The sequence below is a fragment of the Aedes albopictus genome, chromosome 3 (assembly GCF_035046485.1).
Source record: "Aedes albopictus strain Foshan chromosome 3, AalbF5, whole genome shotgun sequence".
In the NCBI taxonomy this organism is placed as follows: domain Eukaryota; kingdom Metazoa; phylum Arthropoda; class Insecta; order Diptera; family Culicidae; genus Aedes; species Aedes albopictus.
In genome coordinates, this window is record NC_085138.1 from 203,314,792 (window position 1) to 203,372,076 (window position 57,285).

The 57,285-nt window shown below is 40.7% G+C and overlaps 2 protein-coding genes across 2 annotated transcripts; one reads left to right on the forward strand and one right to left on the reverse strand.

The window, feature by feature from the left end:
• The first annotated feature begins 760 nt into the window (after positions 1-760).
• On the forward strand, positions 761-20,393 carry LOC109404966 (NADH dehydrogenase [ubiquinone] 1 alpha subcomplex subunit 7). Its single transcript, XM_029863338.2, has 4 exons — positions 761-932; positions 999-1,087; positions 1,149-1,241; positions 20,178-20,393. The coding sequence occupies exons 1-4, from the start codon at positions 867-869 to the stop codon at positions 20,230-20,232; spliced, it is 303 nt and encodes a 100-aa protein (XP_029719198.1). The 5' UTR covers positions 761-866; the 3' UTR covers positions 20,233-20,393.
• Positions 20,394-21,287: 894 nt separating this feature from the next.
• LOC109404964 (GAS2-like protein pickled eggs) lies at positions 21,288-47,833 on the reverse strand. Its single transcript, XM_062858625.1, has 6 exons — positions 47,705-47,833; positions 34,257-34,444; positions 30,146-30,317; positions 29,629-30,061; positions 23,540-24,630; positions 21,288-21,441 (listed from the first exon to the last, which is right to left on the reverse strand). The coding sequence occupies exons 1-5, from the start codon at positions 47,765-47,767 to the stop codon at positions 23,618-23,620; spliced, it is 1,869 nt and encodes a 622-aa protein (XP_062714609.1). The 5' UTR covers positions 47,768-47,833; the 3' UTR covers positions 21,288-21,441; positions 23,540-23,617.
• Positions 47,834-57,285: the final 9,452 nt, after the last annotated feature.

The window sequence follows — 57,285 nt, forward strand, 5'->3', positions numbered from 1 at the left end:
TGTTCGTGTAATGCAGTGTGTACGTACACGCAACACTACTAAGAGCAGAAACCACTATGGTCCACTGCATGAATTTATTCTGGCCTGCTTACTCTCACACGAAATTTGACGTTTGAGAGGTGCCGACACCGCTCAAACGTCAAATTTCGTGTGAGAGTAAGCAGCGCGCCTAGGCCTAGGCCAACGTATCTAAATACCCAAGGTAAGAGATTCCCGCAAATGTCAAAAATGAGACTCACCAACACATCTGCGTTAGTTATGAAAAGTTGGTGTTTTTACACTAAAATGTCATTATTTCAGCAAAGTTTGTAAATTTTTAATAGTTTGGATGTTTCTAAATGCTGAAAAAATATGTTTAGAACCAATTAAAAAAAATTGTTACCGATTTTCAAATGGCGATATTTCCTGTTTTATTGCATGGAAGTCACTTTTAATCCAGTAAGATGCAATTAAATAATTGCTTCTATGATGAGAGTGCTTAATTTCTTAAGAAAGTTTGCTAAATAGTGATGCGCCCATACAAATCAGCGCAAACTTCATAACTATTTTTTGCTTTTTTCCTTTTCTCACTAATCCGTGAATATTAGCGGGAATCTCTTACCTTGGTATTTAGATACTTTGGGCCTAGGCCAGAATAAATTCGTGCAGTGGACCATTGGGAAAACCTTTTCCGTCATTTTTGAATGCACCTTTGAATATTTATTTTTCGAAGTTGAACAGCTGATTTTCGAAAAATTTCGAAACGTCAAGTCAAGTCGTGTGTTGATTTTTACTCTTCACTACTTCACCGAAACCGAAGTCTGGCTGGGAAGTGTTGTGAACAATCTGAAATATTCTACCAAAATTAGTGTAAAAAGTACATCAAAATGTCGAAAGTAGTGCGTCGGGATATCTCTCCCTTGCTTCAGGAGCTACGGAACTTCCTGCTGGGTGTAAGACACGGGATATATCCTCACAAGCAAACACAACGCTCTTCAAAATATTACATAATTTTTCAGAGAAAACATACGAACGCTCTGCGCTGGGAGGACGGAATTGCCGCCAGGACTCAACCGCCGCCGAATTTGCCGGAAGGACCACACCACAAGTAATTCAGTAGATTTGGGCATTTCGTGCTGCGATGATCCAGCATTTATTATATATTTTAGACTATCTGCCAACCATTACGTTTTGCGTGATGCTCGCCGTGAAGTGACGCATCCGATTAACTTGTCCTCTCGAGTTTTGCTCGGCGAAAAAGGGTAAGTCGCTAACTGCATTCGTTTTTTGCCTTTCTCGTACACCAAGGTGTACCGAAAGGCTATATGTTCACTCCAAAAATGAAATTTTGGTAGAGCCCACGGAGGGACAAGTTTCATCAATCGACTCAGCTCGACGAGTTGAGATGATGTCTGTGTGTGTGTATGTGTGTGTGTGTATGTATGTGTGTGTGTATGTGTACAAAAAAGGTCACCTCACTTTTAGATAGTAAATATCAACCGATTTTAACGATCGACGGTTCATTCGACGCGGAATCTGGTCCCATTGTTTCCTATTGAAAATGGTTCGGATCGGTCCAGCCGTTCCGAAGTTATGGTCATTTAGGTGTTCCGGATCGGTTCCCCTCGAAAGGGCCAGATATGAAAATGCACCAAACCCATGCATGCGACCCATCAAACCACGGCATTTACGATTATCTGATGAACGGTAAGCAGGAAAACAGTCTCAGACCATATCTGAACTGGTAGTGTTCTGGAACCGGTTCTGGGTGTCCTGCCGGAAGTGGCCAAATATCAAATTGAACATAACTCATGCATGCGACACATCAAACAGCGGCTTTTTCGATAATCTGATGAACGGTTAGCAGGAAAACAGTATCAAACCACATTTGAACATGTAGTGTTCCGGAACCGATCCTGGGTGTCCCGCCGGAAGTGGCCAAATATCAAATTGAACATAACTCATGCATGCGACACATCAAACAGCGACATTTTCGATTATCTTATGAACGGTAAGCAGGAAAACAGTATCAGACCATATCTGAACTGGGAGTGTTCCGGAACCGGTTCCGGATGTCCCGTCGGAAGTGGCCAAATTTAAAAGAGTATCAAAACCATGCATGCGACACATCAAACAGCGGCATTTTTGATAACCTGATGAACGGTCAACAGGAAAACAGTATCAGACCATATATGAACCGAGTTGTCCGGAACTGGCTCCGGGGGTCCCGACGGATGTTGCCAAACATAAAAGAGTACCAAACCCATGCATGCGATACAACAAATAACGGCTTTTCTGATAACCTGATGACTGGTTAACAAAGAAATAGGTTAGGACCACATTAGAGACAGCCGGTAGTGCCGTAACCAGTTCCGGGTGTCCCTCCGAAAACGGCTAAATATACAATTGAACTGAGCCTATGTATGCGACACAGCAAAGCTATGATTTTTTGATATCCTTATGAACGTTAGCAAGCAAACAGGTTCAGACCGGTGAAAACAATGTTTTACGCATATGGTCAAATCTCAACCGTTACGTAGTAATTGAACTTTACATGTTTTAACTTGCTTGTCTCAAATTGGCTATGACTTGAAAATGGTCAAACTTATCGCATTTGAAAGATTATTAAATTTGCTATTAAAAAAGATCCTGGAATGTATTGGTTTAGTTAGATAACTAAAGCAAAAAAGCTCGAAAGTAGTGTTTTACCTTTCTCGTACACTTAGTGTACTAAAAAACTATATGTTCACTCAAAAAACGATTTATCGAAAAAAGGCTCGGAGGATCAAGTCGCATATATCAATCAACTCAGTTCAACGAATTGAGATTATGGGCATGTACAGGGGATTTTTTTTTTACTTATTCGTTTATTTGGAAGGCTCGATGTACAGGGGATGGCCAAAATGTTTGGGATAGGCAACTTTTTTTTCTTTCACAAAAAAGTTCAACAAGCTATAACTTTTCATAGAGCGCATCAAAAAAATCTTAAATTTTGACTGTTTATCAACCTATTATGTGTGCATCATTGGTACAAATTTGGGCTCGATTGATTAATATTTCGTAAAGTTAGAACTGTTCGCGTAAAACACTATTTTTCAGACAACTCATTTTTGAGGTGTCATATCTCGGAAACCGCATTTATTGATTTTTTGATGCACTCTATTAAAAGTTACAGCATGTTGATTTTTTTTGTGGGAGAAAAAAAGTTGCCTATCCCAAACATTTTGGCCATCCCCTGTATGTATGTGCGCAAAATAAGTTCACTCACTTTTAAGGCACTTCCCATTCGCCGATTTTTCGTATTATAGCTTGAATCAAACCGGAATTGTTTGCTATCAAAAATGGTCCATGTTGGGAACACTGGCAACTCTGACCCAGAACCTACCACAGGGCTCACCGTTGACAGGCGACTGTCATCCGGATCGACGTCACATGTGTCATGACTACGCTTTTGTAATGAGAATGAGATTGTCATAATATCATTGTATTGTTCCAATTCTCGACAATGAAGAACATGTTTTAAAGTGTCCCGCGAAATATACTATTTTATTAAATCGTAACGTATTTATATGCTTAATTTATTTAAGTCTATTCACCGCCTCGTCACGTTACGACAGTCCAGATCGGCCAATTCGTTCAGGAGTTATGGCCATTTCAGTGATCCAGACCAGCACCGGTAGAACTGGCCGTATATACAACTGAACTAGCCCTATCATGCGATACATCAAACTGCGCGATTTTTGTACCCTTTAGCATGGTTGAAGAGTTTAGTATGGAAATCAACACTGGAGACCAGAAGCTCCACGATGTCGGCCCAAAATTCAAGATGGCAGCCAAATGTTCAAGGTGGCGGCTCACAATTCAATATGGCGGCTGTTTAATAGAGATTTAGGCTCTTAAAGCATGCTATATGGGAGTATTTGATATGGGGAAGATGTCTGGACTCTTAAAATGTTGAATAGAATATCCAATATGGCGATCTGAAATCCAAGATGGTGGCTTCAAATTCAAGGCGTCTGTTTAAAGAAGTTTAGGGCTCTAAAACCATGCAATATGGGTATATTTGGTATGGGTAAGATGTCCGGTGTCAGAAAATGGCAACCAGAATGTACAAAATGGCGATCTAAAATCCAAGATGGCGGCTTCAGCTTCAAGATGGTTGCTGTTTGATGGAGATTTAGACTCTAACGGCTGATTAATGAAGTTTTAGGATCTAAAACCATGCAATATTGGTATATTTGGTATGGGTCCAGAGCCCAAAATGGCGATCAGGATATCTAAGATGGCGATCTAAAATTTAAGATGGCGGCTCCGAATTTCAAATCGCGGCTGTTTAATGGAGTTTTAGGGGCTGAAACAATGCATTATTGGTATATTTGGTATGCGAATGATGTCTGGATTCCAAAAATGGCGACTAGAATATCCAAGATGTTGGTCCAAAATCCAAGATGGTGGCTCCAAATTCAAGATGGCGGCTGTTTAATGAAGTATATTTTTCGTAGGGAAGATGCCTGGACGCCAAAAATGGCGACCAGAACATTCAAATTCAAAATAGCGTCTTTTTCTTAAGAGTTTGATTCTCAAACATTAAAAGCTAGATAAACGATATGATTTCTGATATCATGAAATAGATTTCTGTTAATTGTATGAAAGCTCGATATACATCAACATTTCGCTTGAGTTTTATTGAAATGGGGTTTCGAAGGCACGAGAAAGGCGCCATCACCGCTAGGTGGATAAATTAGGGTTTTTTTTTGTTATAGAATGAGAAAATCTGCAGCAGATACCCAAGAGGTGGTTCCTCGGGTGATGTGGGGATCGATCCACTAAAAACTCATTCTCTCTCTTCCTTACCTTCGCGGTACGCCCGTTAGGGACGACTTCGAGAAGGGGGGGACCGTACATGAGTACACTCTAATAGTAAGCGTTCCACCAGCTACCGCCTTAAGTTGTTCACTCTCCCCTGGAGGCTCGGGTCCTGGCTAGTACTTAGACTACCCACTGAACTCAGGCTCCTGGATGGGGAAGGGGGGCCAACTCAACAAGCTGTTGTTCGGCTCGCCATTTACTCTGTAGTTCAAGTACGATTCGAGAAACCGTGGAAGTAACGGAGTCCCACTTGTCCGCCCCCACCATTATTGCTTTTCCTGGTCTCGGATTGGTCAACAAGGTTACAGCACAGACAAACAGACGTATAACTTGGAACTAAATGCGATTTAAATCATCGTCATAAAAGTATAATCGCCCAATGCTAATAACGCTGTGTTTCGCAAACTCACTGAGTAGTAGGCCGTGTCGATTTTTGCAAAATTGCGAATACACAATCCCGAATAGTCACAAATGGTTGCAAATGGACCCAAATGAAGCCCTGCAAAATTTAAAAATTCTAAAAAATCAGTAAGCTAGTCCGCAATCGACTTGAAGTTTTATATGGGAATTTTAATTATTCAGTATGGGGAAATCCAACTTTTCAAACTTTTGAAGAAAAAGGCACATTAAAGCAACTCTAAAAATCCGCCCCCCCCTGAAGATTTAGTGCATATATTAGGGAACAGGGAACATTTTGTTAGAAGACAACTTTTTAGTTGCACTTAAGGCTCAAATGAGAATCAAATATTACCCAAAACTGAAAAGCACTTTTCTCCAGAATAACGAAAAGGCGAACAAAACCACCGTGTCCGATTGTCATAATTGAGTAAATAAACAATCGGACATTCTTATTTTCTTCGATTTGTGGATCATTTTGGGAAAAAGTGCTTTTATAGTTCTGGAATATTTGCCATTCTCAATTGAGCCTTAAGATAAGGGCGTTATTAAATTTCGAAACAATGGACATTTTATTCGCATGATTTCTAGCTTCTTTAATTGGCATCACTGCACGTTTTGCGTGTTGAAGAGGGTGCACTCTGAAAAATTTTCACGTCCGATTTACGTGAAAAGATAGGTAGTTTTCGTCCACCATATTTTTCACGTAACCTTCACCGGAATGTCAGGTAGCTGGATAAATTTGAGCTTCGTTGATCGACGTGATAAATCAGGTAAACTTGACAAGTATTTTACGTGAAATGTGGATGAGTGCTACTGGAATTTCCGGTCACTTTACGGGAGAACATGATTAGTTCTACGTGAATTTCATGTAATTTATACACGATTTTTAAATAAAAATAAAGCTGTTGCACCAACTTGCAACGTATTTGAAGGGACAAGAGATTTTAAATTCTTACAGAATGCAATGAAAAACGCATAATTGTGCAATCGTAAAATAAATACATCAATGCATTTTACAGAAATTTAAAAACTCTTGCCTTCTCAAATACGCTACAAACTGGTACTAATATTTAAGAATGTATGAAAAATCTTTGAAAGTATTTTTTTTTTTTGAGTATGTAATTCATAAATTTACACTTTCATTCATAATTAATGAATGTATATACAATTCGGATCTTCTAAGATTGGATAATATAATACAAATAATCTTTGAATGTTGACGCAAAAATTTTGTAGGACCTCCGTCACCGTCAGTGATTAATAACACCTTCTTCCGGCTTCTGAAATTAATGAAAATATTAAAAAGTCATAACTCCTTTTAATAAATAACTATCAATTGTCTTACACAATTAAATAACTTCAATACTGGCTGCAACTTGCACGGAAACTCAAATCAGCAAGCAGTTTGTGCACCAAACTACTTCTCAACGCCATATTGAATATTTTTTTCACACCTGAAATTCACGTAACTTTCGTTTTGCGGAAACTTCGATGTCGGAAGTTCACTAACACAAACGCATTCAAATGATTTACGTGAAAATTAGGTGGACTTTACCAAACAGGGCGGTGCATACGCCGTGATTATCGGGTGATAGTTGCTAACGTCAGGTAACTTTTGAGATTTTGTGAATAAGGATGAGCTACGTGATATTTCACGTAAATCGGACGTGAAAATTCTTTAGAGTGTGGTAACAGCCATCTGCGGCGTCACTACCCGTCGCTGGATGGAGACGCAAGTACCTGATAAAAATTAGATAGTTAGGATTGTAAATATTCTTGCGATATTGCTTTATAAAAACTTGGTATCTTCGGCAAAGTTGTTGGCATGGTCAAGAGCTGTCCAGTGATGAACTAAATCATTGGCAAATCCATCGCTGGGCGGCGCTAGTGTGCTTACAAACTACATGCAATAGTATTAACGTATATGCGTGTATCTCAATAACGTGATAATTTAACTGTGTGGTGTCTTCGACAAAGTTGTTGGCTGGGCCACGGGCTATCCAGTGACGAATCAAGTAAGTAGGAATTCAACCGTTAGGCGGCGCTAGTGTGCATACAAACTGGATGCAAAAGTACAAACGTATATGTGTGTATCTCAATAACGTGATAATTTAAGTAGGTGGTGTCTTCGACAAATTTGTTGGGTGGACCACGGGCTATCCAGTGACGAACGCAATACAGTCTAGACTCCTACTACACGGTTAGTTCGGGGGTGCAGTAGGAATCCGTGTTGTAGGAATCCCAGAGCTTATGGGATTTCGCCTAATTGGGGGTGTGAGCGAATATATCAGGAGTATTACAAGATAGCATCATACTTTCTTTGACAAAGTTGTAGTACTAGAATAGATCTACCACACAATGCGAACTAAAATCCAATTAGTTGGCAATTTGGCCGATAGAGGCGCTATGTAGAAGTGGTTGCTTATGTTCACTCGCCAGTAGAAGTACTCATAAGTTATCGCTTGCGATATCTCAAGATCTACTTGATTTGGAACAATGCTGTCTTCGGCAAACTTGTTCAGTAGGTCAAGAACAATCTGGTGACTTCCTGAAGAACTTTGCCGAAGACGACACTTTTCTATCTGATCTGGATCGCGAGCTATAGAAGTTTGAAACTTTACTTGACAACTAGCGTCACCTAGCGGCGAAATTACAAACTAATTGTTGCATCACAAGATTTTTCTTGACTTCCTGAAGAACTTTGCCGAAGACGACATTTTTCTATCTCCGCTGGATCGCGAGCTAGAGGCAAAATTACCACCTAACAGCGAAATCACAAACTAAATGTTAAGTCATTAGATAGCTCTTGACTTCTTGAAGAACTTTGCCGAAGTCGATACTTTTCGATCTGCTTTGGATCCAGAGATAGCGGAGTTTGAAACTTTACTTGACAACTAGTGCCACCTAGTGGCGAAATCACCAACTAATTGTTACATCACAAGATTGTTCTTGACTTCCTGAAGAACTTTGCCGAAGACGACTCTCTTCTATCTGCTCTGGATCGCGAGCTAAAGAAGTTTAAGATTTTACTTATCAACTAGCGCCACCTAGCAACGAAGTCACCAACTAAATATTGAATCACCAGATAGGTTTTTACTTCCCGAAAAACTCTGACGAAGACGGCACTTTTCTATCTGATCTGGATCGCGAGCTAGAGAAGTTTGAAACTGTACTTGACAACTAGCGTCACCTAGCGGCGAAATTACAAACTTAATGTTAAGTCATTAGATAGCTCTTGACTTCCTGAAGAACTTAGCCGAAGACGATACTTTTCTATTTGCTCTGGATCGCGAGCTAAAAAAGTTTGAAATTTTACTTAACAACTAGTGGCACCTAGCGGCGAAATCACCAGATAGGTTTTTACTTCCTGAAAAACTCTGACGAAGACGGCACTTTTCTATCTGATCTGGATCGCGAGCTAGAGAAGTTTGAAACTATACTTGACAACTAGCACCACCTAACGGCGAAATCACAAACTAATTGGTTAGCCACCAGATTGTTCTTGACCTACTGAACAAGTTTGCCGAAGACAGCATTGTTCCAAATCAAGTAGATCTTGAGATATCGCAAGCGATAACTTATGAGTACTTCTACTGGCGAGTGAACATAAGCAACCACTTCTACATAGCGCCTCTATCGGCCAAATTGCCAACTAATTGGATTTTAGTTCGCATTGTGTGGTAGATCTATTCTAGTACTACAACTTTGCCAAAGAAAGTATGGTGCTATCTTGTAATACTCCTGATATATTCGCTCACACCCCCAATTAGGCGAAATCCCATAAGCTCTGGGATTCCTACAACACGGATTCCTACTGCACCCCCGAACTAACCGTGTAGTAGGAGTCTAGACTGTATTGCGTTCGTCACTGGATAGCCCGTGGTCCACCCAACAAATTTGTCGAAGACACCACCTACTTAAATTATCACGTTATTGAGATACACACATATACGTTTGTACTTTTGCATCCAGTTTGTATGCACACTAGCGCCGCCTAACGGTTGAATTCCTACTTACTTGATTCGTCACTGGATAGCCCGTGGCCCAGCCAACAACTTTGTCGAAGACACCACACAGTTAAATTATCACGTTATTGAGATACACGCATATACGTTAATACTATTGCATGTAGTTTGTAAGCACACTAGCGCCGCCCAGCGATGGATTTGCCAATGATTTAGTTCATCACTGGACAGCTCTTGACCATGCCAACAACTTTGCCGAAGATACCAAGTTTTTATAAAGCAATATCGCAAGAATATTTACAATCCTAACTATCTAATTTTTAACAGGTACTTGCGTCTCCATCCAGCGACGGGTAGTGACGCCGCAGATGGCTGTTACCACCCTCTTCAACACGCAAAACGTGCAGTGATGCCAATTAAAGAAGCTAGAAATCATGCGAATAAAATGTCCATTGTTTCGAAATTTAATAACGCCCTTATCTTAAGTGCAACTAAAAAGTTGTCTTCTAACAAAATGTTCCCTGTTCCCTAATATATGCACTAAATCTTCAGGGGGGGGGGCGGATTTTTAGAGTTGCTTTAATGTGCCTTTTTCTTCAAAAGTTTGAAAAGTTGGATTTCCCCATACTGAATAATTAAAATTCCCATATAAAACTTCAAGTCGATTGCGGACTAGCTTACCGATTTTTTAGAATTTTTAAATTTTGCAGGGCTTCATTTGGGTCCATTTGCAACCATTTGTGACTATTCGGAATTGTGTATTCGCAATTTTGCAAAAATCGACACGGCCTACTGAGTAGATGGCGGTAGTGAGCCAATGTCAAACAGGAGCAAAAACGATGTGAGCTTCATGGGACAGAGATTGGCGAGCTACAGAATATTTAAATAGTCCGTTAAAAGGGGAACGATGGGAAGTGGGTAGAGTGAGACTTCTGTTTGTCTGTGGTTACAGCATGTCATGTTGCTTATTAGGATGATGAGGTTCCTCTAGGAACAGATAACTCTAGGGCACATTCCGGTGCACACGGGTTGGTGACTGGTCCTTATTATGGTTACTAGGATTTTGACTATGAAAAACTATAAATTTTGACTAGTTTTGGCAATATTATCTAAATGTCCAGGATATGATAGGTTTCCGCCGGAGCCCACGACACGACTAGACAGGGATGACCAGTTCCGTATTTTCATCAACGACGAATTTTCAGATGTTCAGATTTTGAGAACATGAGTATCATCCAGATACATCAGCGGCTTCGCCGGCTTTGGTTGTACATAAAAATTCTGAAAGATTAAGGGCCGATTTCTTCACCTCGGCTTTACTGGTTTTTATATCCTTCAAAAGAAGAATATTAAAGATGTTAACAAGTCCAAAGCTTGTGCAGTCTCTGCTGTGTGGTCCAATGACCATCCGTTTTTATACTACCTTAGGTAGACATAATGAATGATACCTAGATATTTATTCGAGATTCGGCTGCAAGGAAGATACTTTTCCGGGAGAAAATGAATTGAACACGTGTGGTCCAGTTAATGGTTGAACTACTAATGAAAAATCTTTATTTCAGGTCTATGAGCTACAAGTATGGTTGCTATGGAAAATACATAGCAACGGCATGATGTTGCCAAATTCAAATTAGCACCGATTGCTTCGATGCTTTAACACTCCTCCTCAACATCATGTGGTAGAATCCCTATGGCTTCTCGCAACTGCTTCAGCTTCACCGCTCCCAAAGGCTTGGTAAGGAGATCCGCTTCCATCTGCTCCGTGGGACAATACCGAATGGAAACGATACCAGCTGCTACCAAATCCTTAACGAAACAGTACTTGGTGTCGATGTGTTTCGACTTTCGAGACGTCCTGTCCGCCGCGGTTAGTGCGATGCAGCTCTGGTTGTCTTCGTGGACCACTATGGGCAACGTTAGACGGATGCCCAAATCGCCCAATAGTCGTCGAAGCCACTGCAGTTCCTGTAGGCATTCCGCCATCGCGATGTACTCGGCTTCAGTGCTCGACAGGGACACGCATGTTTGCTTCCTGCTTCCCCAGCCGACGAGCCCTCCGCCGAACTTGAAAATATAGCCAGTGTTGGACTTCCTATCGTCGACTTCACCAGCCCAGTCCGCATCGACGAAGCACTCCACTTGAAGGTTGCTATCAGCACCCAGACGCAGCTCGTAGTTTGCTGTTCCTTTCAGATAACGTAGAACCCGCTTTGCTTCGTTCCAATCCGCTGTTGTTGGTTTCGTGACGCGCCGCCCGAGAATAGAGGTCGAGATCGCAATATCCGGGCGCGTGTTGACAGCGATGTACAACAAAGCACCGATCAGACTTTGGTACTGTTGTCCATCTGCCAACGAGTCACTATCCTCCTCCTTTTGTTGTACAAATCCACTGGCCATCGGAACACGAGATGCTTTGCAGTTCTCCATGTTGAACCGCGACAAAATCTTCTGCACGTACGACCTCTGACTCAACGTGAATCGGTCCTCATCTCGTCGAACGTTGATCCCCAGGAAGAATGTCAAATTCCCCAGCTCTGCTATCTTGAAGGACTTGCTCAGAGACTCCGCCAGCTTCCGATATTCCTGCTTCGTTCTGCACACCACAACGATATCGTCCACGTAGATCAAAATGTACGTGCACACGCCGTCCACGATTCGCAAGTAGAGACACGGGTCAGCCGATGACTGATGAAACCCCATGCCTTTCAATGCTGCATCAATCCGCTGGTTCCATACCCGCGCAGCCTGCTTGAGCCCGTAGAGACTCCGCTTCAAGCGGCACACGGTAGACGGATCACCATTCGAGTACCCCGGAGGCTGCTTCATGAAAATCTCCTCCTGCAGCACGCCATACAGGTACGCGGTCTTGATGTCGATGTGCTTGACGATCATCCGCTGCTTGCTTGCAATTGTTAGCACAGTACGGAACGTGATTTGCTTCACCACCGGTGCGAACACCTGATCGTAATCCGTTCCGTACTTTTGGGAAAAACCCTGTGCGACCAACCTGGCCTTGTATCGCACGGTCTTCCCAGTTTCGTCCAGTTTACACTTGTACACCCACTTACATCCAATCACGTTGCGTTGTTGGGGTGCTTTAGTGAGGGTCCACGTGTCGTTATCACGAAGAGATGCCATCTCCTCGTCCATGGCAGCTTTCCACTTCTCGCTTTCCGGGCTCGCAATCGCTTCTCGATACGTACCTGGTTCTGCGCACTCGCTCACGGCCAGCCCAATCGTGCCGTCGTATCTCGCTGGTGGAACGCCAAAGTTCGTCCTCTGTGAACGTCGCAGATTATCCCGAGCAACTGGAACGACAGCTTGCTCCTCCTGCCTTGGTACTGCCTCGATGAAACCGTCGTCGTCGTCGTCGTCTTCGAAACCGAAAAATTCTTCCTCGTCTCGGGAATCGTCGTGGGGAACTTGCTCGCCAGTTTGTCCACAATCGTACAATCGAACTGCAACATGTTCATCGTCGTTGTAGCACTCACCTGGTAGGTCACGAATGGTGCCATCTTTCACACTTTTACCTTTTTCGTCGAGCTCCAGGAATCGCACGTCACGGCTAATGACTACCTGGCCTGTAGAAGTGTTCAGCAAACGGTAGGCTTTGCTGTCGGACGCGTATCCAACGAAGGTCATTTTGGTTGCCTTCTCTTCAAACTTCTTCCTCTTCTGTGGCGGGATCCACACGTAGGCGCTGCAACCGAATACCTTCAGGTGCTGCAAATCCGGTTTCACACCGAACCAGATCTCGTACGGAGTCGATCCGATCGCTGATGATGGCAACCGATTCTGGATGTACGCCGCTGTGTTCACAGCCTCTGCCCAAAAACGACGAGGTAAGCCAGCATCCAACAGCATACACAGTCCCATTTCGTTTAACGTTCTGTTTCTCCTTTCAGCCACGCCGTTTTGCTGTGGAGCGTACCCAGCGGTGAATTCAGCCTTGATTCCTTCCTCGGCGTAGAACTTGCGCAAAGATTTGCTGGTGTACTCGCCACCCCGGTCGGAACGGATGACCTTCGGCTTCCTCCCGAATTGTGTTTCGGTGAACCTCACATACTCACGGATTTTGTCGGCGACCTCGGACTTCTCCTTCAGAAAATAGACGACCGTGTAGCGGCTGTGATCATCAATCATCGTCATATAATATCGGCACCCGCCCGGTGATGTTGTCATAGGACCGCATACATCGCTGTGCACGATATCCAGCACCGCTTTCGACTTCTTCTCGGCTGCCTGTGGAAACGCCGGCCGAGCCATCTTCCCTTCAACGCAGCACTCACAGGTCTTCAGGATGCCACAGGGCTTGATCTTCATTCCGGTAGCTAAAGTCCGCCGCTCAATATCGCCAATCACATCCGGATCTCGGTGGCCGAGCCTTCGATGCCACGTGTGCAGACAATCGCCGTTGTGCTGCTTATTACTCACTTGCAACGATTTTTCAGCCACGTTCAGTCGGTACAATCCACTGGTGCGATCCGCCGTCGCAATCACCGACCCGTTGTACACCAATCGACACTGGTCCGCATCGAATTCCGCACGCACACCTTTCTCCGCGAGCTTCGGTACGGAAATCAAATTGCCTTCAAGTCCCGGGGCAAAAATCACACCGGTTAGCGTAATCGACATTTTTTCATTACGACCGTTCACGCACTCGATTTTACAGTCACCGACACCTGCCGTATGCAGCACTTTACCGTCGGCGGTCGACATCATCGTACGCACAGTTTCATCGAGACGCGTAAAAGAACTGCGATTTTTCGCCAAATGGGACGTCGCGCCCGAATCGATCACCCACGCACTCGAATCTTGCATATCGGACCGCACCATAAACGTGAACGACTTTGCGTCGTTTTCGCGCACTGTTTTGGCCTTGGCCTTTTCTCGCTTCTGATCCATCTTGCCGCTGCTCTCCGCCAAAAACGCCTTGCAATTTCGCTTCCGATGTCCGGGCTTGCCGCAGTGATAGCATACCACGCTTTTCTGCGACGCGCTTGCTCCGCCCGTACGCAGCACTTGTTCGTCGGAGCCGGACCGTTTCCGGAGCTTATCCGCTTCGTCCAGCAGCTTCACCTTAACGAGCTCCAGGGTTAGCTCATTTTCGTTGCGTGCTTCCAGCGCCGTCGTCAGCGGATTGAACGATTCCGGAAGTCCCCGCAGTATCAGCGCTACCTTCAGGCACTCTTGCATCTCGAATCCGGAATTTTCGAGACGTGCATACTGCTTTTCAATTTCGGCGAGATAGGCCTCCATGTAATCACCTACCTTGTAATTCTGGTTCGTGATCTGACGGAGGAGGGTCACCCGTTGCCCCAACGTGGTCCTCTCGTGATGTTCCTTCAGAGCCGCCCACGTGTCTTTCGCTGTCGTCTTGTCACGAATCAGCCCGTACTGGCTCTCATCCACCATCAAGTGAATCGTGGCCAGCGTCCTCTCGTCGCTTTCCGTCCAAGCGTCCGTCAACGGTACCGGCGGGGTACCCGGCTCCACGTGCCTCCAGAGCTGCTCCCTTCGCAGCAACGCCTTCACGGAGAACGACCATGATTGGTAGTTCGAATTGTTCAATTTTACGATTTTCGCCCACTCCATTCCGTCGGGAAAAAACAGCAAACGTCCACGCTTCAATTTTCTTGATCTGGAACCTCCGGCTGGGCCAATAACCTATTCGAGATTCGGCTGCAAGGAAGATACTTTTCCGGGAGAAAATGAATTGAACACGTGTGGTCCAGTTAATGGTTGAACTACTAATGAAAAATCTTTATTTCAGGTCTATGAGCTACAAGTATGGTTGCTATGGAAAATACATAGCAACGGCATGATGTTGCCAAATTCAAATTAGCACCGATTGCTTCGATGCTTTAACAATATTTAGGTACTGTAATGAATAGTATTTCATGTAGGTAGATATACTATGCGCACAACCATTAGGTAGACACTACACTGGTAAGCCAGGCTTACCCATATAGTCAAACCTGGCTTAAGCTGACCACCCAGGCTCATCAACCTGTGCGTACTCTCGAGTCGCTTCACGTTTCGGTTCGACCATGCAGCGCCCGCCATACCTTAGTATGGAGACCGCTACTGTCGCGAGCAGTTTACGCTTACTCGAGACTATTGCCGAGCTATGTGACATTATCTTTGACAATACCATTTTCGCCATGCTTTTGCAGGCATAATCCACGTGGCTTCCGAATTTCAGTTTATCGTCGATCATGACCCCCAATTGCTTCAGTGAGCGCTTAGAGCTAATCGTGCATCCGCCTGTGGTGACCACTGCTTGTTGCTCAGACTTGCGGTTGTTCAGAAAAATCAGAAGACCTTCCCCCTGTCCCTCCTCACTTGAAGATTCAGTCAACCCCATAAACCCTTCAGCGCGCGTGCTGTTGTAAAAAGTACAACGCTACCAAAAAACCTCGCTTTTCATAAACAGCGCGAGCGCGGTGCAGTTTCGATTGCTTGATGGCGCGCGTCCTGGAAGGTTAATAGATATATATTCACGAGTTCTTAGATCTAGCAGAGTTTCAATTTCCTACTCTCAATAATAATTTAAATACCATCAACAACTTGGTACCAGATTCCGCTCAACTAAGGCCAGTTTCGCAGAAAAACATAATCTGTTGAATGACTGTTAAGCCAATTTGTAATGTTTTTCCATTTTCTGTTAGTTCAATCTAAGTGCAATCAGATATAAATCAAGACTTATGTAAAACTTTTCATAAAAGTATGATTTTATTACATTTGGTGTGAGACCAAAGTGGTCCTAATTCCGCTCACGAACAAATTATTTATGCCATCTTTTAAATAGACTTTTGCGGAAAAGTGCATTATTTTTGCAACTCTATGTTTTTATAATTATTTTTTCCTGTTCCGTAGGAGTGTATAATAGGGATTAAACACACTGTGTACTAAAATCGGCAGATTTTACGATTTTGACGTATTTTTTTTGCGTGAGCGGTTATTGGAACACATGAAATTAGCTACAGCTTTTTTGGGCCCAATAGCCGCTCAAAAAAATTCATTGTTTTGTTTTTAAAATTTATGTTATCCGGTAAATATTGCATAAAATGGCTTTGCTCTCGTCTAATTTATATTGTCCAAGAATATCAGCACCGAAAAGAGTGTATTTATGCATGTAAACTTGATTTTTGCAACAGTGAGCGGCTATTGGGTCATGAGCGGCTACTGGTACACTGACGGTATCGAGAATAGAAATCGAAAAAGGTTCCCGGAAACCCTCCTGCCGGCTACACGAGGGTTAAGAAAGTAAACATCAATGCAAGCAATAAATATGTGTTAGGTTCTTTTGCTTATTCTTTGAAAGATACGCATATTTCGACTAACGTAACGCCCTAATTTCGCGCGAGTCCAAATTTCGCTCACTGATAACATTTGGAGAACATAATCATAAAAGTAATTGTGCGATTGTCCAAATTTCACTTTAGCTACTATCTATAGTGAAATTTGAACATTTCAACAATTAATTCTCTAAATATTATCAGTGAGCGAAATTTAGACCCTCGCGAAATCCCACGGTACCACTAGTAAAGAGTGTCCCGAATCAAATTGCACCACGAAAAACAGTGCATAACTTTTGATTGCATGCTTCAATATGGCTGATTTTTTAACCAGGAACAGTATATTATGTGTAGATGATGCCATACAAACTTCATCGGAATCGGTGAAGTATTGGCGAAGATACATCTCCGTTGCGAGAATATTAGTATTTTGGAATCTTGTACTCTCATTCTGAAAATGGTTTAGGCTATAACTTTACTGTTCTGCCGAGTGCAGCATAGTTGGCATATGTTCCAAAACAACAAACTGAGAAAAATGCGTTCAAAGTTCCAGCCTTGTTTTCTTCTCTACGGACAAGTGTAATAAAAACACAAAGTGCATTTATCAGCATAGCATTTGAATTGGTATTTATCATTGAAGTATGAGCAAAAAATTGCATAAACATTCAATTTACTTTTTAACTTTTTAAAGAAAAACTAATGGGACTGTGATGCCGATAAATCTAGCAATTTTCGAGATTTTCGCGGCATGAGCTGTCCCATGTCAAGCAAAATTATTGCTGTGTGCATTCAAGATGCAAACGGTACCCAAATGCGCTTCAAACGCGGTAACACATGTTACCAAAGGCAACGTAGCAACCATATCCAATATCACCGCCAACCTAGGATTCGAAAGCTCCCACTGACATCGGGTTACTTGTTAGAAAATCTTACCGCATTTGGTGCTCCCGCATTTGATATTTGCATTTTGAATGCACACAGCAATATCAGCATAAGCTGTCCAAAGTTGCAGTTTTCACCATAAGCTGTCTCATGTCGAATTTGTCAGCATAAACTGTCCCATGTTGAATTTCACACCCAAATTTCCGTGACGCCTAGGCCTGAAAGAATGTAGAGGTCGCTATGTACTTTCATAGGTGTCCAACTAATCTTCCTTTCCCATCCCTCAGCTGTCGCAATGACGTGGCCAGGACAGCACTTGACCGTTGGAGGATTGTGTCAATCTTGTCTAGGAGTCAGAGATTAGTCCCAAATCTTTGTGCTTTGGTAACGGACAGGAAGGATGCAACCCTCATAATAGCGATCCAAACTGTCCCATATTTAATTTTACAGATGATCTCAAAATTCCCGGAGAATGTTCAAGATTACCTCAGAGATTTTTTATGCGTATGCACTGACAATAGGATAGCTTTTGATAGAAAAAAAATGAACATGAGACAGCTTATGCTGCAAAATTGAATATGGGACAGATTATGATGACAAAACTAAACATGGGGCATATTGACTTGATGTTGTTTGTATGGATTTTCTGAACAAAATATATACTAACCGAGAGTGGACAGCGGTGTATGGAAGTATACGTAAAAATAGACCGTTTTGTGAAAAAAAAAAACAAAATCATCAAAAAGTAACATGGGACAACTATGCTGCACACGGCAGTGTTAGTGTATCGAAACGTCTGAAAATATGACCATATACCTACCAAACTTATAAGTTTTCAACATAATAAAGTAGTAAAATTTTCATTGAAATCGGTTGAGTACTTATTTTCATAGAATACAAAACTCAAACTGCTTCAGTGTGAATTTTAGACACTTTAATTTTAAGGTCCGTTTGCACTATTTCGAAAATAAAACTGTCTGCTGCGATTCTCAATACCGTGTGCGCACCTAACTTTGCGCAGGTCCAAACTTTGCGCATTCTTGTAAAATAACGAAACAAATAACTAAATGTCAACATATTCACTAGTTTAATCATTGCAGTAGCATTGTGTAAACATAAACATTATTTGACAAATATTTAATGTCCATAAAATCTTTGTTTATGTTGAATAATAAACAAAAAATACACAAAAATGTCAAAATTTGTCTCGCCTTAACACGGTTGCCAAGAAGTAACTCTACTAAAAATTAACATTTTCCTCGATAAAACTGTGCAACGATGATTAATTTTGCAGTTAATTGACAAAAAAGGTGATATTTTAGTAATATCAATCACAGTTCGTAAGAAATTTTTCAATTAAATTAGTAAATAGTGGTGCGCAATGTTTGGAACCATTATTTGCACTGTGTTCCTAATTTTTGCGCACTTGCAGTAAATGCTTGTTGAACGTGAATACATAACTTATGAACCATCTAAATATTATGTAACACCAGTACTGATAATTTCAGGCCTGCCTCTCCGGGTATCAAATTTTGTATAGAAATTAGTAGAAAATTGTATGAACCGTAGCACTATGGCAGGCACTCTCCATCTGTCTACAATGAGACGTGATTTGTGAACAGTCCTTCATTTGGATTTTCCGGCGGTCAATGTTAGGGACGATTCAAATATGACGTCCACCATTTTTAAGACTTTTAGAACCCCCTCTTCCCCTGGGCCACCCCGTCACGCTTCATAGTATACCTAATACATGGCATATCACACTTTCTCAGACAACCCCAGCCCCCTCCCCACCAAAGATGGACGTCATATTTAAATGACCCCTTATTGTTCCTATCCGTAACGGTCACTTCATTAATCAGGAAGCTTTTACCTTTGATCTTTAGCCACAGGAAACAACCCCTCATGAAGTTTGGATTGTTCACACGATAGGTGCCTAGTACGAACCGCAGACGAAATCAAGAACTCCGGAGGCCTCCGTTCCCCCTCCCTCGTAGGACAAAATATTTCAACAAAGATCAATTAAGGGCACACTACCTGATCTGAATAACTTTAGTTTAATGGGCAAACATTAAATAATAGCATTTTTGATTACTTTTTTAAGCAATTCATAGCATGCGCAAAGTTAGGCACACTATGCGCAAAGTTAGGAACAATCGAAGATTTTGTGCGCAAAGTTAGGAACAAGGCAATGAAATAGTTTTTCTATTTGAAGTATTTTTTGGTTAATATTATGATTTTTTTTATATTTCAGAATCAAAGAAGGATCATTATTCTATCGTATGAGCATGTTGTTCATGATATATTTTGTTTGTTTGTATTTTTTATAACGACTAGAAATTTGATTTTTCTTAACTGCGCAAAGTTTGGTGCATACACGGTATATTAACATGTTTTCAATAAAGTTTTGTGTCATTTTGGCTTAACACTTTCAAAGTTAGAAAACCTTGAATGCCACAATACACTAAAACATGTTTGTAACTTTTGGCTACATATACGACCACAACTTTTTATCCGTTTGACCAAATCCAATGAAATTTTAAAACAATATTTTTACATACATACGCCATCTGCAGAAAAAAAAATTTAATCGTATTTCTGACTCAAACGTTACATACATATATGTCAAATATTTGTTATTTTTATTCTTTATTTGTACAAGATTCTCAAAATCTAATTTCGATTCTAATGAAATTTTCATGGAATCATCTATTACTATTACTGAGAGTTGATGAAATTTAAATTTGGTTTTCAACATTGATTTTCCCCTTTTCCTTTACAGTTCGGCTAAAAAGCTGCCCACCCCTGGAAAATCGTATGCATGGGATAAACACTAAAACGGCGCAGGTAGTTCAGTAACAAATTATAACTATTTCTCGTTATGTAATGAATTGATGCTTTCTTGGCTTCAATCATGCTTTGTTGTTAATTGATTGAGAAGTGATAGTAGTAAGCCTCAGAGGCTACAATCAATAAACACGATGCATTACGATTCAAATCATAAAAAAAAACAAATCAAATCATTATGAAAGAAAAGATCCTTTGAACGACATTGCTTAGCGATAAGGACCTGATATGATCACTGTGACCCGCTATGGGAATAAATGGCACGCATTTGGCAGTATGAACTTTTTATTTATTTTCTTCTTGTTAAAATACATGGATTACATGTGCGCCTACAAACACGCAACGCTGGCTGTTGGCTATTGACAGATTCTAAGTGTTATCAAATATAATGCTGTTGCTCATTCAACATTCAAACGGTACTAGACTGGAGTATTACTTCACTATTGTAAATATTTTGGGACTATATATGGCGTTTTGTTATTATGCGTTTAGATTGCACTATTGATGACTTTCCTTGATTGCGGACGAATCCAGTTGCTGCATGTCTTTGTTTCGCTCTTTGTTGCATCTCTCCCTTCGGTTCAAGATTCGCGTACTCGATTGCTTGTTATCCTAACTACGTATAGAGGACATATGTTAGCGAGTAAAGTTTAGAAAAAGTTAGTATAGTTTTTTTTCGGTTTTGCTCAAACAGCAATATTAGGAGAAACTCATTAGAAGTTTACTGTTTACTAGTAATATATGTAGTACCTAACTTTACACATGTCTTTCTATTTTGCTTCAAAATCAACGTTTTTTTTCAATGCCAACATAATTGGTATTCATAACGGAATAAATTTCTCTAAACAAACAGTTAAAAAGCACCGCTTCACTGATAGTACTTGGATTTTATAGTCTAGTTCTTGGGAATGCTTTTCTAGGGTTTCTTAAATGTTTCATTAGGAGCATGTAATCTCGTAGTAGAACCTCTATTGTGACTTCCGAAAAGCATAGCACTGACAGAATCGACTTTTAGCGAGTAAAAATGGAACCGTGAAGTTTTATGTTAATAACAGCACTTCCATGTAACACACACAGATATAAATGATATGGATATCCCGATGTAACTGATGATGCTAAGCGCGGATGATGGCAACTCATAAAGGAAACACTATATATTGTAGCACATAGTCGTTTCATTCCTGCATTTCCTTTGGGACCTGTGGAAGAGAATAGTATAGAAACATGTTATTGCTTTGTAATTATTTACTGAGCGCCATGTAGTAGGGTAAATCGTCAATTGTTGCACACCTCATGAGGAAAGCATGGAGTGTGCAACAATTGGTGAGTTAAGGTGAAACATCAAGAAATTCCATTGCAATTTTGGCAATTTTGCATACAAACTTTAGAGGCACAAATCTGATGAACGAAGCATCGAACCAAGCTACACTTGTGCAAAAAGAGGCAGCTTTTCGAAATCGAGAGCATCTGTTTACGAATTTTCAAGATCGGTGCTCTTGAAAACGTAAGTAGGGGACCAAGCCGGCCATTGTGGCAGCCATATTTGTATTCTGTGATATTTCTCCTTAAATCACCTCTGCATCAAGTGTACAATTTAGAAAATGCTGATAAAACCAATGGTCCTGTTCGAATAAGACTTGCTCCACTTTAGAGGAGGACCAGAAAGCACTTGGAGTGTTTGAACGACAAAAACGATGTTTTGCAGCGAAAGTTGAACCACGAGTTCACTGCCTTCTACGGCGAACCCAGCATCCAGGAAATTACTAAAGCCGGAATGACAATGTCGGCATGTTGCTAGAATGCAGATCCATATGATACTAGATTTTGTTCTGTAGTTGAATGGAAAACCCGTTAAGGAAGCAATCTAGACCAACCCAAGATAATTAATTCGAGCGCTCTACAATTCCTTATCAGGACAGAACAGTGTCAGCTTCTATCGATTCCCTATAAGTATCGAAAATAGGTCGAGCAGAGCGCAGCAATCATCATTGAAGGGATAATTTGCATTTTGTATTCCTCTTAACCTACTCTCGATATCTCGGATTTGGTTTCGGCATTCCAAACGGATACTTTGTGTTGATCCTATAAGGGTGCATAATGAACGTCATTTGAATAGAATGCGATCCAATTGCAGATGATTGAAAACGACACGCTCGTGGAATGTGGGTTGAATAATTAATCATTGACGTACTTATTCTGCTTAACTAACTGCATTCAATCTGTCCTAAAAGTTGTTAGAGGATCAAATGGTTGAATCGTTATCTGTCGAGACTGTATACTGATTTTGAAAAAAGTTATTAGAATAAGTCACAGTATTCGGTGAAAAAAATCACCGAAACTGGTCTGTAACTGTCTGTAAACAAGCAAATTACAGATTTACAGCGAAATTATTGAAATTACAAGAGAAAATCTGAGAAGTCACCGAAGAACAGCAAAAGCAGGCAAATTTACGGGAATACTGTGAAATTTTTACCGTACAGATCGGTGATGAGACAATTTTACCGAACTTACTGTGAAATGCATTTCAAAGCCAGCCATGCTGGCAGCTTCGAGCATCAGTTGTTTTAGTATTTGCGTAGCATTCACAAGCCGGATTTTCCAAAAAAAAATGTATGAAAATAACCGTATTTTCTAGATCTAAAACTTCGTAGAAGACGCCTACTGCGTAGAATTGAAAACACAAAAGTTATTCGAATAAAAATCGAATTTTTGGGTCCACCCTACCACAATTTTCAAAAATTGCTCTAGCGCAATATACAATATTATTGGCCTACAAAGTTGGTGTCTTCTGCAAAGTTCTTCCAAATAGATCGAAGAAAAACTTTAATATTGCTTTCAGCTGACTTGAAAACTGAAAAAGTTAAAAAAAAATATTTTGATATTTTGCGGGACCACCCTAATTTCAACAAACATAATATTATAGCCCATTAATAGTCTATTTTACGAAACGACAACAGTGTTGATATTGATATTAATATTGATTGATATTGATATTAACACTCACGGGCTTGGGCGCAACCTTCTGTCAAATTTTCATTCATGAAATGAGCGATCAGCTGATCCGAAACGTCTCGTAAAATGGCTCATAGTCCATTTTACGAGCCTATTTTGAAATCCGTCATTTTTTCTAGGTGTGAAACGACCGTTAATTCTATACTGAATATCGGTAGACTTTAGGTACCAACTGTTGGGTAAATTAGGCTGAACGTTGGTAGGTAATTCGAAATTTTATCAAAATTCACATAGTCCAAAAGAGATTCTAAAAAAATGTGAAACAAGCTCATCCCAACAACTCACCTTAGAACAGTGTAAGAGTCCTTTCATCGGCAATCATTGCTTAGCACCAAAACTATTCAATGACTGGTTGCGTCGGTGTCAGTACAGACCGGTGTTGGACCGAACCGGTGCCGGAATCTTCGACATACCCTTATTGTCCCGCCGTGGTGACATGACCGAGGGAATTTCCTTGCAGTTTGCGCCTTCGGACGTAGTGGAAACGGTAGAGCTTCGCTTGGACTGCGTTTTCGGCGAATTGCTTATGTTGCGGTCAACTACTCCGTTGTTGTTGACCCACGCGGTGGTGAAGTCGTCATACTCGCTTCCGCCCGGTGTCATGGGTTGATTCGATGAATATCTAGAGAGCAGTTGTTTCACCTTTTCAATGATTTGCGTATCATTTTGAGCACCCGCTGCCGCTTCCATAAGTTGCTGTGCCAAGGCCGACGTTGGTCCGGTTTTGCTAGGAGATGTGTTTACCGAATTGCTAACAGGCTTAATCTTCCGGCCATTCTTGTCGTACTGGGATGTCCTCACTGGAGAGTTACGGGATAGTGGAACTTGTGTAGAGTTTGCTTTGGTATCAAAAGTGTCTGCTGCGAGAGGTGTTCTTTGCTTGGTGGTCCTGCCACTCCAAGTGTTATCTTTCTGGTCGGGTGATGGGTTCACCTTACGAACGGATCGGTATGTGGGAATCTTCCTATTCAACGTAGATGCCTTGTCACTGGCGGCCGTTGAAGACCCTTCCGCACTTTTGCGTCGCGACGGCAAGGGCGACTTGGGAATCTTTGAAGCCGTAGTCGTTGACTTGGGCGTTACCGGACTGTTTGGATCATACAAATTTTCGGAAAATCCAGTCTTTCTTAGGCCAGTGCTGCTAGCGATATCGATTGTGATCTCATCATCAGTGATGAACACGCCGGATTTTGCAAAATTCGACTCTGGAGTGCCCACGGAATCTACAGTGTCCGGCAATTCTGCGATTTTGTCAACGTCGTCGGATTTTGCTGTCCCCTCATCCGAGATTGTGGTGAGATCCTCATCATTTGCTTTCGAACTACTGTCGTCCGTTGGCGTTACTTGCGAGTCCGAGTTTGTTTGCTCGAGATGCACTAGAATTAAATAGAAGAAAAAAAATAAAGCAAGGAAAATGTTTATGTTATTTGGTTATATGAGCGTTGTAGCCTTCATCATTTGGTAGAACTAAAGTGCCGCTCATTTGATCAATCGATTTTTCCTTATGTTTTGTGAAATGGCAATATTTGGCGGCGGTAGTCCCCGGCGAAAGAGTAGAAAGTAAGAGTTCTCACTGCAGAAGCGACTCTTCAGCGAAATAACCTGGATGAAATCCCGAATGCGGAAGAGTTCGTCATGGCATTGGGCAACAGTGCTAGGGACATGTGGCCACCAGGATCGTCAGGATGCGAAATGGCCAATTAGGGGAAGCTAAGAAAAACGGTAATTGGGGCGCGGGTGGGTCCAAAATGGTGGCAATATGGTCCACTGCACAAATTCATGCTGGCCTGCTTACTCTCACAGAAAATTTGACGTTTGGAATGTGCCGGCACCGCTCAAACGTCAGATTTTCTGCAAGAGTAAGCAGACCAGCATAAATTCGTGCAGTGGACCATATGGACGACGGGGACTATAGGGGACATTGAGGTCACTTGGGAATCTTGCAATACTCCAGCGCCATCATACATATTGTCCTCCTAAAAGAACGAGTTACGAAGTCCGTACTTGCAAGAGTAAGCGGCAAACCTTGAAGATTCGAACCTCGCCGAACCGAAGCAATACGGCAATACCTTCTGGTGGCCCCGGAGAAACAATGGGCTTGGCAACAGAGGGAACGGTTTAGGGTTATGTCGGAAAAGTAGCCGCTTCTCCTTCGTTGAGTCGGAGTTGGTCTCCGCTCTCCTCTCCCATTTAATAAAGCAGAAAATAGGCTACTTTTACGAGTTAAAAAAATGTATGAAACCTAGCGTGTGTATCAAGAAGAATATTCAAGCCGATATCGAAAACATATTTTAACGCTCCTCGTTTGTGTTGCTGATAGAATTTTGAGGTTAGGGGGGCAGAGATGAGCCAGCCTAAGGGCTGCAAATCTCTTAAATAAAGATATTAATATTAATAAATTTCACCGATTGCAGCGCCGTTGGAAGTCTTATTCCGAGGCAGTCGTCGCCCCAGGCTCCCCCTGCTCCCGATAACCTCAAACAAATCGCCGAACACATCGAAGATCTAACTTCCAAGATCCGACAGCTGCAAAGTGAGCTAGACTCCCTACGATCAACCAACAAAAAGCTCATCGACCGTCTCCAAAGCCGCGTGCAAGAGGTCAGTGGAGCGGAAGAAAGGTTTGCGGTGCAGCAAAAAGCGCTTGATGATGTTGGGCGTAAACTCGAAATCATCGAAGAGGGTGCTAAGCTTGCCAGAACATGCTCCCAAAGTGTGAACAACTGCAGGATAGCGATTAACAGGATCCCATACCGGTCCGGCGAAAATGTTACAACCATCGTAAAAGAGCTCTTTGGTTTCCTCGGCATCCCCGCCCTGATGTCGCACGTTGTTAATTGCTTCCGATTAACCGTTAAGGCTTCCAAATGGACCGACCGGTCCCTGACTCCTACCATCATAGTCATCCTCGATGATCACGAGGCGCGAGATGCAGTTCTCCGGCAGTACTTCAGAAAATACAACGATGTCAAACTATGCCAGATCCTTCCTGAACTGCCACTAGACTACCGGTTCACACTCAACGAAGTACTCCCCGTCACAACTTTCCGGATCCGCAACCTAGCATTGAGACTGAAACATAGGAAGCTGGTCCAATCGGTATTTGTTCGCAACGGGTCGGTTTCGGTGCTCCTGCCCAATCAACCTCGCTACACACAAGTGAAAGACATTGACCATCTCATCGAGCTGACCAGACATGTGGAAGAGGCGAACAACTCTTCGGTGTTCTTCGATGCAGTGGGGCCCGACACATCTTTTGCTTCTACATCCAAAACGCACTAGCAGTTGACGACTACACTTGATACCAAATGTCTAGAACCAACAATTCCAGCCTCCGTATCGGACACCTCAACGTCCGAAGTCTTGAACGCCATATTGATGGTGTCAAAGTTTTGCTTCATCCCTCCCATTACCACTTCTTTGCCGTAACGGAAACTATGCTGCGTCCGTCATCACCCATGGGACCAATTCGGGTCCCTGGATACAACTTTGTCCGTCATTCCCTTCCCACCGGACGTGGAAACAGAGCTAGATCTCACGGCGGCGTCGGGCTATACGTCCAGAAAGGGATCAAAGCAGTCCCAATCATCCCAACCAGGTGAAGACAACTCTACTCGACTGGAGTACCTCGCAGTACAAAGCAAAATCAACAACCACAACATATGTGTTGTTGTGGTGTACAACCCGACCGGATCCAATCCCCTTTTTGTACAGCATTACGAGAAACTGCTACTTGACCTTCAAGAATTCGACTTCGATAGAATCTATCTGGTCGGTGATTACAACATTAACGTTGCAGCGAACCATCTCAGCGGCAATGCGGAGGCCCTTGCTCGCATTCATTCTTTCTTCAACCTCACCATTCTACCAACCGCCGCAACAAGGATAACCGAACAAAGTGCTACAACCATCGACCTTCTGGTTACTGATTCCCCGTCTTCCATCCGTACGTCTAAGACACAGTACGGAAGCTCCATCTCCGACCATGAGGTAGTATACCTGATTGCAGACATCCATGTTCCCTCAGCCGCACCCCAAACGATGAAAGTTCGCAATATGCGCGGAATCGACATCGTTCGATTACAAGCTGACTTCTAAGCAATTGACCTTCAAGACGTCTACGAAACAAACGATGTCAATCGAAAAATCGAAATAACAAGAACAAAATTGCAGTCTCTTCTGGAAACGCATGCCCCGGAAAAAGTTATTCAAGTTCGCGATAAACGCACACCTTGGATAACTCGAGGCATAGAACAAGCTATCGCTGTACGAGATCTCGCGTATGCGCTATACGCCCGCAATCCCAACCGAACCAGAAATAGCAATCAGTGGAGGGAGTACGTACAAGCCCGTGATCGCGCAAAGACTCTGATCACCAACGCCAAGAAGCAATACGCCGACCGAAACTTCTCTGCTGACCTCCCTGCCAAACAGCTCTGGAGTAATTTGCGTAGGGAGGGAGTACACAACAACGAAAAGAAAGCCACACCATCCAACAATTTCGACGCCCATCATCTCAACCAGTTCTTCACGGAGGGGCATCTAGCACTTCCAAACAGTCGCAATGCAACGGTTCCGGTAACTCAGGAAACAGCACCTGCCCACGATCAAGAAGAACTGAATTTTCAACCCACCAGCGTAGAGGAAGTAGCTAGAAGAATGTTCGAGATAAGTTCAAATGCTACTGGAAGCGATCATCTCCCAATCTCCTTCGTGAAAATGCTGAGCCCCTTCATACTTCCACTACTGACACACATATTCAACACCATTATCGCAGAAAAGACCTTTCCGTCTTCCCGGAAAAAAGCTGTTGTAACACCGATTCCAAAATCAGGTAATCCAACAGCCCCTAAAGATTTCCGCCCAATCAGTGTCCTGCCATCGATCTCGAAAATCCTCGAAAAGATTTTGCTTGCGCAGATATCCTATCATCTAGACGTCTCCAATCCACATCTAATGGCCGCACATCAATCCGGTTACAGGCGGGGATATAGCACCACCACCGCACTTACAGAAGTCACTCACAACATCTACCAACATCTCGACAATCAACACTGCACAATAATGGTTTTGGTCGATTTCTCGTTAGCTTTCAACTGCGTTAAGCATCGAATTCTCTTAGACAAACTGAGCCGGGAATTTGGATTTTCCCCGGCGGCCTGTGACTTGATCTCGTCGTTTTTGAACCAACGAAGGCAAACTGTAAAGCACGGCGACGCCACGTCAGAGGATCTGCCCCTAATCGATGGAACACCCCAAGGATCGTGTTTGAGTGCCATGCTGTTCAGCCTGTTTATTAACAGTCTACCGAGTGTCCTGAAGTGCAAATACCAGCTCTATGCCGATGATCTTCAGATTTACGTTTCTGGCCCTATCAGTCAGGTTGATAGACTGGTAGACATCATCAACCGAGACCTGATATCAATCGAAGCTTGGATCCGGCACAATATGCTCACACCGAACCCTAAGAAAACCCAGGCAATTGTGTTTAGTAGGGAAGGCAATGTCATCAGGGAAGGCAATGTCAGAACGATATTGTCTTCTGTGGAGAACCCATTCAGCTTTCCCATTAAGTTACCAATCTGGGTCTTGCTATGGACAAGAGACTATGTTGGACAGACCAAGTCAACGATGTGGTGAAACGGGTCTACAGCACACTGCGGACTTTTCGTCGATTTCAAAGTGTGTTGTCGCTCGCCACCCGGAAAAAACTCGTTCAAGCTGTCATCGTACCACTGTATACGTACTGCGATGTTGTATACTACTCGGGATTGACGGAAGCACTAAAGCAGCAGCTACACCGAAGCTTCAAATCGGCCGTACGCTTTGTTTACGGTCTTCGCCGACGGGATACCACGGAAGAGGTATGCCATACCATTCTGGGAAGGGACCTCCTGGACAACTATAAACTTCGAGTCTGCTGCTTCCTACGACGCGGCTACCTCCGTGAACTACCGCCGTACCTGCTTCAACATCTTCAACCGAGGGCGAACATTAGAGCACGCTCCTTCGTCCTACCACATCATACTACGTCTAGTGGGAAGAGTGTCCTTATCAGCGGAGCATCACTCTGGAATCATCTGCCTTTGGCCCTGAAGCAGAAGCCTACACTAACAGCATTCAAGAGTGGTTTCCAATAATAATAATTTGTTAGATTGTCTATATTGAAAGCTAATAGGTTCTAATTGATTTCCTTCACTAATTACTAATGTCAAATTGTCCGATTCACCTTTCCTTGACCTGAGCAAAAGTTGTAATAACTAACAGGCTGCCGTTTTCTAAATAAATAAATTACAAATTACAAAATAATAATTTTGAGGTAAGGTAGATAGCAAATATGTATTAAGAACAAACCAGACTAGGTAGGTACATACCGCTAATTTCAGCATCTTCGTTCGAGGCTTGGCTGTACAAGGACACTCGCTTTTGTGCTTGGCTCGTCGCCGCCGTTCCGTTGGCCTGTATTATTCCCAAACTGCGATAACCCTCGTCGCTGATTTCGCTGCCGTTGTCACTGATGTTCTCGTATTTGCTCGTTTTGTCCTCACTGGAGGACTCAGTCTTGCTGCTATCAGTATTAGTTATAATAGAACCGTCACGATCGCACTCAAAGTGGACCGTTGCTTGGTGCAGTTGATTGCTTCCGCTATTATGAACGGTAGTAGTTGCTTGTGCTGGTGCTGCTGCTACTACCGTCGAACTCGAATCCAGCGAGTTTTGCTTTTTCTTCATATCTAAGCGACGGGGACTAGGCGACATCGAACGGCGAGTCAAATTTGGAGAAGCGAGGTAGCCCTTCTCGTGTGCCTGCAAAGTAAGGAGAAACAATTTGACATTTAATTCCAATTGTTGTGTGCTCCGTTCCACCATCGTCCAAAGTGAGTCACTTACGGTTGCCGCCGTCGTCGATTCATTGTTATGGGTAATTTTACGCTGAGCACTTGGACTGCGGCTGCGACTGCGCGCGCGGGATGGCGGCGACAACGTACTGCCCAGGCTATCCATATTGGGCGATCCAGTCTGTGCGGTATGGGTATTTGCCTTCCATGACGGCGTTGGTGATCTAAACGGAACAAATATGATGTGAAATTGATTAGGCATGTAGCAAAGCAGACAAGAACTCTAAAAGGATTCGTAAATATTAGTTTTCTTGTTTTGTCGAGGATTTACACCCAAACGAATTTAAAAATTTAGGCCTCGCTAATCCCGTTAACTGTTTTTGATGGCTTGCGCGTTTGAGTAAAGGAAAAGCTCTTTATTAAAAGAGCACTCGACTTTAAGCATTTTTTCAAGAAATTATTCAAATCAAGTTAAATAAATTAAAATTTTGGCTTATCGCCTTAAATCTTTCAACAAAGTTTATATCAAACTAAACTTTTTTTTACAGAAATATGGAACCCGATGGTTTCAAAAAAAACCTCTCAACTCTGACGATACATGTCAATGGTTGCTCCTCCGTGATTGATTAGAACTGGTATGAATTCCACTGAGATCCAACTGAATAAGAGACTGGGAACTCCACAAAGCGCGATTCATGCAGCTTATACCTTTTAGATCAATACTGGCGCTGGTCAAGTCCTCACAGTCAGTTAGGAAGAGAAAGGAATGTTAGGAGTGTGATGGTTGTTGTTACTAGAGACCGGCAAGCTGCAATATTCCCGATCAATTGGAAAGCTTAACCCTGAAGTTCAACAATCTCGATTCCTGGGAGGAAATTTTCTGGTTGAGACCGGCACTACCCCCTGCTGAGACGACATGGCCTGTTGAGGAAGAAGGAAGAAGGTCTCATCATAAGAAAATGGAGTTTTTGGAAGCAATCAGCAGAAAAATGATCCAGTTTGGTGAGATCTAGCCATTTTATATGTATAACTGATAATTACTTTCAGATCTATTCAGGTAAATGAAAATTTCAATAACCTACTATATTCATAAATATGCCAAAAGTTTGCTTTCTCGCCAAGGAAAGCGTCCCATAAACTCCTATCCAAAATCCAACTCCTGATATCTATGAAGTGGGCCAAGTTCTTGGACATATTCTGAGTAGATATCTAATCAACATTTCCTCCCCATCCCCGCTGATCGTAAGGACCTGGCCAGGTGTCGAGAGTTCGTTGAATGACAAGTTTGTCAAGTCCCAGGCATCTTTTCTGGCGCATTGAACGTCACTATCGACAGCCACCCTAGGATGTGTACTAGTATGGGACAAATATCAAATCCTCGCTCCAGTCGACTTTTTAGATCCCATTTAGGTCCCATATGAACTGTGCAAAATTTCATCGCAACCGGTTAAACTATAATTTAGCGCAAGCAGTTCAAAGTTTTCATAGGATTTACTATGGGAAAAGTTACACTTTCAGATAAAAAATCCCAGAGGTCGTCCCTTGTCTCCTTAATTCAAATCGATCAATGTTTCTTGTAGAAAAATCATTTATGAAACTTTCCTTCGAAGACCGCAAAACAATTGGATGCTTGTGGAAAAAGTTATTGATTTATTACCGATTAGTGATCCAATGAACGGCTTTTTGTTTTGTTTTATTAGCAGCACTGTAGCTGCTGCCTTGGCTGCTGCTGTTTCTGGAGGTGGTGATGCTTCCCGCCACCCCATGCCACAACGGCAGCAGCAGTGCTGCTGATAAAATAAAATAAAAAGCCGTTCGTTGGATCACTAATCGGTAATAAATCAATAACTTTTTCCACAAGCATCCAATTGTTTTGCGGTCTTCGAAGGAAAGTTTCATAAATGATTTTTCTACAAGAATCATTGATCGATTTGAATTAAGGAGACAAGGGACGACCTCTGGGATTTTTTATCTGAAAGTGTAACTTTTCCCATAGTAACATAGTAAATCCTATGAAAACTTTGAACCACTTGCGCTAAATTATAGTTTCACCGATAGCACTGAAATTTTGTACAGTTCATATGGGACCTAAATGGGATCTAAAAAGTTGACTGGAGCGAAGATTTATTTTTTCCATACAAGCGTGTACCATACTAATGTGTACGGTCGGCTATGCTATGCTATGCTATTACTCTGAAGTTCATAGCCATCGCTAGAACAGAAACGGGTTGAAATAGCCGTTCCCTTCCTTCCAACTTTCACAGCACAGTGTCAATCTATCATATAACGCCTACAAGTTATGCAACCAAGCGAACTGTGCCACTACTCACAGTTCGCTTGGTTGCATAACTTGTAGGCGTTATATGATAGATTGACACTGTGCTGTGAAAGTTGGAAGGAAGGGAACGGCTATTTCAACCCGTTTCTGTTCTAGCGATGGCTATGAACTTATAAATATACACTACCCGCCATCAATATGGAATCGCTTCATCTAGTATTGCAATACCCAGTGCCGGATTTAGGGGGGGGGGGATCAGGGCCCCGGACCACCACATTTTCGTCAATTTATTAGACTTTTCTCTTTGATTTCAGAGTTTTATAAAACAAAGTCTGTTAAAGGGTTGCCAGTACCTCCCCTGGCAATTGCGTTAGAACGAGATTTTTAGTTAAGTGTTCATTTTTTTATGGTGATCGACCAGCAATTGTTCCAGAGGTTGTAAGAAGAATCCACTTGAAATTTTCTTTGGATTTCAAAAAAAGCGACATCACCGATTGCGCTACAGTTTTTCTAGAATTTTCTTGAATATTTTTGCTATAATTTCTTCTAGCAGTTTCTCTATCCCTGGGCTTGGTTTATATCTTCCAGGAAGCATTGATTTTCGTCATACTTTAGGCTATCTATTAACTATTTTAAAGTTGCTTGTGTCGTTAAAGCTACTTTACAATGAGAACTGCTTCATTGAACCTAAAATGGGTTTATTACATCCATGACAAAACCTTAATAAATAATATCTAAGACCAGAAGGCATACTGCCCAAATTCTGCAAAGTGACGTAAGCGACATTGATAGTTTTGGCCCATTTTTTTGTAATTATGCATAAAACTCTTGCTCATCCTCTAAGTTTCTTTCCATAGATGATAGATTTCGACTAGATCTTGCACTCTAACACAACAGGCATACCACAGTGTTATTTTTACACCAGATATTACATATAATATACCAACAAATACCGACATTTTGAATGGCGCTTACGTCACTTTGCAGAATTTGGGCAGCATAGAAATGGTTACTTGGGTACTATGATCGGTCTACCTATAATAAGTATCTTTTCATTGAAAAAATAGTCAAAACGTTGTTGTAGAGCAGATTGTTTGAAGGCGTTGACGAAAATATCGACAATTTTTATTTGTTATTCGAAAAGTTTTATATAAGCTTGGTTTTAATGAAAATACGTCTAAGTCAAACTTTCATATGTATGGTTTTGATAGGTTTTGATCTACTTTTGCATTTTTCTAAACTGATTGAAGGAATTGTAGTTTTAAGGTTAACTATACAACGCCTGTCGTACTATCAAAGTTACCCGCATTATCAAAGTTACCCAGTTTTACGGTACTCGAGACACTTTATTACGAAAAATAATGAAGCACTACAAATGCATATTAAAATATAACATATTGTAGTAGAACCTTACGAATGCGTAATAAATTAGGACAACACATATGGACATACAGAACACAGAACATATATGTGTCAAGGAAAGGTTTACATCTCTAGTACTTAATCACGGACCGAAATGGCCTGAATGTTGGCAATCGAAATAGGATTGCGAGCCTCTATTCTGCCAGAGCCCTATAAACGTGCATTGATTCTAGGGGAATATTTACAAGTTAAAATAGCATATTAAACACAAAAGTAAAACTTGTAATAACTTTAGGTAGAATGAATTTCATTTTGTGCTTTGAAGTTAGTTTTCTTTCCGATAGATCCCCCAAACAATCCAAAAAAACAGGAAACGTACCCACACCAATTTCCAACAAAATAAGTTTCATTGGGTGTGCATTTAAGAAACAATTATATTACATTTAAATTCAATTCGCCTAATAAGAAATTGGACCAGCCCAAACGACATTCAGACGAGCTCGTCGCTTCCGCTGACACTTACCGCTCGTAAACCACCTGTGCCTTGTGCAGCTCAATGCCGTTGTTCGACTGGTTTGTTTTGGTAATTAGTCTTGCGGCCACCGATGAGCGATGCTGCGCCTTACACCGACACGGGTCGTGCTTATCCAAGTAGTGCGAAAGCGTGTCCCAACCTCCGCCGACCCGAACCATTACGTGCGACCGTAGAATCTGCAAGGACACGGAAAATGCATAGAAGAGGAAATCAATTAAAAACTAAACTGCTGCATTGCGGTGAAAAATATGAAGCGAAAAATCAATAAAGCCTTTACGTTTTTCTCTAGGTCACGTGGTGACTCATGCAAACCGTCGTTTTTTTCATTGCTTTTTTATTTGTGAGCAAGTATTGTTGTCTTAGCATCATGTTTGATTTAACCGAATATATAGATACAACCTTGGATGGTTCAAACTCAATGTTGTTTACACTAATCGATAAGCCGTGAACATACAAATCTTCAAACAAACCGTAAACATTCAAAGCTTCAAAGCTATTTTAGTTACGGTTTATAGTTTGGCGAGTATAAGGCAACATCCATTTATTACGAAACGCTAAAATCGGCATTTTTAACCCCTCCGTATTGTTTTTGTATGAAAACCCTGTTGTGCGAATGAAGGTAGTTATTAGCCTTGCTTGTTAGGTAGAAATTTTCGTCTTGCCCAAACTTACTCACTTTCAGACCTGAGCACCCACGGTGGTGCAGAGGGCCGAATTGAAAGATCTCCTTCCTGCGCGATTGCCAGCCATCGCCTTGACCTGTGGCCAGGCCAAATTTTTGTCGACTTCCTTTATTTCCTTGTTGAGGTTGCGCCGCCATGGGCCTCTGGGTGTGCCTGCTGGGTTCCAATCTAACGCTTGTTTGCAAATTTCGTTCCCGCCATTGCCGACCCAGCTCCACTTTCGCTCCCGGTTTTTGATGACATCGACGATGGAGCTCCACGTTGGAGATCCAATTGTGAGGATACCGTGCACGAATTATATACCGCAAGCATCTATTGCGCTAAGACCTGCACTGCAGCCGTTAAGTGTTCTCCGCTGATACACACCAAGTTTCACTGGCGTACAGCAGGACAGATTTCACGTTCGAGTTGAAAATTCGGATTTGGGTGCGTCGACTAATCTGGTTGTTTTTTCATACATTTCTAAAACTCGCAAAAGCAGCCCTCGTCTTCTTGATCCGTGCACCTCAACCCCCTGAAGAAAGCGTTAGTCCTTGAAGTCGTCGCCTTTGCTGGGGCGCACCGTGTTTGTTTACGAAATTTCAGTTTGGCCAATCTTATAATTCATTTCATAATTCATGCAATTTAGTAATGATCATTTTTGCATATTGTGCAATGCGTTAAGTGTTCTTTGTTAAATTTCCAAGACGCGCCAGTATGAAATTAAATTTAGTCCATTTTAAACAACAATTAAATTAAATGTGAACTAAAACGCCTGCTCCAACAGAAAATATCACTGTGATTCCTTCTTAATGCAACTGCCTATTCAAATCAACCCCACGTCAAGGCTTCACTCCACTTGAATGTAGATGACAGTCATTTCCAGGGGGTTGGTTCACCTAAGTCGATCTTGGTACCACCATCGGCCGCCATTTGGCTACCAATATATTGGAAGCATTCACCATTCTCCACGGCTTGCCCAGCTACCGTGAAGCTGGAAGGGTTGACCGTGTTTACATCCAACGATTTGGTCTTGCTGACGTTGATGGTGCGGCCTGCCGTCGAGGAGCGATCGTATATTATTGTGTATATCAGAGCGCCGTTGAGCTAGGAGAGCAACGTCATCAGCCAGTGCGAAGTCATTTAGATGCTCCATGGCAATGGACTGCCACAGCAACCCACGATTTGGTTCACGATCAATCGCACCTACCCGGATCTCGTCGATTACGATGAGGAAAAGTAGTATCCGTTGCCTTACTCCAACAACAACCCGAATGATATCGGACAAGACACGGTTATGCAGTACTTTGTACCTACACTGAAGTTGTTTTACGCGGTTTTTTACGCGATTTATTTTACGCGATACCGTGTAAAAATAACCGCGTTATTTCAAAACACGTCGTAAAAAACCGCGTTATTTCAAAACCCGTCGTAAAAAAAACCGTGTTTTTTTTTTTCAAAAACACGCGCAAAATAGTCAGGATCACTTCTAACGTGACTTGACTTTTTTACGACGTTTTTTGAAATAGACACATTCTACCGTGACGTTACAACGTTTAGACGCATTCGTAGTCAGATTTTCCTCTATAACTAATGAAAACGAGCGTAAACCGCAAAATATTTTTTCATATTCGGATTCCTTGTAAAATTTCTGATATATTTGACCTATTGAACATTTAGTTTTCATTCTAAAAACGTGTTCAAAATGCGTATTTGTAGCGTGACGTTACAACGCTCTGGAATCCGACCCTCTCTAACGCGCTACCCACATCTTAAAAAATCTGCTCGGATTTTTATGATATTCTGATTTTTTTTTTCCACCATTGAAATCTATTGGTTTGTTCTTCAATTCAATGCAATAAAACATTTAAATTTCGGATTTGTTTTTGAATAATCGACTTTTACATTTCGTGACGTTACAACGCCCGTTCAGTTTCAAACAGGGTTCTGCTTGCGTTGTAACTTCACGAAAATGCACATCATGTTAGAATCAGCATAATCAGCCAAATTTATCCGAATTTGTGAATATATCATTGCAGGGCCCATATAGCCGAGGCGGTAAACGCACGGGTATTCAGCATGACCATGCTGAGGGTGACGGGTTCGATTCCCGGTCGGTCCAGGATCTTTTCGTAAAGAAAATTTCCTTGACTTCCTTGGGCATAGAGTATCTTCGTGCCTGCCACACGATATACGCATGCAAAATGGTCATTGGCAGAGGAAGCTCTCAGTTAATAACTGTGGAAGTGCTCATAGCTGAGAAGCAGGCTTTGTCCCAATGAGGACGTTACGCCAAGAAGAAGAAGAAGAAGATCATTGCAATATCTTCACTGCTGCAAGGGGAACTTTATTCTATTGAAAATCCGTTTTGTGATAAATGGCTCGGAGGGCCAAGTTATTGCTATCAATAGTATGAATACTCCTTCATGATGGTTAATGACACCGGCACCCATCTTTGGTTTAGTATCACCCATATTCTTCTAGTTTTGTTCCAAAGACTAACGCGCTTTCGCACCGCCAGATATTTAAAATTTTCAGCATATAACTCATCACGCCGTTGAGATAAGGCACATTCTACCGTGACGTTACAATGTTTCTACGCATTCGTAGTCAGACTTTTCACTATAATTCATAAAAACGACTGTAAACCTCAAAATATTTTATCACATTCAGATTCCTTGTAAAATTTCCGATAGGTTTGACCTATTTAACATTTAGTTTTCATTGGAAAATCTTGTTTAAAATGCGTATTTGTAGCGTGACGTTACAACGCGCTAGAATTCGACCCCCTCTACCGCGCAACCAAAATCTTGAAAAATTTGCTCGGATTTTTATTTTAAACTGATTTTTAACTGATTTTAAACTGATTGAAACACCATTGAAATTTATTGGTTTGTTCTTCAATGCAGTGAAATAAAACATATACATTTCGGATTCGTTTTTGGATAATCGACTTTTACATTTCGTGAGGTTACAACGCCCGTTCAGTTTCAAACAGGGTTCTGCTCGCGTTGTAACGTCACGAAAATGCACATCATTTTTGAATCAGAATAATCAGACAAAATTGTCCGAATTTGTGAATATATTATTGCTTTATTTTTACTGCTCCAAGAGCAACTTTATTCTATTAAAAATCCGTTTTGTGATAAATGGCTCGGAGGGCCAAGTTATTGCTATCAGCAGTATGAAAACTCCTTCATGAAGGTTAATGGTACCCATCTTCGGCCTAGTACCACCCATATTCATCTAATATTGTTTCAAAGACTAAACCGTTGATATTCATTACTTCGCACCGCCAGATAGGGTAAGTGTACCAATTATGGCTATAGTACCAATTATTCGCCATAGTTGATTTTCACCCTTTAACGATATATATCAACAATGAAAAAAATTGTGAACAACAGATCACGTTCACAAAAGATGGTTGCACTCATTTAAAGTCCACATTTTGCTTAAATTATGGTAGAAATAAATCATTTTCCTTAAAATTTCGGCTTCCTTGCACCCTTTTTCGCCATAGTGTACCAATTATGGCTAATCCCATAAGAAATGCATGCAAATAGTGCGAAAAGGAACCGAAGTTAAAAAATGTAGCCATAACTGGTACAGGGTTCCTATCATTGGCACACGCTGTAATAAATACTAAAAGTAGTTTTGGCTCCGTTTTTATATTTTTCCTGTAAAGTATGGAAACTAAACTACCTTTTAACATATTGGTGACATTCGTTGGTCTTCTCATTATTTTTGTACGAATAGTTTTCCTTAGGTAGTGCCATAATTGGTACAGGCACCCTATTTAGATTTTGCAGCATAAAACTAATCACGCCGTCGAATTAAACATTTTTTCAATAATTTATGCAATGTCATTGATTCAATTAAAAACGCTTTAAGATGTGCGAGCAGTTATTGAACCAAAGACATACTTGAGGATCTGCATACCACTTAGGGGCATCAATTTCTGTGATCCAGAGACAAATAGACCTAATTCTGACAAAAAAAAATCCATCCTATATATGTCAGAGTCATAATTACTTAGAGAGTTAGTGTCTTTGGCAAAGTTGTTTGATAAGTCAAAAACTTACATCTGATTTACTATTTGATGTGAGATTCAGACACAATGGGCGACGCTTATTAAAAGTTTACAATAGTTTAGAATTTTCCAAAAAGTTTTCAACAAATTTTGATTAGTTGAGCAACTATTTTTTGGCAAAATCTTTGGGCACATTATAAGAAGTTACAACATGTTAAATATTTTTTGAATAAATATAAAGTGCATTATTTTTCAAAATTTCAACTACCACTAGTCAGTTAGAAACATGAACAAAACGGCCTTTAAACTGAAAATTCTTGACAAGATAAACAACTTTTCCAAAGACATCAACATTCTAAAAGTCTAAAGTTTAAGTAATTAGAGTCCCGAGATACATGAGTTTCAATTTCGTAGGTGTTACGTCTGTTTGTCGGTGATTCATGTTATATCAAAAATAGATGTAACACTGACGTAATATCCATCCCATATATTTCAAGATCCTAACTATTTAGACAGTTGGTGTCCTCGACAAAATTGTTTGGCTGGTCAAGAACTTTCAATTGATGGGTCGTATGATTAGGAGGCGCTAGAGGGCATACACATGATTAGTTTTACTTATCTTAGGATCGTGATTAATTGGAAAGATGGTTGCTTCATTAAAGTTGTTTGGTAGATCACTAGACTTTCAGTTTAATAGCCGCATGGTATTAATTTCTACCACACAGTGGTAGCAGTTGCAAATTTTCAAAGGCATGCCACTTTTAATAATTACCCAAAACACATTCAACAAGCCGTAACTTTTTATAAAATATATCAAAAATTCTCAAATTTTGACTGATAGTTCCTCATCTTGTTATCTGTAATTTCTACAATTTTGGACTTGGTTGGTTAGCTCTACACAAAGATGGAGCGCTTTAAGCAGAATCATATTTTTGACTGTGTTCTATTAACTCTTATATCTAAGGAATAAGTGAATCAAATCAAATTAAATTTTGAGAGTTAAGAATTATATATTGATCTTTGATTACAATTTGATTTGAATGCAATATGTCCAAAACGAATAAAGTTCCAGCTTGTAGAATACTTTTCAAGAAATTCTAACCCCTTGCCTGCTTTTGCAAAATGGAAACTAACGTCTTCTAATGGCAAAATCTCACATCTATTGGTGAATCAACTGCAAGTCCTTTACTTACCAAACAACGTTACCGAAGAAATCATATTTTTATGTAAAAGGGATCCTGAGAAGTATGAAATTTAAAATTTGTAAGTTCTCTAGCGCCGCCTGTTGGTGGAACTTTAAATCAAACTGTCCATCAACTGTAAGTCTTTGACCAACACAATAACTTTGTAGTTTCGTCAGTGTTTCGCCTGTTGGCCACTCATATCACAGAAATTTTTGGTTTGAGTGGTATTAGATGACGATTAAAAGTTTTTACATTATTGCAGTACAATTACATCGTAGATTTTGGCCAAACACCATCTCCCCCGTTCTTCGAAAATCTACGTAGTTTATTAGCCGGCAATGGTACGCAATTTATAAACGATATCTCGAAAAAGAGCTCATACACAACGAGAACGAAACTGTTTTGAATATAGAACTACGTTTGTCCAATTCAGAAGCCGTCCAAGCCAGAAAGATTTGGTCTTTTCCACAGAACTTTTTTTCGTGACGTTACAACGCAAACTTCAACCAGGTGAAACTCAGGCTTCCGTGAACCGATTTTCTTTTTTTTTTAGCTCATTTGAAAGATCTTTTCGAGTACAAAGAGCATACAAAATTTCATATTTGTAACGTTTTCCGTATTTGAATAAAATTTAAAAATGTTGATTTTTCGTGACGTTACAACGCAATAAAAACCCATACTATGATCAGCCATATTTCAAAGTTGTAAAGTCTTCCGATTAAAAATCTTTTTTTGCTAAAAAATCTACATACATTTATTTACAAATGATGGAATACTTTTGAAAAATCAGTGTGTTGGTGTTTAAAATACGATAGTTTGGATGAAAAGTGTGCCTAAAAGACTTAAAATCACGATTTTAATGTTAATTCTAATACTCGTTCAATTTATATTTATTGTCATACTAATATCATGTCGAATACATTTTTGGATGACAAAAGTAATGTAGAATGTGATAAAAATGTCAAATATGTCATTACTCAACTTTGAAAAGTTGGTATTGATGATACGGGGCCCGTAGAATGTGTCAATAACGTCGTTTTTTTTACGATGGTTTTTACGACGTTTTTTTGAAATAACGCGGTATCATTACCGTCGTAAAAAAAACTTCAGTGTATGTGCTTCAGGCCGATATTTTTTTCAAAGACACTTGACTGTTTGCGATAAGGGTTGTTGGGCACCTTTACTAAGATGGCCTGATCCAGTCGACCGAAAATGTCGAGGTTTACCATATGCAATCGACGCCCGGGTCTTTGTTCGACTTCACACTACGGATGGCTGTTTCTATCACCTGCAATGATGAAGCTTCGGTGTTGACACGAGTAATGAGTCGAACCCTTGGCGGATCATGCTGAGGTATTGGAGGCGTGGCCGACACTCCAAAAAGATTTCCAAAGTGCTCGAACCAGTGTTTCAGGTGGTTAGCCGGGTCGGTCAAAAGCTGTCCAGATGTGTCTTTCACGGGCATCGTAGCATGTAGCATTCATCGCCGTGAGACATCGTAGAGGAGACGAATATCGCCGGTATTTGCGGCTTTCTCGCCCACGCTCTTTGCGACTGTCTGCCCACGCTCTTTTGTCCCGACTACATGAGCGCTTTACTTCCTTCTCAAGAGCCGAATAGCGCTGACGGTCTACGGCTTTGGCGTTCCTTCGTTCCTCCTCCTTCGTATCCTCCTGCAGGTGTCATCTATGATGTGGGTGCGTAGCTCACCCAAATTATTCTCGCCAGTGGCGATGAAGGCGTTCTTGATGGCACTCCATTGATCTTCTACGCTTCCATCTTGCAGAATATCCGCAGCACGGTTCTTCAGCTTTTCACCGCAGCGTCTTCCAGTCAGCGTGTGTTGAACCGGCAATTGTCGGATCCAATCTTCGCGTTAAAAACGCCCATGAAAATCTTTATATCACCTTTTGGAATCTTATCCACTATAGCATTAAGTTGGGTGTAAAAGTTCTCTTTGTCTTGCAATTCGGCAGCATCGGTTGGCACGTAATATTGGATCATGGTAAGGTTTTGAAACCGTGTTTTGAATCTGGCAACAATTATCCTCTCATAAATAGCTTCCCCCCACCTCATGAGTGCAGCATGAACGCGAGCGCTGAACAGAAACGAGGAGCGTGTTCACCTCGTAGGCCAGAGTATAGCAAAAATCGACCCGGTGCCAATCTGCATGTATTGTATTGTACATGTATTGTCCAAAGTTCGATCAACGTACTTCGCTCAGTCCTAGAATCTCAAGCTTCATACGGCACGCCTCACTAACTTGTTGTGTCAGTTTACCCTGCTGGGCTAGGATCAATACATTCCAAGTTCCAAGTTCCAATTCTTGTTCGTTGTTTCGCGCTAAAAATCGTTGCCGTTGCATCAGTTCGTAATCTTTCATTTTCGGTTTCTGTAACAGTTTTTGGGTTACGAGAACAGTGGATTGTTAGCCTCAGGTTCCCTGTCCACCGTGGTGGGACTGGCATCTTAGGTGTAGTTTCCAGTGGAGGAGCATTTCACACTCAGCTGCTGGATGTCAGAACAGGCACTGTTTGAGCCGCACCTCCTTGGTGAACAGACGCTCGAGACGTACTTCCTCAATCTAGTTGTAGTCAGAAGGATAACAGTGCTCAGGCTGCACTACCAGCTAAGCACACAACTCTTAGCTGGCGGTCTTTGTCATCGCTTGACCCGTGGAAGCATGAGGTAGGAACTTGTGCGGACCAGAGCTATGTTGGACGCTCTCCTTATCGACCCACCGTTTTGCAGCCCGGTGATGGTCGAACTGCAACCAAAAATCTCTAAACCAACAATGTATGGTACCGACGGCTGCCTCGGCACGACATAGGGCGACTGAAACAACTAGATGTCGCCTCGCCAGGTGTGGGAGAGCTTCATGAGGACGGTTGAGGACTGTTAGAGTACAGCTGAAGCAGCCATCAACGAAGCTGAGAGCACCATGGGGACATCAAAATAGTCAAAGGAATGATTTGTTCGATGAGAGCCTCTTGACAGACAAATGTAATGTGATCAAAAGTTGGAAGAAGTACTTCGACGAACATTCGAGTGGTGAAGAAGAAACTACTACGATAGCACAGCGGATAATGGTAGCTAAGTCCCTCGCTGAGTGAAGTAGAGGATGCCATTCAATAGCTGATAAGGATGATATTGTAGCACCGGCTAGTGTTAACCGGCTGATTGGCAGGACCTGGGAAATGGAGGGGCTACCGGAGGAGTGGGAGGAATGCCGTCAAGTTAAAGTGTGAGAACTTCCGAGCGATTATCATTTCGAATGCTGTAAAAAACGAACTTTATTGCATAATCTGAAAATATATTACCGTCAAGTCGCCAGTCACCGTGGGGGTTCCATTCACCGTGTGCCTTCGAATATTTTTTCATTATTTGCATACTACAATTGAATGACATGACAATTTCACGTCCAATACAACAATACAACACTAATGAATTATTACCATGTCAAATATCTGGTTAGAAACTTTTTACAGTATCATTTTGACACTATAAAGTGTGTTTACATAATGCAGTATTTTGCTCGTTCACTGCATTCGTAGTAAAAAGCTGTGCTTATGTGATTAAAGTGATTCACTTAATGTATTAACGGTTTTATTTCACCAACAAGCAATAAAATTCACTTAGGGTATTGGTTCTCTTATTAAGCATGTGGCTCCCATTTTCATCCCACGAAAAACAAAGGATTGAAGCGCTGTTTGTTTTGTTTCTTATTTTTGTATTTTTTGTTAGAAGTGAGCACCCATGAAAACAAAAAGAACGGAGTCAATCGGTGCCGTAATCGCTTGTTTCCGATTAGGATGACAATGGGAGCATGTGATTACTGATGGAACACATACCCTATCAGGCATATCCTCTAACTCCCGGACTTAAGCTGCTTGCAAATAGCAACAAATCGGCATTGCAGACAACTTACTTCCATAATACCACTGCCGGACAGTGGGGGTTAGAAGGAATACACACACACACACACAACACATACCCTATCAGGCATGTATTTTTCATTATCGAAACAAGTTCACCTAGAAAGTATTTACGATTCCACTTATTTTTTAATTGAAACAAAAGGGCACGGTTAAAATCAATAATGGTCTCCATTCACCGTGCCCCATATAAGTAGACAAATTAAAACATTTTAACATTCGTTTTTTCAATAAATCTTGCAAGTTTTTGTTTAAGGGGCTGTCCATAAACCACGTGGTCATTTTTTTGGGACTTTCCAACACCCACCCCCCCCCCCCCCGCGTGGTCATGAGTCCATACAATTTTTTTTATTTGTCCATACAATAGGGTCATTGGCCAAACCCCCCCTCATGACCACGTGGTTTATGGACAGCCCCTAATATGAATATAAATCTGGAGCTCGATTTGAATAGGTCGTATGTGCTTTTGTCGATATAAAATTCGATCAGTTTATTTTAGTTATTGTAGAAATATGGGAGATATTTTGGAGACTTTTAATGATGCAACGGAAAGCCTGTTTTGTAAGGATTCTGCTGCATGTATCAACTTTGATCAATTTCAATAGTTTTCGCTGTAATAAGCGAATCCTACTGATCGAATTTTTAATCGACAAAAGTACATACGACCTATTCAAATCGAGCTCCAGAAATGAAGAAAATCACTTGGCTAGGTTGTTTTGATAATTTTCAAACAAAATAGAAGGAAGCTTCCGATACACGATGAATAGGTCTCCACTACCACGGAATCAGGCAACCAATTTTTGTGAAAAATTTCTAAATTTTGTGGTTATTACTTAAATTGTAACCTATAATGAAGACAATTAACAGCGGTAACAATGGTGTTTATAAGATTGGTGTAAAACGACAGCCCTTATTCGCCCCAAATCTGCTTAGACCCACGGTGAATGGCGACTTGACGGTAGTGCGCACCCTACATAGGGAAAAGGCAAAGCAGTTATGTTTCGATGGCGCTGATCACCATTTTTCCAAATCACATTCAGCCAGACCGAACCAAATCCCTTGTATTTTAGAAACAATTTGTTCTAAAAAAAAATCAACTGGTTTTGGATATGTACATGTGTCATGTTGATGCATATCATGCTGATAATTTAAGACAGGAGCCGTGAAGCAAGGTTAATTAGAAAATAAAGCTGGAAGAAAAATCGAAAAATTGCGTTATCGCAAAAATCATCCTTGAAAAGAATGTTCAGAAAATAAATAAATTTAGCATCATAGGGCAAAGAAAGACTTCATTTGGAATGATCACTCTTGCTCTGTTTCTGCACATGTACAGCTTATGGAAAGAAGCATGGGTGGGGAAGGCTGAGCTTAGAGGGCATCCCCCTTTCAAAAAGGGTGATACGGTCAAAATTTGGTCACACATTTTTTTTCATAGCTTTAGACTGCGTACACCAAAACAGCTGATTTTTGGACCAGTAATGCTACATTATATGTAGCTTGTACTGGTACCATACAATTTTCATCAAAATCGATTAAATATTGGTTGATATATACCTAAGGAAAACTATTTCTACAAAAATAAGAAGAAGACCGACGAATATTTCCAATATGTCAAATGATTGAGTAGTTTCCATACTTTACAGGAAAAATAAACAAACTGAGCCAAAACTACTTTTAGTATTTATTACGGCGTGTGCCAATGATAGGAACCATGTACCAGTTATGGACACATTTTCTTATTTCGGTTCCACTTCGCATTATTTGCATGCATTTCTTATGGGATTAGCCATAACTGGTACACTATGGCGAAATAGGGTGCAAGGAAGCCGAAATTATAAGGAAAATGATTTATTTCTATAACAATTTTTGCAAATTGCGAAGTTTGAATGATTGCAATCATCTTTTGTGAGTGTGATCTTGTATCTACACAATATTCCTTGTTGTTTTTCATCGTTGAAGGTTGAAAATCAACTAAAAACAATTTGAGGTACTATAGCCATAAGTGGTACACTAAGCCTAGATAAAACCATCGACCTACCTTTTTAAAATTTTGTACAAAGGCGCTCCATAGTAAATTTTCGGAAATTCAGGGTCAGTAAAGCACAATTTTGATAATAGAACTATCAATACTGCTCCGATTTTTATCAAAATTTTACAGTATAATACTATTATGAAAATATGTTCTTAGTAAAATTTTGTAAATACTTTCAAAGTTGTAGCAGTATGAATATGAAAAAAACTGACCGGGTGCCACTTAAGCAAATATAACTTTGTAACGGCTGGATCAAATTGAATGAAATTTTTACACAACATTTTGATATCCATACTTCACAAACAGAAAATTTTTCATTGAAATCGGTTAAGTATCTCTGGCTCTATAACTAAAACAGTAAAAATGTGTTCTTATTTGTGCACAACATTTTAAAATTGCAGATCTCAGGGTTAAACAATATCTCCGCAAATACTAGACCGATTTTGATGAAAATTTTATGGTACAAGCTACATATGATGAACCATTACTGATCCATAAATCAGCTGTTTTGGTGTACGCAGTCTAAAGTTATGAAAAAAACTATGTGACCAAAATTTAACTTGACTTGACAAAATTTGACCACCTAAACAAATATAACTTTGTAACGGCTGAAATTTTAACACAACATTTTGATATGTATACTTTGCATGCAGAAATTGTTTTATTGAAATTGGTTCAGTATTTCTGGTTTTATAAATAAAAGAGTAAAAATGTGTTCTTATTTTTTTAAATTTGCAGTTTTTGGGATTCACAATATCTCCGCAAATACTAAACCTATTTTGATGAAAATTTTAAGGTATAAATTACATATAATGTACCATTACTGGTCTAAAATTCAGCTGTTTTGGTGTACGCAGTCTCAAGTTATGAAACAAATTTTGACCGTATCACCCTTTAGTTCAAACTATTTTGAGATCTCTATGCTACCATACTATACACGTCCTTTGCACACACGCTAACGCCGCTCAGCACTAAAGTGCATAATTTCCAGAATACGCCAAAAATGTGTAACACTTACACATTCACAAAGCCTGTGTCCACAGATTCGTTAAATTCGCAATTGTACGGCGATCTAGCTAGGTTTACTAGTGACCTTGGAAAACAAAAAAAAAATCAACATTTCGCATCTAGACAAATTGTACGAGCTGTTTTTGTGAATGTGTAACTGTTACACATTTTTGTGTGGTCTGGAAATTATGCACTTATGAGTAGGGCTTACACATTCGGTTTTAGCGTGCACGTGGAGAGCCGGATGTGGCAGCTGAGGTATGGTTTTCAAACGATCCGGTCAATTTGTTTGTTTCGCTGACAACATGTGACGTCACTATTTGAGTTGTATAAGATCAGCGATAGAACAAAAGAGACAACTATAATGGCACGCAATGTTTATCTGAGCCACCTGTAACTGTACCTCATTGATATTGAATCTGATTGTGCTTGACTTGAATATAGTTTGTTAAACTAATAGACTAACCAACGTACCCAATAAACAATAAATAACAAGTACAATTGCACATCAAATACCTAAGCGGTGTAGGGTAAAAAAAAAACAATTTCTTGAGCCATTTTGCCCGTATGAATCCTTGTACTTACCCGAACAAAAATAAGCACTTTGGTATCTCCGATACGATATTTTCCTTCCGATACTCGTACCATGGGAAATTGTGAGGGGCAAGTGCACTTTTCCACCAGATCTCGAACCTGAAACGAAACAGACCAGACGTAATGAAATTATTAGAATATGTTCATTATTCAGACAAGTGGTCGGGAATGACACACATTTCCATCAGCTGAGGTAGCAAACACGGTAACCGGTAAGAAACGGTCGACCGGCACAAGCCGTCCCTCCAAATGAGCTTTAACTGGATCCATCAGAACAAGAACCAGTTTGGGAATTAGTGTCTTTCGGTACGCGTTTTAATAAATAACGTCATAGAAATATTTGCGATAGCTGTAAAACACCACCTACATGCTCTTGTTCTGTTCAAATGCAGGTATCAGCAAGAAAATAAAAACGAGGCGATACAGTAGATTGCAGACAGAACTGCTGAATGGAGATTGGCTGCGGAATGTTTTTTTTTTTTTCTTAATGCTTTAATGCTTTAATTGTCGAACTGATGGGAAACATCCCAAGTAACATTTTTTAGTCAAATAGACTATAAGAGGTTGTTAGAACCATCATAATACCAAAATAAAAGGTATTAAGTTTTATGACGGTTCTCAAAACTTCTACAAAACTAATTGGTCAAAATGTTACTTGGGATATGAACGTCAAAATAATGAAATAATGAAACAGGCAGAACTCAGTCTTCCGGATGAAGAAGCGCCAGCAGGAAGAACGAGATCGCGAAGCGATGGAAGAGCTGTACCGCGCTAAGGACACACGAAAGTTCTACGAGAAGCTGAACCGCTCGCGCAGAGGCTTCGTGCCACAAGCCGACATGTGCCGAGATAATTACGGGAATATTCTCACGAGCGAGCGTGAGGTGATCGACAGGTGGCGGCAGCATTACGATGAGCACCTCAATGGCGACGTTGCAAGTACCGAAGGTGGCGTGGTGACCGATTTAGGAGTATGTGCACAGGACGAAAGACTTCCGGCCTTTGACCTCCAAGAGATTGAGGAGCAGGTTGGCCGGATGAAAAACAACAAAGCCGCAGGGGCAGATTAACTACCAAGCGAGCTTCTAAAATACGGTGGAGAAGCACTGGTGAGAGCACTACACTGCACACTAAGTTTTTTTCGCCGAATCTCGGCAATCCGATTGCCGAGATTGGCACCGCCGAGTGCTCGGCAATCACCTCCGCAAAAATGAGATTTGCCGAGACCTCGGCAATCACAGAAATGACAGCTAACGATATTTTGCCGAGATTCTCAGCAAAAATATTTGCTGAACGCTCAGCAAAATAATTTTCCAGCGAAAATGAATTTGCTGATTCTCGGCAATTTGTTTTATTTTGGTTTTGGGATGAGAAAAATATTTGAAATAAAACCAAGAACTATGCGCACGCATGGCAACACAATAAAGAAGTCATAACTCGTAGCTTGTACATTGTTTGTTTTTACAATTAAATAATAAAAATATTTAGTTTGTTGCCGGCGATGTTCTTTTCTTTTTTCACTTCAAGACCACATAAAACAAAAGCTCCTGTAACGGGAACAGCATCAAATTAGCTCCTCGGGAAACAGCGTCAAATTAGCGTGGTTGCTGGAAAATGGAATGGGATGCGTTATAAGCTGTTATAAGCAATCATTTACTTACAGAAGTATTATATTTTTGCATACAATAGTTATTTAATAAAGTGTAGAATTAGCTATAAGTTAAAATACACATTAATAAAAACAAAAAAAAATAGTTATTTACCTTTGAGAAAACACTTCAAGCACCTTCAGCAAAATGTAAGATTGATTTGTTTTGCTTTTCACTGAGGCATGGCGGCTGCAAAAGTGACAGTTGTATTGCCGAAATTCGGCAATGGATGACATAATTGCTGATATCTCGGTAATCTGATTAATTGATTTCGGTAAAATCTTTGAATACCGATGAGTTCAGCAAAAAATGCTGTCAGTTTTCGAAGCTTTCAATCAATTTGCTGATGTTTCGGCAAACTCTTTCGAACAATTTCGGCAAAAACGATTTGTTTGCTGATAAATCAGCAAAATCTTGACTTGCCGTTTGGAATCGGCAATTTTTTCTGCCGAGCTCGAGAATCAGTTTTAAGTGTGTGGGTCATTACCAAGATTTGGGAGGAGGAAGTGTTACCGGAGGAATGGATGGAAGGTATCGTATGTCCCATCTACAAAAAGGGCGACAAGTTGGATTGCGGGAACTATCGCGCGATCACACTACTGAGCGCTACCTACAAGGTACTCTCCCAAATTTTATGCCGTCGTCTATCACTGATTGCAAGAGAATTCGTGGGGCAATACCAGGCTGGATTCATGGGTGAACGCGCTACAACGGATCAGATGTTCGCCATCCGCCGGGTGTTGCAGAAATGCCGCGAATACAACGTGCCCACACATCAATTGTTCATCGATTTCAAATCGGCGTATGATACAATCGATCGAGACCAGCTATGGCAGATTATGCACGAATACGGATTCCCGGATAAACTGATACGATTGATCAAGGCGATGATGGATCGAGTGATGTGCGTAGTTCGAGTATCAGGGACACTCTCGAGTCCCTTCGAATCTCGCAGAGGGTTACGGCAAGGTGATGGTCTTTCGTGCTTGCTGTTCAACATTGCGTTAGAAGGTGTAATAAGGAGAGCGGGGATAAACACGAGTGGTACGTTTTTCACGAAGTCCGTTCAGCTGCTTGGTTTCGCTGATGATATTGATATTATTGCTCGTAAATTTGAGACGATGGCGGGAACGTACATCCGACTAAAGAGTGAAGCCAGGCGAATCGGATTAGTCATTAATGTATCGAAGACAAAGTACATGATGGCAAAGGGCTCCAGGGAGGAATCACCGCGCCCGCCACCCCGAATTTATATCGACGGTGATGAAATCGAGGCGGTTGAAGAATTCGTGTACTTGGGCTCACTGGTGACCGCCGACAACGACACCAGCAGAGAAATTCAGAGGCGCATTGTGGCAGGAAATCGTGCTTACTTTGGACTCCGCAGAACTCTACGATCGAATAAAGTTCGCCGTAACACGAAGTTAACTATCTACAAAACGCTGATTAGACCGGTCGTCTTCTATGGGACGAGTTTTCGAACGGAAGGTGTTGCGTGCCATCTACGGCGGAGTGCAGATGAAAGACGGGACTTGGAGAAGGCGAATGAACCACGAGCTGCATCAAATTCAACCAAATGAAATTTTTGAAGCACTTTTGAACTTGGACGCCTCTAAGGGACATGGTTTTGTCAGGTTATGGTTATTCCTCCAATATTTCTGAAAAATTTAGCTAAGGAGCTCACTTGGCTTTTTAAAATATCACTCGATACTGCAAACTTCCCAAAAGTATGGAAAAGCTCTTTTTAGTGCCTATTTTTAAATCTGGTCGTAAATCAGACGTACGTAATTATCGCGGAACAGTCATTATCTCTTGCATTGTAAACTATTTGAGGCAATTGTCAACAAAAAAATATTTCTACAAATCAAAAACAGAATAACTAACATGCAGCACAGCTTTTTTAAAGGCCGATCAACTTCAACAAACTTGCTTCAACTCGTTGACTATATATTGAATGCAATGGATAATGGAAACCACGTGGAAGCGGACGGACTTTAGTAGGGCATTTGATCGTATCGTGCTTTTCAAATTGCACAAAATTGGAATTGAACCAGGTCACCTGAAATGGCTTGAATCATATCTGACTGACCGCCAACAAATAATTAAATTTGATGGATACAAATCAAAACCAATTTAAGTCACTTCCGGTGTACCACAAGGTTCTCATTTGGGACCTCTTTTTTTGTATCATTTATGTAAACGAAATTTCCTTCATTCTCAAGAAATTAAAAGTGTTAATTTATGCCGACGACATGAAGCTCTTTTTGGAAATAAGAAATGATGAAGACATCAATGTATTCTGCAATGAAATAGACATGTTCTACACATGGTGCAACAAAAGCCTATTAGAACTGAATGTTAAAAAATGCAATTTAATATCATTTAGTAGAAAAAGAACAACACCGAATGTCTCAATCGCATTAGGAAATAAGAATGTGGAAAAATGTGAAAGGGTTAGGGATTTAGGAGTAATCTTAGACTCTAAACTTACATTCGTTGACCACTACAACACAATCATTCACAGGGCTAATAATATGCTAGGGTTCATTAAGCACTTCTGCTATAATTTTCATGACCCATATACAATTAAAACACTTTATATTGCCCATGTTAGATCTATTTTAGAATACTGCAGCACTGTATGGTCTCCTTTTTCAACCACGCACGAAGAAAGATTAGAATCAGTGCAAAAACAATTTCTACTGTTTGCTCTTCGTAAATTAGGCTGGACATCATTTCCACTTCCGTCTTACAAAGCACGCTGCATGCTTATTAGGCCGTCCCTTATTTTGCAAAATTTAGAAATGTTATAAGTTCGTTAGTGGAAAATGATCGTTTTAGCTGAAAAATGATCGTGTCAAAATTTGAAGTCCGTATCTCAAGGCTAAGTGGTCCCTCAAGGGGCGTTAAGTTATCAAAAATTGTATGGGACCAAAATAAATGATTTTTTTTTTGACAAAACAAATACGACAAAGACAAAGAAATGATGCTAAAACGATCATTTTCCACTAACGAACTTATAACATTTCCAATTTTTGCAAAATAAGGGACGGCCTAATGCTTATTGACATACAAACTCTGCAAGAGCGGCGTGAAATCGCAATGATTTCATTCGTAAACGATATCGTTTCGCATCGTATAGACTCGCCTGAAATCTTATCAAAACTAAATTTTATATACCTACTCGGCAATTAAGAAGTCGAAATATTTTCACAAGTAACCACCACCGAACAAACTACGCCAAATTTGGGCCTATAAATCGCATGATGATTGCTTATAATAAACATTGCCAAACGATTGACTTTACCATGTCTATTTTCGTACCATTAGGAATAGGAACACTTAACGTTGAACTATTCGTCATTGAAATCATCGTCATCATCAAACATTTGAAAGCAGTTTTTTTTTGTTTAAAACAAAAGTCTTAGTTATGAAAATATATTCACTGTATTCCACACGAAGAATAGAATGCAGTGAATATATTTTCATGGTCGATGTTGTGGTTTACAGCGAGAAAACTACTTTTTGTTTTACGAAAAATGATGACGGATGCTTGAGCCTTAAACAACAAAACACTACTTAATTTATTTATATTTTTAAATATATTTTTCAATGTATTTCAAAATTATGTTATTAAGAAATAAGAAAAATATTTTATGCAATTCAGTATCATAATTTATATTTTATATAACTCATTTTGGTATCGTAATGGTAATTTTTTCCGTACTGGTTCATTATGCAACTGAAATGAGTTGCATAATGAAAAATAGTTGTATAATGTTCATAATGCAACTCATTTGAGTTGCATTATGAATATTATGCAACTCAAATGGGTTGCATTATGAAAAAATCATTGCATAAAATTTTGTATGGAACTCGTTACAAAACTCGATTTTTTCATCACTCTTCGTATTTATCCAACTCGGCAAGCCTCGTTGGATAAATGTACGACTCGTGCTTAAAAAATCAACTTTTTGTAACTTGTCACATAAATAACTATATATGTATAATGTACTAGTCTACGTCGGTTGACGAAATGAAATAAATAAATAAATAAAAATAAATAAAGATCCATCCTTTTATATTTTAACACCACAAGAATTTTAAATGGTGTTATTTTATGAGATTGCTTTGGTCAAGATTTTATTCTCTTGCATATATGAAGACTTTGACTATTTCTTTATTTTTGCCAGGCTATCAAAAAAGCCACGATTTAATTTATTGCTAACATTACTGTGGCTACAGCTCCAAGGTATGTTTACGATTACTCAAAAATTATGTGGGTATGTTCATAACCTGTCACGATGGTATCGTTCCATTGAAAAATAGAGCATTTTAATGCGAATTCGTTGCATGTCAATCAACCACCCGCACAAGACTGTTGGAGCAGGTACACCGGCCTCGGTTTGTCTATACCCCTAGTACGTCGTGTCATCTCGTGCGAGTAGTGCCGGTGGTGTGTGGGACTGGGAACCAATAATGAGGAGAAAGATTGCGAGGGACAACCGATCGAAATTAATTCTTCACGGGCGCAAAAGTTTCGCCAATCCAATCCGGGCAAAAAAGTGTAACAACAACATATTGCGAAAGGCGAAATCAATATTTTCACCTGCTATAGAGCTCCCATTGACTTCCACTGCTACATTATATATTGTTGAATGAGCTTTGCCTTTTCGAAGCGTGCAATTTGAGCCGGGAGAGTTTGATGAACGCCAACGAACGGCGGTTTAATTTGCGTCTCTGAACAAACGACATTAACACTTTGGGGGTACGCAGGGGTTCGCTCATAGCGATGGTCAGGGCCAGACGTGTGTTGTTACATCAGACCACTGCGCGCTGGACGCTGAAGGATAAAGGTGAATTTGTATATTAGTCAGGTGCGTGGTCACAATAATCAAACGGGTCATTGTGGGAATAATAGCTGCTTTTACTTCCAATTGGCATTTAAGATATTATAAGGCAGCCATGATATTGTTGGGTTGTATAAAGATTTGAATCATCTTCGGCAGGCAATGTTATTTTTTTTTCGAATTCATTATAAAATCGCTGATCTTGAAACTGAAATTTCACTATGGTTTATTTTTTTAAACTATTAACTTGTTTTATAGTTTTGAAATGAACATATGATTTAGTTCTAATAAATGCGTTCTAAGGGACCCATATAGCCACAGGCATAAAGGCGTGATTATTCAACATGGCCAAGAATTTTTCGTAATGGAAATTTCCTAAGCTGAGAAGCAGGCTTTGTCCCAGCGGGGATGTTACGCTCAGAAGAAGAAAAAACAAATCGGGATGGTGGTTATACTTTGGCCCACACGCTATTTTAACTATCATCCTTTTTTGATACACAGAAAATAATATCTCTATGGTTTTGGACCGATTTTTGGCCGCTTTGAACATATTTGTCGCATTGACCATATTTCTGAATCTTCCCCCAGGTAAGATGTAAATTTTTAATCAATTTTTGATCCTGGCTTACGACATGTCAAACTTCATGCATTTAAAAAACGTCATTGATGTGTATTTTGAGCTCGAGCAGTTTTGGTCACATTGGACACCTTCCTGGGATGTTTCTGCCACTTGGTTGCCCTGGGACAGTGGCCAGTTTTTAAACCCATTCATGTCCAGCGATCCATTTTGAGATCAGATGCCTCGAACACCCGGTGATCTATTTCAAGATCAGTTACTTTTGCGATTATCGTGGGGAAATGAGGTAACTAGTCTTCTAGTTCAGCAAATTTGTTGAGGGCTTCAATGAATCTCCGATGGTACGTAATTTAGTGGTACTTATTTCCAGTACGCGGTGCTAGTGAACATTTTGCTTTGGGGGTTGCGTCAAAAGTTATGCCAGTATCGGCGATCTCGTGCTGTGAACATCCAACGTGGTTTTGCAGTGCGTATTGTGCCTAGCATAAGTTGGAACCATTTTTGGATCAAGTGCGAAGACTTCGGCAAAGTTGGTCAGAACATCAAGAGCTATACTTGGACTTAGTTGATTAATTAGTTGATTCTAGGTTTATCCGCTAGGCGACGCTAGTGAGTATTAGAAATTTTGAACTAGTTATCTGTGGAGTCGGACAACATAGAAAAAATCGTCTCTGGCACTCTTGATCAGGACATCAAGAGCTAACCGATGATGAATTAGTTGATTCTAGGTTTATCCGCTAGGTGGTGCTAGTGTGTGTTAGAAATTGTATACTTCTGTATCTCGAGAATCAGACTACATAGAACAATTTAGTCTTCGGCAAAGTTGGTCAGAACATCAACAGCTATCTGATGATGAACTGGATGATTCTAGTTCTATTATTTAGGTGGCGCTTGTGTGTGTTACAAATTGTAAACTTCTGTCTCTCGAAAATCAGACTGACTACACCCTAAGATGAGCTCGGCAAACGCCGGCACTGCCGCTTCTCAGCAATTATTTATACTAAATCTCTGTAAAAAAATACGTTTGTTAGCATTTGACATAAATTCAAACTCTGAACCTATGGTTTGCCAGTCCAAAGCCTTACCATCTGAACCATTTCTCATATTCTACTGTGGTGTGGTACATTTTATGCCACTTTTGTTAAGGCAATGTGTACTTGAGCCAACCTGTCACTTAAATCAATGATCAATCATTGCAATCATCAAGAAAAAGCAAAGCTGCTAAGGGACTGTCCATTAATTACGTAAGGGTTTATGGGGAAAGGGGGGGGCTGGGGTTCGAGTAATCTTAGTAAATATTTGGGTTCTCATACAAAAAATCTTGGGGTGTCGAAAAACTGCAAAATTCTCCTTACGTAATTAATGGACAGCCCTTAAGTTTGATTTTTCTGCCTGCCAGCAGTTGCGTCAACCCCAGGTATCAAGAAACTCTTAATAGCTTCTACTTTTCGATTTTTGTGATTTTTTCCGTAGATCGGGTAAGAAAATGATGTAGGGTAGAAGCTTCAGTTTTGGCCAGTCCGGAGTTTTGGCCAGAGTGCGGTATTGAGCCTGTTGCGATCTAAATCGGCGTAAATTTATTTTTTACGAGTAGATCCTAATACAATATGATGATTACAGCTGTGAAAACCACACATTTTGATTAAAAACTGGAAGAAAAAAATATATTTCCTTAAAAAATCTGCTCCCATATATCTATTTTGGACAGGGTGCTTCTAATTTGGCCACTCCCATAAGAAATACACGTGATTGGCCAAAATAGAAACCAAACTTAAGAATATGGCCAAAACTGCGGCAGAGCTTCTATTTTGGCCAGTGCCACTTTTAATACAAAAATCAAGTATTGGCATGATTTCTGCATTTTTCCTTCAAAATATAGATTGAAACCTTTCTTTTGACGCATTGGTTGTTTACATAGAATTATTGGTTATTTTTATAAAAATGATTTCCCTTAGACTGGCCAAAACCGGTGCCCGTACCCTATGGCAATATTGTTCAGAATATTGTGGGTAATCGTATACTGGCTTGATACTTTTGATAAAAATTGAGTGTTTGAATTTCGTAGAACAAAAACTGTTGTACTTGCATGTCTGAAAAACGGATAAATATGATAAAAACATCCTCCTTGTAAGGAATAGACATACCTTTCATTTAAGGGTTGCCACGATATTTTATATGACTTCTAGCCTCCTCGAGCATTTTTTAAAGGCGAAAAGTGACCAAAAACACATTTTTGACTTGAGGCACCTCGAAATTTTAACCAATTTAGCTGAAAATTTGACCAGAAGTCAGCATTAGAATTAAGATGTGGGGGTGACTAGCTGAATTCCAGAAATTTCATTTTTTATGAAAAGGTCTAATGCGGAGCTCAGGTGCTATGGAGTATTGCATGGCACCGAGTGGTTAAATGTGTATTGGAAACATAGCAAATATCAAATTTTCAAGACAGAGAGGTCACTGAAACTGATGGCATTCGAAAATAAATACGCTGTAAAT

What these genes read in the sequence shown, in the direction of transcription:
- LOC109404966 (XM_029863338.2), top strand. Translation starts at nt 867, where the DNA reads ATGTCGAAAGTAGTGCGTCGGGATATCTCTCCCTTGCTTCAGGAGCTA. An exon ending in TACGGAACTTCCTGCTGGGT is followed by an intron (nt 933 to 998) that starts GTAAGACACGGG and finishes ATAATTTTTCAG; the next exon opens with AGAAAACATACGAACGCTCT. An exon ending in CCGGAAGGACCACACCACAA is followed by an intron (nt 1,088 to 1,148) that starts GTAATTCAGTAG and finishes TATATATTTTAG; the next exon opens with ACTATCTGCCAACCATTACG.
- LOC109404964 (XM_062858625.1), bottom strand. Translation starts at nt 47,767, where the DNA reads ATGGTACGAGTATCGGAAGGAAAATATCGTATCGGAGATACCAAAGTG. An exon ending in AAGTGCTTATTTTTGTTCGG is followed by an intron (nt 34,445 to 47,704) that starts GTAAGTACAAGG and finishes GTGTCCTTGCAG; the next exon opens with ATTCTACGGTCGCACGTAAT. An exon ending in GCACAGGTGGTTTACGAGCG is followed by an intron (nt 30,318 to 34,256) that starts GTAAGTGTCAGC and finishes TGTTCCGTTTAG; the next exon opens with ATCACCAACGCCGTCATGGA.